This window comes from Moschus berezovskii, chromosome 2 (assembly GCF_049115385.1).
Source record: "Moschus berezovskii isolate FMDL1 chromosome 2, NW_MosBer_1.0, whole genome shotgun sequence".
Lineage (NCBI taxonomy): Eukaryota > Metazoa > Chordata > Mammalia > Artiodactyla > Moschidae > Moschus > Moschus berezovskii.
This window is the reverse complement of record NC_142461.1, coordinates 40,097,934-40,169,811: the sequence shown is the minus strand read 5'-3', so window position 1 is coordinate 40,169,811 and position 71,878 is coordinate 40,097,934. Positions and strand designations below refer to the sequence as shown.

The window sequence follows — 71,878 nt, the reverse complement described above, 5'->3', positions numbered from 1 at the left end:
AACTCTTACCTAGAAGGAAGACTTGGGAGAGTTTGAAGGCTATTGTGCAAAGAAGTGGAGAAGGCACTGGCAAGCCACTCCAGTACTCTTGCCTAGAAAATCCCATGGATGGAGGAGCCTGGTAGGCTGCAGTCCGTGGGGTCGCTAAGGGTCGGACACGACTGAGCAACTTTACTTTCACTTTTCACTTTCACACATTGGAGAAGGAAATGGCAACCCACTCCAGTGTTCTTGCCTGGAGAATCCCAGGGAAGGGGGAGCCTGGTGGGCTTCCGTCTATGGGGTCACACAGAGTCGGACACGACTGAAGTGACTTAGCAGCAGTAGCAGCAGCAGTGCAAAGAAGTGATGTGACATGAAACAAATCAATATTTAATGAATATTGGACCATTAATGGTGTTTCAAGCTAGCCTGGATTAGGACCTGAGCAAAGCAAGCCATGCGCAACTGAGTTAGAGAGAAAAGAAGGGTCAGCTCTAAGAATCACTAAGATAGGAAAATTAGATCTGTAAGCTGGCTATTTCATTTGAGGAAGAAGCCAAAAGAAGGAAGATCAGTCATTCAGTTAAACACGCTGAGTTGACCTTTAATTTGTCATATCTAAAAGTATCAGACAAATCTTGTTTGTGTTTTACTTGATCATGGCTTCAACAAAATGGTTCAAATCAGTAATAGAGACATGAGACTGTGAAACTAAACATCAACTCCCCACCTCTCCCCTCCAAAACTATCTCATTCTGTAGGAATGTCAATTTGACTTCTAGTAACCAATCAATTAAGAAGAGATGGCAATAATACACAGAAGAACTGTACAAAAAAGATCTTCACGACCAAGATAATCGTGATGGAGTGATCACTCACCTAGAGCCAGACATCTTGGAATGTGAAGTCAAGTGGGCCTTAGAAAGCATCACTATGAACAAAGCTAGTGGAGGTGATGGAATTCCAGTGGAGCTATTTCAAATCCTGAAAGATGATGCTGTGAAAGTGCTGAACTAAATATGCCAGCAAATTTGGAAAACTCAGCAGTGGCCACAGGACTGGAAAAAGTCAGTCTTCATCCCAATCCCAAAGAAAGGCAACGCCAAAGAATGCTCAAACTACCGCACAATTGCACTCATCTCACACGCTAGTAAAGTCATGCTCAAAATTCTCCAAGCCAGGTTTCAGTAATATGTGAACCGTGAACTTCCAGATGTTCAAGCTGGTTTTAGAAAACGCAGAGACACCAGAGATCAAATTGCCAACATCTGATGGATCATGGAGAAAGCAAGAGAGTTCCAGAAAAACATCTATTTCTGCTTTATTGACTATGTCAAAGCCTTTGACTGTGTGGATCACAATAAACTGTGGAACATTCTGAAAGAGATGGGAATACCAGGCCACCTGACCTGCCTCTTGAGAAACCTGTATGCAGGTCAGGAAGCAACAGTTGGAACTGGACATGGAACAACAGACTGGTTCCAAATAGGAAAAGGAGTATGTCAAGGTTGTATATTGTCACCCTGCTTATTTAACTTATATGCAGAGTACATCTTGAGGAACGCTGGACTGGAAGAAGTACAAGCTGGAATCAAGATTGCCAGGAGAAATATCAATAACCTCACATATGCAGATGACACCACCCTTATGGCAGAAAGTGAAGAGGAACTCAAAGGCCTCTTGATGAAAGTGAAAGAGGAGAGTGAAAAAGTTGGCTTAAAGCTCAACATTCAGAAAACTAAGATCATGGCAACTGGGCCCATCACTTCATGGGAAATAGATGGGGAAACAGTGTCAGACTTTATTTTTTGGGGCTCCAAAATCACTGCGGATGCTGAATGCAGCCATGAAATTAAAAGACACTTACTCCTTGGAAGGAAAGTTATGACCAACCTAGACAGTATATTAAAAAGCAGAGACATTACTTTGCCAACCAAGGTCCGTCTAGTCAAGGCTATGGTTTTTCCCGTGGTCATGTATGGATGTGAGAGTTGGACTGTGAAGAAAGTTAAGCGCAGAAGAATTGATGCTTTTGAACTGTGGTGTTGGAGAAGACTCTTGAGAGTCCCTTATACTGCAAGAAGATCCAACCAGTCCATTCTAAAGGAGATCAATCCTGGGTGTTCATTGGAAGGACTGATGCTAAAGCTGAAACTCCAATACTTTGGCCACCTCATGCAACGAGTTGACTCACTGGAAAAGACTCTGATGCTGGGAAAGGTTGGGGGTGGGAGGAGAAGGGGACGACCGAGAATGAGATGGCTGGATGGCATCACTGACTCTGTGGACATGAGTTTGAGTGAACTCCGGGAATTGGTGATGGACCGGGAGGCCTGGCGTGCTGTGATTCATGGGGTCGCGTAGAGTCGGACACGACTGAGCGACTGAACTGAACTGAACCATCTATATGGATCCCCACCCACTATACAATATTAATCATTTTTTTTAACTTTTTATTTTGTTGGGGTATAGCCAACTAACAATGTTGTCATAGTTTCAGGTGAAGAGCAGAGACTCAGCCATACATACAGAAGTATCCATTCTCCTTCAAACTCCCTTCCTATCCAGGCTGCCACATGACATTGAGCAGAGTTCCATGTTGTATACAGTAGGTCATTGTTGGTTATCTTATTCATTATGTTTTAAAAGTTTCTAGGAGGGAGTTCCCTGGTGGTCCAGTGGTAAGGATCCAGCACTTTAACTACCATGGCCTGGGTTCAATTCCTACTTCAGGAATTAAGATCCTACAAGCTATGCTACTGCTGCTGCTGCTAAGTCGCTTCAGTCATGTCCGACTCTGTGTGACCCCATAGACAGCAGCCCACCAGGCTCCCCCATCCCTGGGATTCTCCAAGCAAGAACACTGGAGTGGGTTGCCATTTCCTTCTCCAATGCATGAATGTGAAAAGTAAAAGTGAAATTGCTCAGTCGTGTCTGACTGCCAGCGACCCCATGGGCTGCAGCCTACCAGGCTCCCCCATCCATGGGATTTTCCAGGCAAGAGTACTGGAGTGGGGTGCCATTGCCTTTTCCTACAAGCTATGAGGTGCAGCCAAAAAAAAAAAGTTTACAGAAGTGTATCATGTAAAAATGCATATTGTACTGATAGTTACTGCATATAATATGATTAAGGTCATTGCAATTTCTCAGTTTTATGCTTTCATTATTATCCCTGTTGCTACATATAAATTTGGTTCATTTGTTTTAATTTTTATTATGTGAATTTTTATACAATTATACAGAAAAGCATACAAATTATAAATACACGTTGTATAACCAGAAGCTATTAATAGATCAAGGAACAGAACATTAACAGCACTCAAATTATCCTTTTGAGAATGAAATAATGCTAAGTGCAGCAACAAGGATGGACTTAGAGATTATCATACTAAGTGAAGTAAGTCAGGAAGAGAAAGATAAATATCATATGATATCACTTATATGTGGAATCTAAAATACTACACAAATGAACCTGCCTATAAAACAAAAACAGATTCACAGACATATAGAACATTGATTGCCACAGGAACAGTGGGGGTGGTGGAAGGATGGACTGGGAGTTTGGGATTAGCAGAAGCAAACTACTATGTGTAGAATGGATAAACAACAAAGTCCCACTGTATTGCACAGGGGACTATATGTAATATCCTGGGATAAGCTGTACTAGGTAAGAATATTAAAAAATGTCTGCACATGTATAAATGAATCACTTTGCTGTACTGAAGAAACTAGCATTGCAAATTAGCTATAGTGTAATTTTTAAAAATTGCACAAAATTCCCTTATACATTTCTATTCAATACATTCCTCCTCCAGAGCAATCACCCCATCAACATAGATTTATCTCTGAACTTTTTAGGAACATAATCAAAACAGTGCAGTTTTTCTATTTTGACTTCTTTTGCTCAACATTATATTTGTGGCATGCACCTATATTGGTATTCACATAGTTATAGTTCATATCTTTTCATTGCTTTATGAATAAACTGTATGTCATCGCTTTATCTATTGTTCGAATATACCACATTTCATTTATCTATTCTACTGTTAACGGGTATTGGAGTTGTTTCAAGATTTTGGCCATTATAAATAATGCTGCTATGAACATGGTTTCTGGTGAATACAGCATGCAATTCTGTTGGATATATAGGAGTAGAATTGCTGAGTCCAGCTCTGATAGATATTGCCAAACAGTTCCTAAAGTGGGTGTCCCAATTTACAATCACTACAATCCACAGTCATATATGAGAGTTCCAGTTGCTCCATATTCTCACCAATACATGGCATTGTCAGTCCTTCTCTTTTTAGTTGCTCTGGTGATAGGTAGGGGTGTCTAGTTATAACTTGTATTTGCTTGTTGACTGGTGACTATTTGCTTGTTTCCTGTGTTCACTGGCCATTTGGATTCCTCCTTTGAGAAGTTCTTGTTCAAATCTTCTGTCTGTTTTATATTTTGTTGTCTTTTAAAAAAATGACTTGTAGGATAAATGCATTGCTAACAGTTTCATTTATCTGTGGATTTCCTTTTCACTTTCCTAGGGATTTCTTTTAACGAATAGCAGTTCTTAATTTTAATATAGCCTTATTTATTAGGTTTTTCTTCTTTATGGTTAATTTTTTGTCTGTCCTATTTAAGAAATCTTTTCTTATCTCCAGGTCATAAAGGACCTTTACTTTTAAACTAGGGTTTAAAAAAAAACTGAGATATAATATTTCATCTAGTGATGGATATTTACACTGGATCCAGTTTCTTGCTGGGGTATATGTATTTGTAAGAGTGTAGGCTTCAGCCTCAGATTTTGGTTCCGCTCCTATAGTGTCATTTCACTGCTGTGTAATATTGGACGATTCCCTTAAACTTTCTGACTTCTTTTACCTCATCTGAAAAATGGAGATAACAGAGCCTATTGCTTGTAGCAGGCAAGTCATAATGCTTTTCGAAGACAGAAATAGCCCCCTTTCTTAATTTCTTTGATGTGTCCTGGAATCTTTAGATATTAGAATACAAATTCTTTGGGTTTGAGGCTTTAAATTTTCCTTATTGAAATAAAGTTAATATCACATGGTAAATTGTTTAAGCAATACAAAAATATATAAAATCAAGAGCAAAAACTTCCTCTTTGCTATTCACACACCTGGGTTTTTCTAGTGTTGTCATCTGTAAAATGGAAGTAATATTAAAAATATAGGGTTGCAAAAAGGATTTGGTAGGTTATTGTCTGTAAAGCACTTCGAAGAGATTTTGGTACATAGCCAGTGCTGAATACATATTAGTTATTTTTATTGTTTTCTTGGAGGTATTTCCCTATCAGTTCACATAATTCCATGATATTCTTGAAAGGCTGTATGTACTTTCTTAAATGGGTACCCCCTGATTTTCAGATTTTCCCATTAACCACATTTCCTTCTGTATGTAACTTGGTGAGTTTTTACAAGTATATATTTTGTAATTTTTTGAATTTGAATTGTAGAATCAAAATATGTGGTGTGTTTATATTTTGAAAGATATTGCTAAATTGTCCTCACAACAGTGTATGAATTTGTACTTCCATTAAGTATAAAAATGCTTATCCTATGCTATTAACAATATTCATTATTTATTGAATTTTGTAATCTAATGAACAAATTCAACATACCTCATTAAAAAATACATTTAAAAACTAACAGCTTCATTGAGATATAATTCATGTATCAGACAATTCATCCATTTAAAGTTCACAATTCACGGGTTTTAGCATATTCACAGATTTGTGCAGTCACCATCACAATTGTCATGACCTCAAAAGAGACGCTAATTGTTAGAAGTCACTCCCCATTTCTCCCCAATTTCCAATCCCCCAGCCCCTGGCAATTATTGATCTACATTTTCTTTCTTGAGATTTGCCTGTTCTGAGGATTTCATATAATTAGAATCACACAACATGGTCTTTGTGTCTGGCTTCTTTCACTGAGCATAATATTTTCAAGTTTCATTCATGTTGTAGCCATTATCAGTACTTCATTCTTCTTTGTGGCTGAATAATATTCCAACAAAATGGATGTACCACATTTTGCTTACCCACTCATCTGCTGATGAACATTTGGGTTATTTACTCTTTTGGGCTATTATAAATCATGCTACTTTTTTTCTTTCCTCTTTTTTCTTTTTTTTGCCATACCAGGCACCTTTTGGAATCTTAATTCCCTGACCAGGGTTTGAACCTGGGCCCTCCTCAATGAATGCTCTGTGTCCTAACCACTGGACTGCCAGGGAATTCCTTATGCCATTTTTAATTGGTAAATAATATTCATTGTATGGATATACTCATTGTTTTAATATGCAACTATTTAATTGTGAAATAGAGGAAAATTTTAATATATCTGACCGTTTTCCATTTGATTTGTTTTTACTCAACAAATTGTACAAAGTGCTGCATATCAATGACTATATCTTTTTGCCAATTATATTGCAATATTTTTTCCACTTTGTATATGCTCCAATTTATTTTTCTGTTCCTTTAAGACTTCAGGATTGTCTGTCTTACTTAGAAAGTCTTTTTATATGGCAAGATTATTCATCGAAGAAAATCTTTAAAGTTCTGAACTTTTAGTATTATAATTTTTGTTTTCTTAACATTTAGAATATTAAAATCTTCTGGAAAGGTGGGAGATATAAAGAGTGTGATAAAGGACCTATTTTGTTTCACTTTTTATTCCTAACCAGTTTACCTACCATTTATTAACTAATGCATCTTCGCTTCTTTTCATCTTCCCCAAATTTGATACATTTACCTTTTCATATTGGAGAAGGAAATGGCAATCTACTCCAGTATTCTTGCCTGGAGAATCTCATGGACGGGGAGCCTGGTGGCCTATGGTCCATGGGATCGCAGACTCAGACATGACTGGGCACACAGCACACCTTTTCATACCTAATTCACACGTGTATTTGGGTTTATTTCTGATCATTCTAGTCTTTTGAGTTACCTATTTCTTCTCTAGAATATTTTTATTATTATAATGTTAGCATATATTTTAATATTTGGTTGTATTAATTACCTCCTCACTATTTTTCAGAATTTTTCTTTTTATTTACATTCTTAATGAACTTCAGTACTAGTTCAGTTCAGTTCAGTTCAGTCGCTCAGTCGTGTCCGACTCTCCGCGACCCCATGATTCACAGCATGCCAGGCCTCCCTGTCCATCACCAACTCCCGGAGTTCACTCAAACTCATGTCCATCGAGACGGTGATGCCATCCAGCCATCTCATTCTCTGTCATCCCCTTCTCCTCCCACCCCCAACCTTTCCCAGCATCAGAGTCTTTTCCAGTGAGTCAACTCGTCCCATGAGGTGGCCAAAGTATTGCAGTTTCAGCTTTAGCATCAGTCCCTCCAATGAACACCCAGGATTGATCTCCTTTAGAATGGACTGGTTGGATCTCCTTGCAGTATAAGGGACTCTCAAGAGTCTTCTCCAACACCACAGTTCAAAAGCATCGATTCTTCGGCGATCAGCTTTCTTCACAGTCCAACTCTCACATCCATACATGACCACGGGAAAAACCATTGCCTTGACTAGATGGACCTTGGTTGGCAAAGTAATGTCTCTGCTTTTTAATATACTATCAAGGTTGGTCATAACTTTCCTTCCAAGGAGCAAGTGTCTTTTAATTTCATGGCTGCAATCACCATCTGCAGTGATTTTGGAGCCCAAGAAAATAAAGTCTGACACTGTTTCCACTGTTTTTCCATCTATTTCCCATGAAGTGATGGGACCAGATGCCATGATCTTTGTTTTCTGAATGTTGAGCTTCAAGCCAACCTTTTCATTCTCCTCTTTCACTTTCATCAAGAGGTTTTTGAGTTCCTCTTCACTTTCTGCCATAAGGGTAGTGTCATCTGCATATCTGAGGTTATTGATATTTCTCCCGGCAATCTTGATTCCAGCTTGTGCTTCTTCCAGCCCAGCGTTCCTCATGATGTACTCTGCATATAAGTTAAATAAGCAAGGTGACAATATACAACCTTGACGTACACCTTTTCCTATTTGGAACCAGTCTGTTGTTCCATGTCCAGTTCTAACTGTTGCTTCCTGACCTGCATACAGGTTTCTCAAGAGGCAGGTCAGGTGGTCTGGGATTCCCATCTCTTTCAGAATGTTCCACAGTTTATTGTGATCGACACAGTCAAAGGCTTTGGCATAGTCAATGAAGCAGAAATAGATGTTTTTCTGAAACTCTCTTGCTTTCTCCATGATCCAGCAGATGTTGGCAATTTGATCTCTGGTGCCTCTGCCTTTTCTAAAACCTGCTTGAACATCTGGGAGTTCACGGTTTACATACTGCTGAAGCCTGGCTTGGAGAATCTTGAGCATGACTTTACTAGCGTGTGAGATGAGTGCAATTGTGCGGCAGATTGAGCATTCTTTGGCATTGCCTTTCTCTGGGATTGGAATGAAGACTGACCTCTTCCAGTCCTGTGGCCACTGCTGAGTTTTCCAAATCTGCTGGCATATTGAGTGCAGCACTTTCACAGCATCATCTTTCAAGACTTGAAATAGCTCAACTGGAATTCCATCACCTCCACTAGCTTTGTTAGAAAGTGAGAAATAGATTTAAGGGACTAGATCTGATTGATAGAGTGCCTGATGAACTCTGGACGGAGGTTCGTGACATTGTGCAGGAGACAGGGACCAAGACCATCCCCATGGAAAAGAAATGCAGAAGAGCGAAATGGCTGTCTGAGGAGGCCTTACAAATAGCTGTGAAAAGAAGAGAGGCGAAAAGCAAAGGAGAAAAGGAAAGATATAAGCATCTGAATGCAGAGTTCCAAAGAACAGCAAAGAGAGATAAGAAAGACTTCCTCAGTGATCAATGCAAAGAAATAGAGGAAAACAACAGAATAGGAAAAACAAGAGACCTCTTCAAGAAAATTAGAGATTCCAAGGGAACATTTCATGCAAAGATGGGCTCGATAAAGGACAGAAATGGTATGGACCTAACAGAAGCAGAAGATATTAAGAAGAGGTGGCAGGAATACACAGAAGAACTGTACGAAAAAGATCTTCACGACCAAGATAGTCACGATAACGTGATCACTGACCTAGAGCCAGACATCTTGGAATGTGAAGTCAGTACTAGTAGAGTTTAAAAAAATCTTGATGTTTTGTCTTTGAATTTATAGATCAATTAAATTAATGCTTTGTAATTGCAAATAGTTTTCCCTCTTAATGCTGTAAGCAGAGGGTAAATCTGAAATGGAAAAGGAAGAGGAAGTTAAGGGAGAAGAGACTATTTTTCTTAGAAGTCATATCTAAAATATGATGTAAAGTGTATTTCTTCTCTGAATAGCACAAAACACTTTAAAAATAATACTTCAACCTCTAAAACATCCCAACATCACATAATTACTATTTCTGATTTATAGACTGAAAGTGCAAGGCAGAATCTTGGCCACGCTTTTTAACCTTTATATATTTATTCTTAAATGATTTTTATTATTTTGAATATTTATGAAGAACTGAAAATCTTTCCTGCCTTTTGGCTTTTGGCAGCTTCTATCTGAGTAAAATAAAATAATTGATGAGGTTAAAAGGAAAACTTTTTATCTATCTATCTATAGATACAGATGAAGGTAGAGATACAGTTGATAGTGATTTTACTCTGATACGAACCACTTTATGTAAATTTGACTTTTATCCCAAATTTGACTCTTAATGTTCCTGTCAAAATTATTTTCAGTTTATCCAAAGTGATAGGTAATAAACAGAAAAATAAATTATCTCTCATTCTTAGCTTCTCATACCTCTTAATTTTGAACAGTTTCTTCTGGAGAATCATAAAATTAAAGGTTATTTTCCTGCAATTTTTCTCCCCCTAAATATTTGGATAACATACTGGGGTGACTAAATGGATCGTTCATATCTACTATGAAGACAGCCAATCTGTAAAGAAAAGCTAAGAGAACAGGGAGTCCAAATGCACTTGGAGTACCTGGAAATTACACCTGGCAGCCAGCAACCTTTTGTGCTTCTTTGTTGTACTGTGTTTTCTGGCCGCGGGCTTTCAAGGGTACCTTTATTTCACTGATTACTAAATTAGTGTTGGATTTAATGAGCGAGATCTGTCCTTTTATTTGTGCCTTTTTTCCTTCTTCTTCTTACTTAAAAAAAAAAAAGGATCAGCATCACAAAAGCTTTGTACATTTCTAGTTTGCTTTTGATGATATGACCATTTGCTCCCATCTATCTCCATGGTAATGAGCTTCTTCTACCCCCACTTTCCGAAGCCTCAGATACTTAGGAAGCTTCAGTCCCAGAGTAGAGTTGCATGCTAAAATAATGCAGAGAAACAAATTGGTCTCTGTAAATAGGCTCCATCTTCAAAGCATTCGAATATTCTTCAAAATGTGATCCATTTTCTTTGCTTGAAAACAGGTGTGTTTTAGATAAAAATATTTGAAAGTAAAATTTGGCATCTCAGGAAATGCATCTTAGTAAGTACCTATTTTCCAAAACAAGGCTTAGATAGGATTTCAAAATTAGAAGAAGCCTCAGATTTCATCCAGCCCAAGATTTTTACTGTACATTTGAGGAAACTGAGGCTTAATAAAATTCATTGTCTTTTTCTAATTGTAATTTGGGACTAGGACTTACATCTTCCAGCAGGTATTCTTTCCTCTGTTACCAACAGTTCAACAATATTAATAATAACTATTAATGATATTAATAGCAATTGCTATTAATTAGTACTAATAAAAGTGATAATGCACAGAATGTGTACTGTAAAATGTAAATAATTACTATCAAGTTTATGCTAGGCAACTTTTCACTATAACTTGAAGTTCTTTAAAAGCTGATCTTTCAGTTTTCAAATTGTACCAGCTTAAAGAATATACTCATAGAAGTCAATATTCCTAAAAGATTATATATATGTTTATATATATATACACACATATATGCACACACATATATTTTAGTATATAAATAAAATAGCAACTGTGGTAATTTCTGAGTAGTGATTACTGATTTCTTTTTTATAATTTTCTGTATTAAAATGTATAGCTTTCTTTATAAGAAAAAATGACTTTTTAATTAAATGTTGCTCATTTGTTGCTTAAGATGTAACTCATTCATATTCAGCCCATGCCACTGTTCTTTACCCATCAAAAAGACCCAGAATAATTTATGGTTCACAATAGCTGCAGATATTCTGCTCTGCTCCACCTACTAAGATTCAGTGTGCGGCCTGAAAGGGCCACACTTCTTCAGAATTCTCAGAATATCAGGGGTTCTCACTTAGCCAGGAAAGAATTGACTGTAAACCCAAGATCTTTGTTAAGAATATCCTCTTCACAACTTTTTTTTTTTGACCCACTTTTTGCTTATTGTTTCGTTGAAGAGCTACTTTTAAGGTAAAGATAACATTAAATGCTACTTCTGTGACCTTTTCAACCTCTCGAAGTACTTTCACATACCTTAACCCATTTATGGTCTCATTAAAGTTATATGTTCAGTCTTGGGGACTCAACACAGTTCACAAACAAATCGCAATGATCAACTGTATCTTGGAAATCATGGGAAACTCTCCAGGAACAAAGAGGTGTCCAAGAATAACAATAGATGGGTCACAGTTTCTGACACGGTGACAATCTCTAGCAAACTCCCCTGTGTGGGGCAGATGCTGAGATAATGTCCCCTAAGAGATTCCAATTTAAGGATCAGGGCTTGGTTATTATTTAAAGCATCTGCTGCTGCTGCTGCTAAGTTGCTTCAGTCGTGTCCGACTCTGTGCGACCCCACAGACGGCAGTCTACCAGGCTCCCCCATCCCTGGGATTCTCCAGGCAAGAACACTGGAGTAGGTTGCCATTTCCTTCTCCAATGTGTGAAAGTGGAAAGTGAAAATTGAAAGTGAAGTCGCTCAGTCGTGTTCGACTAGTAGTGACCCCATGGACTGTAGCCTACCAGGCTCCTCTGTCCACGGGATTTTCCAGGCAAGAGTACTGGAGTGGCTTGCCATTGCCTTCTCCGAGATTTAAAGCATCTACCCCCAGTTAACTAACATCCTGCCAGACTGAGCCAGTTGCAAGCTATCATTTCATCTCTACTCTTAGCCATATATAAAACACCGCAAAAAACTAAGTTTAACTTCCATTAATTTTTCCCTGTTTGACTACAATCGAAGTCAACAAGATTCAAACAGCTATTATTAGATCAATAATAATATTGATTCAATCTTTTTTCTAGAAGGATAATGCTTGAGACCTTGAGAAATGATCAAATGGTCATTTATTCTATCTTCTTTTCACCAAGCTTAAACATCTTCCTGGCAACAACTCTAACTGAAGACCACAGAAGAATAGAAAAGAAACATGCAATTTATGATGGGATGTTAAAAATTAATGGGAAGTAACCAAATATCTTTTGAACAGTGTATCCAACTTAGATCTCTAGATTCTTGCCCTACTCCATGGTACTGTTATTCACCAGGTTAAATCCAAAATCAGAGTCATCCTTGGCTCCTGTCTTTCCCTCACTCCCAAATTCAGTCCCTCAGCAAATCTTGCTAGCTCGACTTGCAAAAAATTCCCTTATTCCTCTGCTTCTCCACTTCTTTTCCTCTTCACAGCTGTCCCTGGTCCAGGCTCCTGTCATCTCTCATAGGAACTCTGCGACTTCTATCCAGCCCCCCGTTTGTGACCCACACTATGATCTATTCTCCCCATGGCAGCCAGATTTAGCACATAAATCAGATTGTACATGTCCTGCCCTTGCCAAAAGGATCCCTTTTCACAGAACAAAATCCAAGCTCTTTTTTTTAACCTAGATTTCCTACTGGATCTAGGCACTGCCTACCTCAAGCCTCTTCTCCTGGCCCCTCCCTAGCTTTCTCCTCTGACTATGTGGGCCCCCATGCCACCCCTAGCTCTGTAGTTGCTCTCTCCAAGGGCCTTCACGTGATTTCCCCATTCATGTCATTCAAGACTGCCTAGTTGCTTTCTTCTGCCAAGAAGGGCTTCCCTCACCATCCTATCTAAATTGTACCTCACTCTTCACTCCATGACTTGCTGTACCCTTCAGCATACTACTTGACTTTACACCTTACATGTTTGTTTTCTGCCTCTGCCTCCAGGATGCAGTCATCACAGCTCTTTCTTGTTCTCTATTACTATCTGAGCTCTGAGAGCAGTTCCGCATACACAGAAGCTGCCTGATAAGTATCTGTAGAGCGAATGAAAGGTCTTATCATATTAATAGTCTTTCTACCATGAAAGAGACTATTATGGGGATGAAGACCAATGTTAGAGGTGATTAGGACACCTGGAGAATACGAAATCAGCATTCAGTATATACAATAGCAAGCAAATTGCATTTCCACCATGGATCACCATAGACATATGTAAGCACTTCACATGGATATTTGGGTGTAGATTTTTGGGGCTCAGAGAGATGCTAACCCAACAAATATACTGTATTAAACACTGAGGCTCACTACAGTCTTTTATGTAAGTGTTTATCGCCCCCTTCAGGTGGTTATGTTCTTAGGGTAGAGACTATGCTTGCTCATCTCCCTGTATTTTATTGCAAATTGTAGGTATATCACCTACAATAGTTGCTGAACTGAATTACACCGGGTCTTTTGATATCTGGGGTAAATTTTTAGAGAACTGCTTGTCTCCCAAGTCTGATTACTTTTTAGATTCTTGTGTGTGTGTGCGTGTGTGTGTGTGTGTGTGTGTGTGTGTGTGTAGGTACACATTCAAAACAAAAATACCAATTTTGAAAGGATTAGATTTTTTAATAAACGGTGCTGGGACTATTTGGAAAAAGATAAAATTAAACTCATACCTCATACCAGAGTCAAAAATCAATTCAAAGTGATCAGCGATCTAAATGTAAAATGATAAATCATACAACTACCAGAAGACAATAGCAATGAATTCTTCAACTTTGGTGTGGGAAAAGATTCAAAATCTAAAAGCAATGAAAAAATACATTTAGGTATATTTGACTACACGGAACATTAAAATTTTTGTTTCTAGGTGGCTAAAACCAGCCAAACCAGTCAATTCTAAAAGAAAGCAACCCTGAATATTCACTGGAAGGACTGATGCTGGAGCAGAAGTTCCAAAAGCTTGGCCACCTGATGCGAAGAGCTGACTCACTGCAAAAGACCCTGATGCTGGGAAAGATTGAGGGAGGAGAAGGGGACAACAGAGGATGAGATGGTTGGATGGCATCACTGACTCAAAGGACATGAGTTTGAGCAAATTCCAGAAGAAACTGAAGGACAGGGAAGCCTGGCATGCTGCAGTCCATGAGGTTGCAATGAGTCAGGTATGACTTAGTGTCTGAACAACAACAACAACGGCTAAAACAAACAGCTAACAAATTGGGAGAAAATATTTGTAAGACATATTGCAGATAATGGACTAATATTCTTTTAAAATGTATTTATTTTTTAATCAAAGGATAATTGCTTTACAGAATTTTGTTGTTTTCTGCCAAACCTCAACATGAATCAGTCATAGGTGTACATATGTCCCCTCTCTCTTGAAGCTCCCTCCCATCTCCCTCCCCATCCCACCCCTCTAGGTTGATACAGAGCCCCTGTTTGAGTTCCCTGAGATGTAAAGAACTCTAAAAATGAGGGACATAGACCCAAAACCTGATAAGAAAATGGAAAAATACATCGATACAATTCTGGTAAGAAAAGGGGAGAGTTTTAATTTATTAGTGTTATAAGAAATAGACCATCTGTATTCAGTTTCCACAAGCAAACAGAAGACCCAAATAGAATAATCGAAAAGAGTCAGGGTGAAAGGAACAAAAACCAAACGATGCAGTACCCAAGAGCTAGCAAGAGCCAGGAAGCTGTTACTACCCTGGGATGGCTGAATGGAGAAGGCTGTGTAGGGAGCCCCAGAACCAAACCACAATGACTCAATGGGGAGGGAGCTGGAGAACAAATACTGTGCCTTCATTCACTAGTCCCTACTCTAGTCATCTATCTCCCGCTGGTGTCACCTCATGGCTGGACTCAACCGGGAGCCTCCTGGGACACAGAGCAGGTGAAGAAAGGTGAAGATGTTATCTGGAGAGATGAACGGGGAATATTCAGAACACCAATTAGTTCATTATTACAGGCACAGTGTGTACCGCATACAGAAGGGTCTCAAATGATCACAGTAAGAATCTGAGGCCACTCCCCCCACCTTTTTTTTTAAAAGATTTATTTTTTAGGTGGATCATCTTTTTAAAAAGACTTTATTGAATTTGTTACAATATTGTTTTTGTTTTATGTTTTGGGTTTTGGCTGCTGCCAAGCGTGTGGGATCTTAGCTCTCCAAGCAGGGATCAAACCCGTACCTCCTGCATTGGAAGGTGAAGTCCTAACCAGTGGACAGCCAGGGAAGTCCCTAAAGCCATTTTCTTTTAAGAATATGGCCTGGGCAAGAGTGAAGTTATACCTGACTTTCTGTTATCATGAAGTTTTTAACTATATTATTTTCACCGTAGGAATAAAATATGTGGCAGATGGGAAGTAACTAGAGATTTTTGATGCTACTTGCATTGAAGTATGGGACCTATGTTGCTTTCCCTTGATTTTGGGTGAGTTCTGACTGCTTTGATCAGTGGAGTATTGTGAAAATGACAGTTTCCAGACTTGCCCTTAAGAGACTAGCAACTTCCATTCATGTCTCTCAGGACAGTGACTGGAGGCCTGAGCTGCCACGTAAGACTGACTCTCCAGAGGCTGCCATCAAATAAGGAAGCCTAAGCTAACCACACAAAGAAACTCCCTGGAGAGGGAGAAGGGGATCAAGAGAGGAAAAAGAGATACCAGCCAGCTTCCAATTGTTCTAGCCTTCAAGATATTCAACTCATCACAGGTGAGGCCCCAGGCATTCTGGAGTAGAAATGGGCTGTCTTTGCTGTGCTGTGTCCAAATATAGTAATGGTAAGTTATTTATTCAACCACTAGGTTTATTGTGCAGCAATAGATAACTTGAACAGAATTTTGTCCTTGGAAACGGGATGCTACCCTAACAAATACCTAAACCATATGACACTGGCTTTGGGACAGAGTGGCAGGAAGAAGCCAAAAAGGCTCCATGAAGACAGTTGGTGAGGGGGTGAAGGATGAGGATGCTGGAAAACAGAGGACCCCTTTTATATAGTGGCAGAAAGTCTAGCAACACTGTGATCTGTGGAAAGTGAAAATTAGAAAGTCTGCTTAATTAACTCATGGGGTCAGCTGGGGAGATGTCCAAGCGGAATGTAGAAAGTGCCAAGCTCCTTTTCCTAGGTCCCATGATAACGTGTAAGATGGGAGGGACTTCCCTGATAATCCAGGGGCTAAGACTCTGCGCTCCCAATGCAGGGGACCCAGGTTCAGTCCTCGTTCTGGAAACCAGATCCCATACACAGCAACTAAGAGTTCTCATGGTGCATGTAAAGATTCCACTTGGTGCAGCTAGGAAAAAAAAAAAAGATACCGCATGCGGCAACGAAGATTGAAGATCCTTGGTGCTGCAACTAAGGCAAGTATGTACACACAAGATGGGAGAGATGACCCAATTTTAATGTTTCTAATGAAGAAATCACGCACGTTTTTGCAAGAATTGGGAGGAAACACAAAGAAATAAAGACGTACTGGGTTCTCAAATAAAACCGTTGGTCATCCCCAGTCACTCCCATTAAGAGATTCTTAAACAATAAATGGCTTCAGGGCTAAGCTCAAATCCAGAGTGTGGCTATAAGATACTCTATCAGAGAAATTTAGGGCAGGCCTGGGAGTACTTCTAAGAATCTTAAGACTACGTCTCATAGACCATCTCAGTAAACACCAGAGCTCTCAGGAATCTCAGGGTGTTGTCCCACACCAGCCTCAAAGGAGGTCCTGGATTTCTACTTTAAATGGACACATTCTACCTCACAGGATGGCAGGGGCTATGGAACAAAATCACATTCATTTCATTTAAAATATACGTTGAGTGTCTGCTCTATGCCAGGCACCGTACTAGGCTTGGCAAATTCCTGATAGAGGCCAGTTGTCAAGATTCTGGAACAAGAAATTGGGATTCTCAGAAATTCTTAGAAATTCTCAAAATCATAAGTTACTCTATTATTTTTTTCTGTAATACCTTTCTTTACATTAAAAAAATTATTATTTATTTTGGCTAAGCTGGATCTTCATTTCTCCAGTTGTGCGGGCTCCTCTCTAGTGGTGTGTGGGCTTCTCATTGCAGGGGCTTCTCTCGTTGTGGAGTACGGGCTCTAGGGCGCATGGGCTCTGTAGTTACGGTGCAGGGGCTTAGTTGATCCACAGTGTGTGGGATCCTCCCAGGTAGTACCTGTGTCCCCTCCACTGGTAGGCAGATTCTTAACCACTGGACCACCAGAGAAGTCCTTCTTTATATGTTTTTAAATAGCAATTGACCATAACAGTAAATGGTGAGCTATTTTTCTGTGGCAAGGTTATGCTAAAAGGTTTCCAAGGTTTTCTGCAGAAAACAAAGAAGTAATAGTAAATGAATGGTTTATTATTATGGGAATATATACTGATGCAAGATTATACTACCTTTTGTAAAAAAAAAATAAATAAATAAACAGAAAGCTCAATTAAAATAAAGTCAGGAGACCAGAAGGGAGAGCTGTCATGCCCTAGATGATAGCTGAGCCCAACAAGGGGAAGAAAGACTGCTCTTTCTTTCCTTTGCAAGAGCTCAGGCAATGAGAGACTCACAACTCGGCCAATGAAAACCCACCAGACTTCAAACTCTCAATTCCTCCAATGGACCCTTTGTTTACCACCTTCTCCTGCCCCGCCCCACCTCCAACTTCCTTTTCCCTCTTTAAAAGTTCTCCTCTCCACTTTTGCTGCATGCACTGTAGTTGCAGACCCTGAATTGATCTTTTACAGATTTCAAATAAACTCATTTTTGCTGGAGAAATAACTGTAGTCTATTTGTTTTAGGTTGACAATTTCAGTGACATTTAAAGACGATCTCTACCTGGTATCGATATTTGATAATAGAAATCGTTAAAAGACAAACAAGTGACAAGTACAGTGGTTTTAGAATTCAAAAAATAATACCATAAACATTTAAATTTTAAAAATTATCATTCTTTTTAAAATTGAAGTATAGTTGATTTACAGTGTTGTGTTAGTTTGTGGTGTACAGAAAATGATTCAATTATACATATATATATCCTTTTTCATATTCTTTTCCATTATAGTTGTAATAAGATATTGAATATAATTTTCCCTGTGCTATACAGTAGGACCACATTGTTTATCTGTTTTATTTACAGTAGTGTGCATCTGCTAATTCCAAACTCCTAATTTATCGCTTCCCCATCCCCTTTTCTCTTTAACTGTAAGTTTGTTTTCGATGTCTGTGTGTCTGTTTCTGTTAAAAGTTACCATTCTTAAAATGAACTTTTAACAGCACCCAAAGCATGAATTGCTTTGGTTGTCTTAATTTTTGTCTTGCTTCATGGCAAATATTTCAGATATTGAATATTCTTTCATTCTGATATCTATTTTTTTTAATTAATCATTTTATTTGCCTGTGTGGAGTCCTAGTTGCAGCACGAGGAATCTAGTTCCCTGATGAGGGATCAAACCTTGGCCCCCTGCATTGGGAGTGCAGTCGTAGCCACTGGACCATCAGGGAAGGCCTTGTTCTTTAATTTTGTGTTGATAGTTGAATTGTTGAGAGTATGTCTAGCAGTGTCTTCAAGCTGATTGTTAAGATACAAGTAGTTTATTATAAACTCATTCCCTTTCTAAAATTAATTTTTATTGGAGTATAGTTGCTTTACAATGTTGTGGTATTTTCTACTGTATTCCTTTTTAAAATGATTAAAATATTGTATTTCTCTGATTTTTATTTCATTCTTAAAGTTTATATTATTTTTGCTAATTCAGATTTTAGATCGGTTTCAGATTTCGCGATGGATAGTCCACAAAAACATTTACTCTTCTTCACATTTCTTCTGATAAGGCATATTTTCCTTCATAAGAATCTTTCTAGTAATGATTTTGCTAACTAAGTGGTTTTGTTCTTGTTTGCCAAAGCGAAGAAGCTGTCTACCTCATATAAACTACTAACATTGTTTAAATGTTTAATGAGGGATATTAGATCTCTTTTCCAACATTAATCAATTTGATTCTAATTTTTTTTTAAAGCAGAATTCTATTTTTGCTTAGAAGAATTGCATCATGGTTACTTACTTTTTCAACTGCTAATCAATCCAGTTTCAAGCAATTTAATATTCCTCTCACAATTTTGTAATATTCCTCTTTGGAAACAAGTATCCCAACTTCAGTGGGCATAAAATCATTTTTCTCATTTGGGGTCTTTAAAAATCTCTCAATTATTATTTTTTTCTGTGTGCTTCAAGGTGCTTTGCCATCAAAAAAACCTATAAGTTTTTTTCCCCCATTCTTGTTGCAAAAGAGAATTTTTCACTGGAGAAGATGTGAACAGTATTATAATTTTTCTGATTCTAAAAACTGTCAGGAGGACATCATTTTGCAGATTATACTGATTAGCCCCAGCCACATTGCCTGGATCTGAGCTCATTGCTTTCATTTTTCTCATGTTCAGAATCTGCACTGTGTATGCTTCCTCTGCTAGTTGTTTTTGAAGCTTTCACCTTTCAAGGCTGTGAGTAAAAGACTTCTGCTCCAGCAGAGTGAAGTCGCACAACTGCTGGAAACTTTCCAGATTTTTTTCATGACAGCCACGCCTTCATTTGTTGTTGATATGGGTGGATTCCTTCAAACCAGTAACAGCTCCATGCAGATCATTCATCTTTATTTCTTCTAGGAAGAATTATAATATTTTCCTCTGTTTTCCCAAATGATTTTCTCAGAATTCAGAAGAACATCAAAATTCCAAGAATTTCTGGAAAGGAATAGAAGTACTACAGCAGATGCTGGGGTTACTGCCGTGAACAAGACAGAACAGGTCCCTGCTCTCATGTAAACACAAATGAATGAGCTATTCCAGGTAGCAAAAGGGCACTGAAGACAATAGGGTGGTGTGTCTGGGGACGGGTGTGGTGTGTTTGTTAGTATTGAGGTGTGGTGCCAGGTAGCAGTAAGGCTGCAAAGAGCAGTGGTGTAAAGCAGTTTGTTTCTCTCTCATATAAAAGACACCTAGAGGCTGGTACTTCCTACCCCACTCCCATCCCATAGTATCATTAGTTTTCCAGGTTCCTCTCTGCCCTTCTTCCCATCATCACTGCCGCCTCAGAGTCCAAGATGCTTCCAGAAGCTGCAGTTATTATATTGGCATTCTAGACAGCAGGAGAGAGGAAAATAAGAAGGACTTCTCTGCTTCTTTTTTTTTTTTAAAGATTTTTTAATATAGACTTTTTAAAAAAGTCTTTACTGAACTTGCTACAAGTTGTTTCTGTTTTATTATTTAGCTTCTTGACTATGAGACATGTGAGATCTCAGCTTCCTGACCAGGGATTGAACCCATACCCCATCATTAGAAGGTGAAGTCTTAACCATTGGACTGCCAGGGAAGTCCCTCTTCTTCCTCTTAAGGAGGCTTCACACAATGTTTCCACCTGCATCCATTAACCAGATGCATGGCCACATTCAGCTGCTAGCACAGCTAGGAAATATGGACTGGCATACTGTGCATCAAAGTGCCCGGCTAACGGTTGAGCTTCTATGGGAAGGGACAGCCAGGAGTGCATGGTTTAGGAAGTCTTTTTAGGAAGTGACAATTCACTGGAACTTGAAGAACAAAAAGCTTTTTGTGTGATGATGGGAACAGAACATCTCAGGCAAAGGAAACAGCAAATGCAAAAGAGAAGTGATGGAAAATGTGAAATGCTTGTTGACTTCATGGAATCAAGTCAAGTGAGACCGGGAAGAAGTAAGGAAAGGGGTCCTGGAGATGGGCAATGCCTGGACCACACAGGCCTTCACCTGTCACCAGCAGAGATTTGCTCTCATTTTCAAACAATTTAAAAAAAAAAGCTTTTTTTCCAATTGCACTACAAATTAGTTTTAAGGGAGGGAGCTGCTAAGCTAAGTCACTTCAGTCGTGTCTGACTCTGTTTGACCCCATAGACGGCAGCCCACCAGGCTCCCCTGTCCCTGGGATTCTCCAGGCAAGAACACTGGAGTAGGTTGCCATTTCCTTCTCCAAGAGCCATGCCTTAAATGCTTATTGGAATGCTTAGGTGCTAAAGAGATCTACTCATTAATACGCTAGTACTGACTTGGTTTTAACCTTGATTTCACCCTTGATCATTTAACTGGATATGGTGAATTATTGCTTATTCTGCCTTTGTTTCTCTGAAGCCAACACATAAAATCCTACCAGCTCATTAGCTGCCTCAATGAGAAACAGGTAAAATACAGTGAAGTGCTTTCTGTGGGGGCCTGGGATGTTGCAGATGTGAAGGGCTTCGGGGTGCTAATGAATAAGCAATAGTAATAGCATATCTGTGACTTGGGGGTGGCTCTTTTAACCATTCCTTTTTGATTTTTTACCTTTATTCTTTTAAGGCAATTAGGCGCTTGGTAGGAATCTGTATTATATTGTTAGGCAGGACTACACGGCCACATGGACATATGTAAATTGACACTAGATTATTAGTTTCTGTTAGATAGTTTGTGCTCCCTAACGCTGTCACGGAGAGTTGAACAAAAGCTAACTTTTAGCCTCGGTTCTACACCGGCTTAGGAGTTGCCGCAAATGCCTGTCTGTGGTCGCCCTCTAGTGGTCTAATTAAGCCTAACATTTAAACGCCGCATAACAACCAATCTTTTCTATTAATTTAACAAGGGCCACTCACCCTTCTTGTCTCAGAGAGGAGGACTTCCCCATGGTTCCTCCTCCCTCCTTTCTGTCTCTTATAAATTGATTTTTGTGATTATTTGATTGACATCTATCTCCTCCCCCGTCTAACTAGACTGTACTCTGTGTGAGAGCAAGGACCTCTCTTCGCCTTTAGTTCCTGACCCCGTTCTTGAATAAACATGTATTAAATGAATGAATAGCTGAGCAGTAAAGCCTGAATGTCAAGAACTTTTCTTACTTCTTCACTCCAGCCGACTTCACTAATTAGGAGAAAATAAGTTCAAGACCTCTGTGCTTGTTATTTGCTTTTTAAAGATTTTTTTGATTTTTATTGGACCATTTTATTGAATTTTTTACAATACCGCTTCTATTTTATGCTTTGGTTTTTTGGCAGTAAGGTGTGTGGAATCTTAGCTCCCTGACCTGGCATTGAACCCACACCCATTGCATTGCAATGTGAAATCTTAACTACTGGAGCACCAGGGAAGTCGCTTGATACTTTCTTAAAGCAATTGATGCTATTTAAAAATTTTAAAATTAAAGTATAACATATATACCAAATTGGAAGTACACAGTTCTGTGATTTTTCACAAACTGATCACATCCTATAGCCAGTACCCACATCAAGAAGCAGAACATTAGCAGAAACCCAGATACCCACCGGTACCCCTTCCCATCAGTATTTAAGCCCAGCTTTTAACATCATCCAATCAGTTTGCCTGTTTTCTCAGTTTATAAAAAATGGAATTGTACAGTATGGACCTTTTGTATCTGGCCTCTTTTGCAATTCGTGAGTTTCATCCACATTACTTTTTGAAAACCTGTCTCAAAGATCAAAAATGACATGTGCAGAAAAGTTACAAATGCAATTCTTTTGCATTTGTGAGTTTCATCCACATTACTTTTTGAAAACCTATGTCAAAGATCAAAAATGACATGTGCAGAAAAGTTACAAAAGACTGCTTAAATGACCCTAAGTGGCACAGCCATATCTCCTAAGCTGAGCACAGTCCCCCAAACACTTGGGCAGCCAAAAAACAAGCTACAAAAATGAGACTCAGGTTTTTAAAGCAATGACTTGGAACCCTCTGTTCTTCCTCTCAGTTCATTGCATTCCAGACTTCACGGCAATTTTTCTCCCAGTCCAAATGCTTGGGCTAATGTCCACATCCTTCTCCAAGTCCCATGAATTTTGCATTTTTCCTAACTTTCTTCCTGTTTTTTTACCTATATGCTTCTTCTTTGTGTGAATGTGTGTGTGTGTGTGTCCCATTTCCTGCTTGAGGGTGGATGGATGGTTGAGGTGGGAACCGGGAAACCGAGTTTAGACCTAAGGGAAGGAAATGAAAAGGGATCCAAGATGGAAAAAATGGCAACCAGAAATGACATACAGATGAAACAATTATTGTCTCAAGAAATACATCCATAATCCGAAGGAAAAATAGATTAATTACAAAGAAATTTAAAAATCCACTAAATAAGCCATAATTATTATATTAAAGGAGAAAATAAGATTTCCTTTCTCTCAAAGGAAGGCAGCCTAAGCCTTCAAAAAGCTTCCATCCACATTTATGAAATATTCAAATATGAATAGCTGCCCACTTGGGGGAGAGTCTAGGAACGTGTTTGAAGTTGAGTGGCTCTGTAAGCAGAAGTTTTATTATAGAATAACTCCATGTCTACCTTACAATAAAGTAGAACACTTGATAGTTTAAATATTGGCTTCCTGAACATGATCATATTTGCTTCTCATAAAAATCTGGTGAGGTAGATAGGGCAGGAATTCTATAGGTATTTGAGAGAAAAGGAAACAGGTTCACAGAACATAAAGACATGCGACTGGCAAGAAGCACATTGGATGAGGAGGTAATGGACAGCATGGTGACTACAGTTAATAATATTGTGTTGTGTGTTTGAATGGAGTAGGAAATGGCAACCCAGTCCAGCATCCTTGCCTGGAAAATTCCCTGGACAGAGAAGCCTGTCAGCTACAGTCCACAGGGTCGCAAAGAGTTGGACAGGACTGAGCGACTGAGCATGCACACACACGTGTATTTGAAAGGGGCTAAGAGAGCAGATCTTAAAATTCTCACCAGAATAAAAAGCCTCTGTAACTATGTGTGGCGATGGATATTAGCTGGACTTGTGGTGATCATTTCACATTACGCTGTGCACCTGAAACACAATGTTCTATATCAAGTATTATATCTTGATAAAAACTAAAATAAAACACATATGAGGCCCAAAAAGAAGACTGCTGGAGACTTGAAGTCAAAGCTTTTGATCCCAAATCTTAATCTCTTCTTGCTGCACAATCATGCTGTTAATTACAAGAGGGAGCTTTACAAGGAAATTTATAGCAGTTCAAAGTCTGGTTTGCAAAAATGAGATAACAGACTAAAGGACTATATAGATGCTATGGTTGTGAGGAGACTTGGCCATTCAAAGAAATGTGATTATTTGCAGTTCACTCTAAGTCTTGCCCTTAGGAAATCAGCAAGTTCATTGGCCCTACTTTTTACACAGTTCATGGTAGAACAATCTTAACTTCACCCAGTAATTCCATGCCAGGGTCCACTTGGTTTTATCAACAGGAATTTCTTACGTAACTCTAAATCCTCCCAATAGCAAGTTTTTTGAAAAGCACTCTAAATTCCAAGGAAGAAGAAATCGCATTTTGCTTCATAAAGTCAAAACTGACAGTGCTGCCCTGGGAACGCAGAGGTGCTAGCGCTAGACTCTACTCTCAGCTTGTCTTCCTGGTGATGACTGATCTAGTAGCTAGTTTTCAGGCATTAGCAGAACTGCTTGCTACATGTTGGGCTGCAAATCAAGTCACCGGTTTTTTTGGATTTTGTAGTGGAGGGCACTGGCACCTTGGAGGCAGGCACCTGGACTTTTCCCTGCTTTCAATCCATTCCACTTTCCAGTATCCCTTTGCCTTAGGGGAATGTCTCTTCCTCATTCTCAAGCCAGGTGGCTTCCCTCTAGCTCATTCTATCCCTAACTCCAGGAATAAACCCAGGCTTCATCTTAACCCCTTAGAATAGTCTATTCTACTGGCCACAGCAATCAACTCAGGAAGAGGGAAATTAACTCAAAGCAGGCCAGGGAGACTCAATGCCAAGACTTTCTAAGAACTCCCCACTGGGATTCTGAGCCACAGGCTGCTGCACACCTGTAGCTATGAAGGTCCACCATATATGGAAAGAGCCTGGTGAGAGCAAAGCCCACACAGAGGAAAACAGGGCCGAAGAAGACAGAAGTCTACAAAGAACAGCTCCTGATAATCTTACCTGAACCCCTGCACCCAGCCATGCCCAAGGCTTATAGATCATCCTTTCGGTTAAAGCTTGTATGGGTTAGTTTGCAGACATTTGCAGTTGGAAGAGTTCTGCCCAATGCAATGTAAGTGATCTCAGTTCAGAGTTATTTGCATTCTGACCCTCTGCAGCCTAATCTTTCCTTTCCTATTTCGCTGGAAGACAGACATGAAACCCAAGAACAGGTCAGACAAAACAGCTGCTGCTAATCTTCTACTAAATGCTCTCTGAGCAAACTTGGGTCCCCAACATTTGGGGGATTAAGTGTAAATCACTGAACCCTTATCTTTAGCAAGAAAGATATTTGTTCATATAGGCTTCTTTAAATAGTCAACTTTGCCTCTAATTTTAAGTTTAGGTTTAGGTGTTTTAAATGTCTACAAAACTCTAGTGTTGAAAATGTAAGCTGGAAAACGTCTGTCAAGTTAAAAACTTACTTACAAGACTTTAAGAGAAGGGAGAGCCTCATATTCTTGGGGGAAAGGCTCAAAGAATTTCAGGGCCATAAATTCTGGTTTGTTTTCAAAGGGAAGATGAATGATGCCAGTTACTTCTGTTCTTACTTTTCTTACTACTATGGGTATCAAAACTAGAGAAATAGGTGTTTTTTTTTTTTTTTTGAACATTGTAGTAGTTATTTGTGGTGCTTTGAAACTCAACTTATGAAATGAGAATAATCCATTAACTACAGAAAAATACAACATACAATAATAATGCATTAGATATAAGAACAAAGGATGCTTACATATTGTGCACTTACTATATACCCAATCCTGCACTAAAGTCTTAACATGCATTATTTAATTTATCCCTCACAACAATCCCATCAATCATCTTGTATAATGAGGCTTAGAGAGGCTAAATAACTTACTCCTGGCCTCCTGGGAAAATATGAAACCAAATCCAGGGCTGTCTGATTGCAGGATTTAATTACCAAACTATGCTGTCTGGATTTCTAATCCCTTCTTTGTTCCTCATTGTGCATAAATTTAACTGAGAGGACATTTTGCTTGCCTGATTGTCATGATTTTTTAAAGTTTAAATCAGTATTACGAATCAGGCTGGTGCGTGGATAGTTAACATCAGAATGTATTGATGCAGTTTTAGATTTTCATGAAAAGTGGGAAGATCTGGCCACCTGGCCCTTTCTTTCCCTAGGAGAGAGGCAGGGGTTATGTCTGGCTGCCCTCTGTTGATTGGACAGGTCCACTTGGAGCTGGACCAGTTCTCTGTAAATGCTGTTGTAGCTCCCTGGCTTCCTGCTTCTATCCCTCCTCCCTGTCGCTTGTCCTTTGTCTTTAGAGAAACACAGATCCAATTTCATGACGCCTGCTGAATGCCTTCCAGGGTCTCCTATTACCTGAAAGCACTTCCTATGCTGCTCCACCCCATCTTTCTAGTATATTCTCTGGCCTTTATGTCCACCCACTCCTTATGTTCTGTCCTCTGGCCATGTTGGGTTCCTCACTGTCCACCTAATGCACCATATACCTGACGCCATATACCCCTCTGTGTGTTCACGCCTTTCTCTTGCTGCTTTGGTGCATCCATGTCTGTCTGTTTTTTCTCAGTGGTTCAGTTCTTCAGTTCAGTTCAGTTCAGTTGCTCAGTCGTGTCCGACTCTTTGCGACCCTATGGACTGCAGCACGCCAGGCTTCCCTGTCCATCACCAACTCCCGGAGTTTACTCAAGCTCATGTCCATTGAGTCGGTGATGCCATCCAACCAGCTCATCCTCTGTTGTCCCCTTCTCCTCCCGCCTTCAATCTTTCCCAGCATCAGGGTCTTTTCCAATGACTCAGTTCTTTGCATCGGGTGGCCAAAGTATTGGAGTTTCAGCTTCAGCATCAGTCCTTCCAATGATTTCCTTTAGGATGAACTGGTTGGATCTCCCTGCAGTTCAAAAGCATCAATTCTTTGGCCCTTGGCATTCTTTATAGTCCAACTCTCACATCCATACGTGACTACTGGAAATACCATAGCTTTGACTAGATGGACTTTTGTTGGCAAAGTAATGTCTCTGCTTTTTAATATGCTGTCTAGGTTGGTCATAGCTTTTCTTCCAAGGAAGAAGCATATTTTAATTTCACGGCTGCAGTCACCATCTGCAGTGATTTTGGAGCCCAAGAAAGTAAAGTCTCTCACTCTTTCCATTGTTTCCCATCTATTTGCCATGAATTACTGCACAATTGCACTTAACTCACACGCTAGCAGATTAATGCTCAAAATTCTCCAAGTCAGTCTTCAACAGTACCTGAACCATGATCTTCTAGATGTTCAAGCTGCATTTAGAAAAGGCAGAGGAACCACCAGAGATCAAATAGCCAACATCTGTTGGATCATCGAAAAAGCAAGAGAGCTCCAGAAAAACATCTACTTCTGCTTTATTGACTATCCCAAAGCCTTTGATTGTGTGGATCACAACAAACTCTGGAAAATTCTTAAAGAGATGGGAATGCCAGACCACCTGACCTGCCTCTTGAGAAATCTGTATGCAAGTCAAGAAGCAGCAGTTAGAACTGGACATGGAACAATAGACTGGTTCCAAATAGGGAAAGGAGTATGTCAAGGCTGTACATTGTCACCCTGCTTATCTAACTTATATGCAGAGTACATCATGAGAAATGTCGGGCTGGAATCCAGCTTTTGAAGCACAAGCTGGAATCAAGATTGCTGGGAGAAATATCAATAACCTCAGATATGCAGATGACACACCATTATGGCAGAGAGCGAAGAAGAACTAAAGAGCCTCTTGATGAAATTGAAAGAGGAGAGTGAAAAAGTTGGCTTAAAACTCAACATTCAGAAAACTAAGATCACGGCATCCAGTCCCTTGTTTGACTTGTACAAATCATCTGAGAAGAGCCTGCCAGTGACTGATGGTATCATGCCCTAGATCTGTGGTGGCTTATCAAACCCATTCCTCCCCAGATAAAGGCAGGATTGTCATGGAGGCCAAACCACTATTGTGATGGAAAGTGGGGGTTTGGTTGCTCACCATTAAAAAGTCAATAAAGAAGCAGGTTTGGTAGAAAGGAAAGCTTGCTTTACTTCTGATGCTGGGAACTGGAGTGGAGAGTTAGATTCCTGTCCAAAGGCCCACTCCACCACCACTGACAATCACTGGGCAAGGGCTTTTACAGATGGAGGGAAGGGACTACATGTAGAAACAGCACAGTTTCTGACAGTTCACTTCTGACAGTTGTCTTGAATTTGGTCCTGTGGTATTCTGACCAGCATTATCTTGATTATTTTAAGTACAATTAATTTTCGGTTCCAGAGTCAATTTTTTCCCATTTCCTGGAGGCTGATTATCAGAACTGTGGCAGTTTATGTCATGGCTACAATCTGGTCATCAGATAACTTCTTCCACCTGGTGAGGGTTTTAGTATCTCTAAGACAGCTCACAGAATATGGTTCAGAATATTATCTATAGCCTTTGAGGAGGAACTGAAAATCCTTGACTGTGTTTAATGACTTTATTATTATTTAGTCTTGTTGGACTGATTTCCTTTGTTTCTGTATTTTCTCATTTCGCTGATTAAATTTTTTCTTTTTTTTATTGCTGCACCCACAGCATGTGGGATCTTAGTTCCCTGACCAGGGATTGAACCTGTGCCTCCTGCGTTGGAAGGATGAAGTCTTAACCACTGGACTATTACGGAAGTCCCTAAACTTATTCTTTGGCAAAAGTTTTTCTACAGGCAAAAGGCAGGCGGAGGACACTGGGGGCAAGAACCATAGTGTCCTGCTCTGTTTCACTCTGGAGCCCACAGATTTGTTGCAAGAATGTCCATTGGCAGCAGGGACCCCACAGTCACACCCTCCTTTGTGGTCTCGCTGTCAAGCTTGTCTGAAATGACAGAAGTTGAGCATCCAGCCTGGTTTCATGAGAGTCATAGGCCTGAAAAGTCCCCAAACGGCTCTTAACTTTTTAGGTACAAAGATCCCTCTTTCCTCTGTTGCCAGTCCCCTAGGTGGGGTGCTTTTCCTGTCTCTCTCTCTGCCTTTTCTTCTCATTTTGGGTGAGATTACATCCTTCAAGTAAATTATTGTTAGAAATGTTATGTCCAGGAAATAGTGTACAGTTGCCCCTAGACTAACACAGGTTTGGACTGTTTGAGTCCACTTCTAGGTGGATTGTTTTTTCAGTAAACATACAGTTGGCCATCTACATCCACAGGTTCCATCCAGGGCCTCCAGCATCAACCCATGGTTGGTTGAATCCTCAGATGACAAACTGGAGGACGCTGTCAGCCAACTGTACCAGTCATTTAAAAAAAAGAAATTGTTTGTTTGGCTGCATCTGGTCTTATTTGCAGCATTCTTTATTTCCAGAATGCAGAATCTTTACTTGCAGCATGTGGGAACTATTTCCCTGACTAGGGATTGAACCTGGACCCCCTGTGTTGGGAGCTCAGAGTCTTAGCCACGGGACTGCCAGGGAAGTCTCTCTACCAGCCACTTATAGAAAAGACTTGAGTATCTGGCATCTTGGTATCCCTGGGGGCTCCTGCAACCCATTCCCTGCAGATTTTGAGGGTTGACTGTACATATTTCTGGCCCCCTCCTATCCCCTCCCCACAGCCTTCCTTTGGCAAAGCATGTCCTTATCCTGCATGGAGGCAGTGTGCAGGATAACACACTGCTTGTTGGTAGTTAGGTAAACTTTGAGGATTCTGGGGTAGAGAAATCTGGCTTCACATCCTGGCTCTGCTCCATCTATGTGTATGTGGCCCTAGATAAATCGTTTAACTGCTCTGAACTTGTATCCTTTTTAAGTGCAGATACTGCCAATACCTCTCTCATATGGTGGTTGTGAAAAAGAGAGGACAAGCAAATGGATGTGAAGTGATTGGTACCATGCTTGCTACCCTGGACACACTATAAATGTTGTCACTTATTACTGGCTACATGGCAGAAAGAAACATTGGCAAAACAGCAGGACAGCCTTCTGACACTCTTGTTCTTTCAGAAGCTGCTTGATCCCTGTTCACTAATGTGGGAGTTATATTACACAAGTCAGCTTCCCATGTCTGGATACGTACTCCAGATGCTTAAGGAATTTCAGTATTTTCTGTGTCATAACGTATCAATGGAAAATTATCTGAACAGTGCCGATTATATCTTATCTCTAAAATTTTAATAATGTGTATTATACCTCATGGGGAAATTTTTTGTTTGCTTCTGAGTTAATGGAGATATTAAAACTGAGAGCTCCAAGGGGAATGCGGGCAGGAAAAAGTCGGCTTCCCACTATGTGGTCATGTTAAAAAGCTCCCTGTAGGGTTGCAGTTTCAGTGAATCTTCACTAGCCAAAATCAAGCTGAGATGTAGCAGTTGAAATGGTTCCAGCTTTTGTCATTAGGATCACCATCAGGGTGGCTCCTGTGTCTCTCTCTATTATATTTTTGTTTTTTAGTATTTTCTTATTTTCTAGTATCGCAAAATGTTCCATACTCATATTTATTTTCTATGTTCCTGCCTTGGAATTAATCACTTCTCCTAAGAGCCCTGGTTCCTTTTAACGGAGAAGCATTCTTAGGCGTAAAGAAAAACACAATTGTTTTCCCTTATACCACACACAATACCCTGAAAGCTTTGTATTCTGGTCCCCCAAATGTATGGAGCTTCCTCCCTGCTCCCCAGCCTCCCCATCAAGCAGTTCTGCAACACCAGCTGAGAGTTGCACAATCTAACACAATGTTGACACTCTCTAACTAGAGGCAGACGGCATCAGATCCTATGGGCTGAGGGCTCAGTCTTACGAGACTGCCTCCATCTTAAAAAATTATTCTAGATTATTTTTTCACATGAGACCCTTTTAAATACCTGAAAATACTTACTAGTTCTTCTCCAGTTTCAATAGTCTCAGTTTCTTCACTCTTAGGAAATGGTTTTTAGACTCTTCATAATTCTGGTAATCTCTTAAAAAAGTGGGACATCTTAGTAAAGATACCTCTATGATGTACTGCCTAGAGATAATTTGTTTGACTAGTTTGGAGAACATCAGATACATTATTTCCTGTATTCTAGGTACTATAGCTCCCTTATGTCCACTTATAATTACATTATTTTTAGACAAGCTTAGAGTTTCTTGCTTTCTCCATGATCCAGCGGATGTTGGCAATTTGATCTCTGGTGCCTCTGCCTTTTCTAAAACCTGCTTGAACATCTGGGAGTTCACGGTTTACATACTGCTGAAGCCTGGCTTGGAGAATTTTGAGCATGACTTTACTAATGTGTGAAATGAGTGCAATTGTGCGGTAGTTTGAGCATTCTTTGGCATTGCCTTTCTTTGGGATTGGAATGAAGACTGACCTCTTCCAGTCCTGTGGCCACTGCTGAGTTTTCCAAATCTGCTGGCATATTGAGTGCAGCACTTTCACAGCATCATCTTTCAAGATTTGAAATAGCTCAACTGGAATTCCATCACCTCCACTAGCTTTGTTAGTAGTGATGCTTTCTAAGGCCCACTTGACTTCACATTCCAAGATGTCTGCCTCTAGGTCAGTGATCGCGGAGAGTCGGACACGACTGAGCGACTGAACTGAACTGAACTGAACTGAACTAGAGTTTCTTGATAATTTTTAAAATTCCACAAGTACAAAACACTCTACTCAGGACAATAAAAAGATAAACAAAATGTAACAACAATAGCTAACATCTAATGAGTTACTATATTTCAGGCATTTTATAGCATTTTGCTATTATTAGCCCTACTGGGCAGCTGTAAAAACTGCAGCTGAGCAGTTAAGTGCTTCCTTGATGTCTCACAACTAGTCGATGGTAATGTTAGTATCCAAGTTTGATTCCGAAAGCTAGCACTTGAGAATGCAGAAGCAATACTTCCATCAGAAAACCAGCTGGAGGTTATGTGCTAAGTCTCTTCAGTCGCGTCTGACTCTTTGTGACCCCATGGAGTATAGCCCACCAGGCTCCTCTGTCCATGGGATTCTCCAGGCAAGAATACTGGAGTGGGTTTCCATGCCCTCCTCCAGGGAATCTTCCTAACCCAGGTATCAAACCCAGGTCTCAGTATTGCAGGCAGATTCTTTTACCTTCTACTTCTTAAATCCACACCGTGAAAATTGTGTACCATGAAGTATTGAATGGATGTTATAATGGATGGTGAAGAGGGAAAAGAAACATTTTTAATAGAGCCTGATTAAATAAATATTAAGAGGAAAAGTTTTCAAGAACAAAAGAGGCAGAAGAAGTGAGCTGTAGGACATGGAAATCATGGTGAAGAATCTGGTAAAACTTAGTTTAGAATGGACTAGTCTGATTTCAAGGAAAGAAAAGATGATAAGGGAAAATAGAATTTATCTTACTTTCCAAGCCAGGACCCTGGGAGGTGATGCAGTTGGCTACAGACATTTCCACGCGGGAGTGCAGTGGAACCACTAGAATTTGGGCTGATTTGCAGTGTCCCCCCTCTTCCCTGGTGGCTCAGCTGGTAAAGAATCCACCTGCAATCTGGGAGACCCGGATTCAATCTCCAGATTGGGAAGATCCCCTGGAGAAGGGAAAGGCTACCCACTCCAGTATTCTGGCCTGGAGAATTCCATGGACTGTATGGTCCACTGGGTCGCAAAGAGTCTGACTCGACTGAGCGAGTTTCACTCACCCTTCCGTGTGAAATGTTTGGTGGAGCTTTTCTGGAACTTTAAACAAAGCCCAAGGAGGATGAGAACAGGAACTATATTCTTGAGCAGTTCCCAATTCCCAGCTTTGAGACCAGCACAAGCTGGGAGGGGGAGGTTTCAGGCAGGAAGAAAAACACACTGCTCAAAACAGCCTCCAGACATAAAGCTTGGTTGTTGTTCCAAAGAGTCAAGATAGTGGCTTTAAATTGCAAGGACTGGCAGAGGAGTTGGACAAGGAGCTCTTCATTATCTCTGAATACACCTAGACTGATCTGAGACATTGTGAGACCAGTGCAATAAGAATAACCACATATGGGGGCTTCTTTGGTGGTCCAGTGGCTAAGACTGCCAAGCTCCCAGTGTAGGGCACTCAGGTGTTTTCCCTGGGCTGCAAAGAGTTGGACACGACTTAGTGACTAAACGACAGGGAACTAAGATCTCACATGCCACAACTAAGACTCAGTGCAGCCAAATAAATAAACAAATATTTTCAAAAAAAATAACTGTCTATGTCTGTCGACACTGAGAGAGGAAGAGAGAAACAGAGAGGCAGCCTGTGAGATCTGGCATGCTGCTGCTAAGTCACCTCAGTCGTGTCCGACTGTGTGACCCCATAGACGGCAGCCCACCAAGCTCCCCCGTCCCTGGGATTCTTCAGGCAAGAACACTGGAGTGGGTTGCCATTTCCTTCTCCAATGCGTGAAAGTGAAAAGTGAAAGTGAAGTCTCTCAGTCGAGTCTGACCCTCAGCGACCCCACGGACTGCAGCCCACCAGGTTCCTCCATCCATGGGATTTTCTAGGCAAGAGTACTGGAGTGGCTTGCCATTGCCTTCTCTGTGAGATTTGGCATAGCTGCCCCTTTTTTCTAAAAGAGATTAATCAATACTCTGGTGAAAGAACTGTTCACATACAATGGTACAAGAGAAAAAATGTAAAGGAGTTGGTTGAGAAATCATAAGCGACTAAGTGTTAAGCTTGAAGACGAAGTGAAGAAAGTATTTGAACAATGCTATAGGATCTATTTTGGGCTTCCCTGGTGGCTCAGCAGTAAAGAATTCACCTGCCAATGCAGAAGACTCAGGAGACACAGGTTCAATCTCTGAGCCAGGGAGATCCCCTGGAGTAGGAAACAGCAACCTACTCCAGTATTCTTGCCTGGAAAACCCCATGGGCAGAGGAACCTGATGGGCTACAGTCTATGGTGCAAAGAGTTGGACATATGTTACTCATGAACTCAAAGTTTCATAAATTAGAAGTGGATCTGTTGGATGTTGAGAGATGGAGGAGTAGACATAGGCTCTGTGAAAGACACAAAAGTGCGGATTTCTTGCTGAGAAGGGCCACAGCTGCTCAGGGGAACACAGATCATCCATCATCATCCTGTTTTTTCGTAGGAAACCACCTTCTCTTAGTATATGCTTATGTGATGTCACAAAGCTCTCAGACACTGCTATTTGAGTACAATTTACACTTACTTAATAAGATCTTTAGCTAAGTTATAAGTTTACCTTGCCCTCATGGCTTAACTCAGTGTATTTAAAAGGTGCAAAACAATCTCATACCATTTGTGAGGTCAGGGAAAGGCTTTTGAACTATATGTGCCTTCCTTCCAGTGAGCACTGGGTGGCGCTGTCACCTAGAGAAAATAAATCTAGGCAGCTGTGCACCAGGCCTCTGTAGCTCTACTTACTACAGCGTTGAAGTCCTTAATCTGTTAATAAATCTAAATGTGGGTGCATTGGCACCCTGGTATTTTTAAGTCTTCATTGCAATTTTCCAAATTTCCTCAATGAACTTGTAGGTAGTGCTTTCTAGTATAATGGGCAAAAAGTTAAAAATGATATAAAACAATTGGATTCCATTTCTCTAAAAATGTTGGCATTTTCCTACTGACTTTAATGTTTCTGGATGTATCTGGTCTGAAGAGCTGGCTAAAAAGTCATTATGTTTAAAATGAGCAAACAAAAAACCCTTTTTATTGTTTAAAAATTTATTATTTTTTAAGTGAAAGATAAAATTTAATTGTGTAAGTCACTAAACTGTTGGTGCTGTTTGTTACAGAAGTTAGCTTTCCCTGACCCATACTTTCATTCTTTGTTGCATGCCCTTAAAGCTGGGGTTCACCTCCTCCATCTACACACACTCCCTTGGGCATTCTGTTCAGATTTATGACTTTCAGTACTGTCTACCCACTGATGACTTGCAAATGTGGATCTCCAGCCCAGCTTCTCTCCTGAACTCCAGGCTAATATAATCTGTAACCTAGTTAATGACTCCACTTGAATCTTCACTAACACCTCAAACGTGTCTTGCCCAAAATGGGACGCCTGATTTTCCTCCAAATACCTGCTCCCCTGCAGTTCTTCCTGTTTGGGTTGCAGGCAACTCCATTCTTCCAGTTGCTCAAACCAAACTTCTCGCTCACCTCCTTGTTGAATCTGGCAAGAGTTTTTGTTGTTTCTGTCTTTAGAATCTCACCACTTCTTACCTCCGTAAATGCTATACCACGTCCTGAGCCAGAGTCCTCTCATCACTGGCGTCTCTGCTTCCTCTCCCATTCCTCTTCCTTTTTAAAGTTTCTTCAAATAACTTTAGCAATTAATCCTAACGGAAACAATCCCAATCCTAAAATAATGTATTCAATATTCCAGTTTTGTTTTCGGGGGGGGAAATGTTTTTTAAAGAAAGCTGGAAAAGCTGAGGTAGAAATAAGTTACTTAATAAATCAAGAAGTTATTGGAATAGTTTGATGAAAGGTAATGAGAGAAGGAGTGGCAGTGAGAATGGAAAGGTTTTAATAGCTTGTGTTGATTCTTACACAACCACCTTTTCCAGTTCAGAGGTCTGAGTGGCTGGGTAGCTGAGACCTCTTGGGGGAGAATGGGGTCACATGGCTTGTGGAAGAAGCCGTAGTGTTAGTGGTTTTTTAAAAAAATTGATTTTAATTTATTTATTTTTAACTGGAGCATGGGCTTCACTGGTAGCTTAAAGAGTAAAGAATCTGCCTGCAGTGCAGGAGACCTGGGTTCAGTCCCTGGGTTGGGAAGATCCCCTGGAGAAGGGAATGGCAACCCACTCCAGTATTCTGGCCTGGAGAATTCCAGGGACAGGGGAGCCTGTCAGGCTACAGTCCTAGGGTCCCAAAGAGTAGGACACGACTGAGTCACTTTCACTTTCGCTTTACGATATTGTGTTGGTTTCTGCCATTTATCAACGTAAATCAGCTATAGGTCTACGTATGTCCCAACCTTCCCAACTTCCACCCTATCCTACCCCTCTCTGTTGTCAGAGACCACTGGATTTGAGCTCCCTGCATGATACAGAAAATTTCCATTGGCTGTCTAATTTTACTTTGCCAACAAAGGTCCGTCTAGTCAAGGCTATGGTTTTTCCTGTGGTCATGTATGGATGTGAGAGTTGGACTGTGAAGAAAGCTGATCGCCGAAGAATTGATGCTTTTGAACTGTGGTGCTGGAGAAGACTCTTGAGAGTCCCTTGGACTGCAAGGAGACCCAACCAGTCCATTCTAAAGGAGATCAACCCTGGGTGTTCATTGGAAGGACTGATGCTGAAGCTGAAACTCCAATACTTTGGCCACCTCATGCGATGAGTTGACTCACTGGAAAAGAGTCTGATGCTAGGAAGAATTGGGGGTGGGAGGAGAAGGGGACGACAGAGAATGAGATGGCTGGATGGCATCACCGACTCGATGGACATGAGTTTGAGTGAATTCCGGGAGTTGGTGATGGACAGGGAGGCCTGGCGTGCTGTGATTCACGGGGTTGCAAAGAGTCGGACACGACTGAGCGACTGAACTGAACTGAACTGATGTCTATGTTTCAGTGCTGCTTTTTCAATTCGTCCCACCCTTTCCTTCGCCTCCTGTGTCCACAAGTCTGTTCTCTATGTCTGCATCTCTACTGCTGCCCTTCAGATAGATCAATCAGTACCATCTTTCTAGATTCCATATGTCTGTGTTAATATATGATATTTATCTTCCTTTTTCTGACTTACTTCACTCTGTATATTCACTTTAGGTTCATCCACCTCATTAGAACTGAGTCAAATGCATTCCTTTTTATGGGTTAGTGTTTAGTAGTAACATTTCTCCTTTATTGTTTTTTAAAAAAATATTTATTTATTTGACTGCTTCGGGTCTTAGTTGTGGCATGCAGGATCTTCATTGCTTCCATCTTTTGTTGTGGCATTCAGGCTTAGTTGCCCCATGGTATGTGGGATCTTAGTTCCCTGACCAGGCATCAAACCCATGGTCCCTGCTTTGGAAGGCGGAGTCTTAACTACTGGACCACAAGGGAGTCCTGCCTTTACTGATTTTAGCTTATGTGGATTTGAAACAGTTTTGCTTTTTCTATTGCTCTCCTTTTATTTTTAAAAATCATTTTCGATTTGGAGTTCAGGTTCTAGATGCTGATCCTGAGCCTTCTAATGATATCACTCCCGTCTCCACCAAGGTCTGATGATTGATGCTGTTTCCCTCCCAGATCTGGCTTTTACCATCCAACTACCTTCTTTTTCTCTTACTTCTTTGGGTCTCTCATGCTTCAATCAACTCGAATGCCCCCCTTGTTCCTCTTGTATATGTCATTCTTTCTTTCTGTGGAACATGATTACTTCATGGCATTCCCACAACATTTACATCCATTAGGGTTTCCCAGGTAGCACAGTGGTAAAGAATCTGCCTGCCAGTGCAGGAGACACAGGTTTGATCCTTGGCTTGGGAAGATCCTCTAGAGAGGGAAATACCCACTCCAGTATTCTTGCCTCAAAAATCTCATGGAGAGAGTAGCTGGGTGGGCTACAGTCCATAGTGTTGCAAAGAGCTGGACATGACTGAGTGACTGAGCACTATCAAATCTATAGAACTTAGTGATGGTGGTGATGATGATGATGATGACTGCAGACACGTGGTGAGCACTTACTATGTGTCAGACACTATACTAAAGTGTCTACAGGCATCATATCATTTTAATCTCACAACATACAAGGGAGACACTTTTACTGTCCCTGTTGTACCAACAAAGCATACTCTGTCGAGATCCCCTCAGCCTTCTTTCCAGCTTGTGTGTTTACCTTCCAGCTTCTGCAGGCTTTGAACTAATGCTGGCCCTGATGCCTTCTGAAGATTGCCCTTCACCATCCCATAGAGTCCAAAGGTTCTGAGAGTTTTATGGCTCCCTTGCCCCATGACCAAAGACAAAGGGAATACTAGCCCCCAGATCCCTAGCCTCCAGGTGGGAGAAACTCAGAAGTATGATCCAAGTTCTGGGACACTTCAATGGACACAGTTGAGTTGGCCTTTTCTTCCCCATCTTGCTTCCCTACCTCCCTCACCTTTCATCCTGGGAAATAACTGCTATATAGTAAGCACTTATAATGTAAGTGATCCTTAGTTATTACTGAGTATCTGGACCTCGTACATTAGTGTTTTCAAAGTATCAATAATAGGTTGAGGATCACCTGCAATAGAATTACTTGGGACAACTGATAAAAGGCAGATTCCTAGACCCACCCCACAGGTGGTGAAATTTAAGGACTGCAGTGCTTGTGCATGCCATTTGTTGTGAGAGATTTAGGACTAATAACTGCATTAAACTACATTTAATTTCTATGAAGTGAAAAATATTATTACTTCCATTCTTACAAATTAGAAAAGTGAGACACAAAAAATGCTAAAAGTGCTAACTTACCCCATTGCCCACTTCTCCTCCTGCCCTCCTCAATCTTTCCCAGCATCAGGGTCATTTCCAATGAGTCAGCTCTGCACATCACGTGACCAAAGTTTTGGAGCTTCAGTTGCAGCATCAGTCCTTCCAATGAATATTTAGTACTGATTTCCTTTAGGATCAACTGGTTTGAACTTCTTGCTGTCTAAAGGAGTCTTCTCCAGCACCACAATTTGAAAGCATCAATTCTTCAGTTATCAGCCTTCTTTATGGTCTAACTCTCCCATCCATACATTACTACTGGAAAATCCATAGCTTTGACTATATGGATCTTTGTTGGCAAAGTAATATCTCTGCTTTTTACTGTGCTGTCTAGGTTGGTCATAGCTTTTCTTCCAAGGAGCAAGTGTCTTTTAACTTCATGACTGCAGTCACTGTCCACTGTGTAGCCCAAGAAAATAAAATCTGCCACTGTCTCCACTTTTCTCCCATCTATTTGCCATGAAGCAATGGGACTGGATGCCATGATCTTAGTTTTTTGAATGCTGAATTTTCAGCGAACTTTTTCACTCTCTTCTTTTACCCTCATCAAGAGGCTCTTTAGTTCCTCTTTGCTGTCATAAGGGTGGTGTCATCTGCATATCTGAGGTTATTGATATTTCTCCCAGCAATCTTGATTCCAGCTTGTGCTTCATCTAGGCTGGCATTTTGCATGATATAGCTTTTGAACTGTGGTGCTGGAGAAGACTCTTGAGAGTCCCTTAGACTGCATGGAGATCCAACCAGTCCATCCTAAAGGAGATCAGTCCTGGGTGTTCATTGGAAGCACTGATGTTGAAGCTTAAACTCCAGTACTTTGGCCACCTGATGCAAAGAGCTAACTCATTTGAAAAGACCCTGATGCTGGGAAAGATTGAGGGCAGGAGTAGAAGGGGACGACTGAGGATGAGATGGTTGGATGGCATCACCAACTCAATGGACATGGGTTTGGGTGGACTCCAGGAGTTGGTGATGGACAGGGAGGCCTGGCATGCTGCAGTTCATGGGGTTGCACAGAGTTGGACACGACTGAGCGACTGAACTGAACAGAACTCTGCATAGAAGTTAAATAAGCAGGGTGACAATATACAGCCCTGACTTACTCCTTTCCCAATTTTGAATCAGTCTGTTGTTCCATGTCTTGTTCTAACTGTTGCTTCTAGACCCGCATACAGGTTTCTCAGGAGGCAGGTACGGTCTTCTGGTATTCCCATCTCTTTAAGAATTTTCCATAGTTTGTTGTGATCTACACAGTCAAAGGATTTAGCGTAGTCAATGAAGCAGAAGTAGATGTTTTTCTGGGATTCTCTTGCTTTTTCTATGATCCTATGGATGTTGGTAATTTGATCTCTGGTTCCTCTGCCTTTTCTAAATCCTGTTTGTATATCTGGAATTTCTCAGTTCATGTGCTGCTGAAGTCTAGCTTGAAGGATTTTGAGCATTACCTTGTTAGCATGTGAAATGAATGCAGTTGTATGGTAGTTTGAACATTCTTGGCATTGCCTTTCTTTGGGATTGGAATGAAAATTGATCTTTTCCAGTCCTGCATACTGGGTGCAGCACTTAAATAGTACCATCTTTTAGGATTTGAAATGGCTCAACTGTAATTCCATCACCTCCACTAGCTTTGTTCATAGGAATGCTTCCTAAGGCCCACTTGACTTCACACGCCAGGATGGAAGTAAGTGGTTTGACCCAGATGTTCTTTCCAGACCCTGTCCTCTAACTGCTAGCCACACTTCCTATAGACACATGTAAGAAAAGCCACATTATTCCTAGCTTTTATTTTGCTGAGTCCACCCAAGGAGTCTGAAAGGAAGAGAAGGCTACATAACTGCAGGAAACACACAGGAAATATTTTATTAGCTTCCAGATAGAGAAAAAGGTAGAGTAAAAATATTTCAATAGAAATCCACGGCCCTCCTCAAGGAGCCCACTCTGGCATTTGTAGCCCCCCAGTCGTGGTAGCGCCTGTAATCCCCCGGCCGCAGCAGGTACTGCCGCCCCCGGTAGTTGGGCAACTCATAGAGGACCCACCAGCCCTCCAGCACGTTGAAGGAGTGGATCTCACTGAAGTGGAAGCGGTCGTGGAGTGAGGAGCAGTCCTCCGTGATCTCCACCATCTGGCCTCGGTAGTCCTCTCGCTCATAGATCCTCAGCCGGTGGGAGCTGGTCTGTGGGTTCAGCAATCAGCAGATGGGAAAAGTCAGAAAACCTAGTCTTTAACCACCAACCACTCACACCCCTGGGGGAATGGGCATTTAAAAATTTTTTCTATATCAAAGATGACAAAAAGACAGCCAACACCAGGGTCAACTGTGTACAGCTGGGTAGACGGCACACTGCAAAACTGAAGAGCGTGGCATTCACATAGCTCAAGATATGCTGGACTTTCCTGGTGGTCCTGTGGTTAAGACTCCACCCTTCCAATGAAGTGGGTGTGGGTTTGGTCCCTGGTTGGGGAACTAATATCCCACACGCTGTGGGGTGTGGCCAAAATAAAAAGGATATGCATGGTGCTCCCTAGAGTTTTCTAGGACCACAACCTACATGAACCATATTTAGCACCTACTTAGTACCATTTTTAAGTAGTAATTTTATATATAATTTTTGTTCTCTCCTTTATAAAGACCATTGACTTACCATGGTCTGGAGCTCTCCCTGGAGGATATAAAAATAATTAGATTTTTAAATTAAAAGGCAGATATGGCCGTGGCAAAAGGCATTATTTTGGATCTCAGTAGCTTTAGAAGAGGCTGGGGAGAGAGGAAGCAGAATTGCTTTCCTCAGAGTAAGACATAGATTGGTAGCAGTTCAGACCAGACGTCTCCTAATCCCTTCCTTTCTGCTTTGAGTCCTGCTATTCTGAAGTCCTAAAAAGCAAGAGTCATCGTAACGGTCAGTCCTCAGCTCTAACATATGATCCAGGAAAACACTTTAAGGTTATTAATAAAAACAGAAGCTCAAAATCATGAGGGGGGCCTGATAGATAGATTATAAGAAGTTTAGGAAAATGGAAGGGAGGCTGTTAGTCCTGGGTGAATACTGTCTGTCTCTTCTGAGCACTTGGCTTTTATCTGCTTGTTTCTTCCCGGCAGGGACATATTCAGTCTTCTTTCTCCCACCATCAAACCCTCCTTAGCAAAGGTTCTCATAAACAATTCATCCTGAGGCATAAAAAAAACTGCTAATAAGGCATCTTCCATGGTTTGCAAAGTGTTCACATGTCCGTTACCTAATTTTGATCTTCACAACAGCCTGACACAGGTGGAGCAACCATTCTGTCATCTTTAATGAGAAACTAATGACTAGAGCTTTCAGGCTGTAATCAGAAGAGGCAGGACCGGAAGGCGGAAGCTGAGATTTCCAGGCTTCTAATGCCAGTCTGCGGAGAAGGCAATGGCAAGCCACTCCAGTACTCTTGCCTAGAAAATCCCATGGATGGAGGAGCCTGGTAGGCTGCAGTCCGTGGGGTCGCTAAGGGTCGGATACGACTGAGCGACTTCACTTTCACTTTTCACTTTCACACATTGGAGAAGGAAATGGCAACCCACTCCAGTGTTCTTGCCTGGAGAATCTCAGGGACAGGGGAGCCTGATGGGCTTCCGTCTATGGGGTCACACAGAGTCGGACACGACTGAAGTGACTTAGCAGCAGCAGCAATGCCAGTCTGGGTCCTATCAAGGCATTAAATCCTCTGAGGGGCTTTCAAAGTTACCCAAAGTGGTACATTTTCCACAGGACTCTGTCATAGTCAAATTACAGCATCCCTAACTGTGGAAATTCCAGGCTGCTTGGGCTTTATTTGGATAGCAGTGGCTTTTCAGGGGCTCCTGGAGTCACACTGCTGGTCAGTTGTTTTGCTGAATCAAAAAGCAGGACTTGAGAGACCCTGGTTGTTCAAAGTAGTCAATATCTAGAGGGGGAAGGGTGGCTTGCCAGGTACCAGGCAATCTCATCACAGCTCTATGAATTAGCCGCCCTAGTCGCCCCATTTTACAGGTGAGGAAAGAGACAAATGGCCCAGGGACTAGCCAAAGACCACCGGAGTGTGAGGAGTTCATGCCTGTGGCATAGACACTCTGAACAGATACCATGCCACTTCTCCCTAGTAGAGGTGGGTTTAATATTAGCAAAGGAAAAATACAATCTCAATTAAGAGACATTAAAAAGGAAAAGAGAACCCAGTTAGAACCAGCAAAGGAAGGCCACCGTCCTACAACCTGACCACGGCTGACCCGAGGCCACGGCAGGCCCAGGGGGACCGGACTCACGTGGGGGATGAGGCGGCAGGAGCGGATGGAGTCGCTGAGGCCCATCCACTGCTGGTAGTCGGGGTAGTCGCCGCGCCGCAGGAAGTACTGGGGGCCCTGGAAGTTGGGCTGCTCGTAGAGCATCCAGCAGCCGCTGTCCACGCGGATGGAGTTGCAGCGGCTGAAGTAGGGCTGCAGGTTGGAGTGGTCGCTGCTGCACTCATAGTGGCGGCCCTGGAAGCCCCGGTCCTCGTAGAAGGTGATCTGCAAGGAAAGGAAGGAGAGGCTCAGAGGCCTGGCCTGCAGCCGGGCTGCGGGCCCCTCCCGCCGGCGCGGGGCTCACCTTCCCCATGGCTGCTGGGCGCGGGGATGGAGTTCAGTGCGGAGGGGCCGGCGCGCGGTCTATATAGCAGGAGGGCTGCTGCGTTGGCAGGAACAACACAAAAGGGGCCCCCGGGTGAGGAGGATTTCCTTTCTGTCTCTTTTCTATATAATGACGGCGGGGGTGGGGTGGGGGACTTACTGTATGTTTTCTCTTAGACTCTCCAGAGCTTTCGAACTGATGACCCGCGTAAAACTGTCACTTGGTGCCTCTGGGGCCTTTAAATGACGCCTATTCAGGAGATGGGAAGCGAGCAAAAGCGCTTAACCGGGTTAACACTTGTAATGAAATATTTTATTTATCTTTTAAATATTCTAAGTGATCTCTTTTTGAGGAACAACACGGGGAAGTGACCGGGTCAGAGGTCAGGATGGGCCCCAGCGGGAGGCGTCTAGATGAGAGAGCTTTTCCTTGGTGTGAGGATGTGGCACACGGAGGCACCTGCCTTCTGCACAGGACGGTTGAAGGAGGATGGGATTTTCCCCTAAGAAAACCTTCACCCATCCTCTTAGCTGAGGAGTGGGTGCAGCAGACATTACACTGGAGGGAGGAAAGGTAGTGGGGGTGGACCGCAGGAAGCCCTGTTCATGCACCTGGCTCAGCTCTGCTCCCTGGAGACTGAGTGGATCAGGGTCACCTCTAGACGCAGCCAGTGTCTCCCAGGAAGCTCCCAACTCTGGAGTTCATGAGGCAACTCATGGTGGTTATTAGTCACACACTAACTTTTTATTTAACCAGTAATTTTGCAAATTAGGAGTTAAACCTAATTAGTTCTGTTGTTGTTGTTCAGTCCCCAAGTCATGTCTGACTCTTTGCCACCCCATTAACTGCAGCATGCCAGGCTTCCCTGTCCCTCCTCATCTCCTGGAGTTTGCCCAAGTTGATGTCCATTAAATCAGTGATGCCATCCAACCATCTTATCCTCTGTCGTCCCCTTCTCCTCCTGCCTTCAATCTTTCCCAGCATCAGGATTCTTCCAATGAGTGGGCTCTTCACATCAGGTGGCCAAAGTATTCGAGCTTCAGCTTCAACATCAGTCCTTCTGATGAGTATCCAGAATTGATTTTCTTTAGGATTGACTGATTTGATCTCCTTGCTGGCCAAAGGACTCTCAAGAGTCTTCTCCAGCACCACAGTTCAGAAGCATCAGTTTTTCAGTGCTCTGACTTCTTTATGGTCCAACACAAGACTACTGGAAAGACCATAGCCTTGACTAATTAGTTGTAGCTGTGTGCAAATTCGAGGTTATATGCAAATACAACAGATTTATAATCATACAATCTTGCAAAGACTCTCCCTTCTCTACCTCCCCTGGCTCCTGGGCAAGCCTGGTTGCTCTCTGGTTAATGCTCTGGTTCCACAGGCTGGAGTCTTCTTTCCTTCCCTTAAACCCCTCCCACCCCACCTCCGCCAGCTTCTTCTGGTGCTCCACTCTATAGAACAGATTTTCTCAACCTCATGCTGTTGTGACAGTTTGGGTCAAAAAAATCTCAATTGTGCAGGTCTGTCCGCTGTATTTGAGGATGTTGAACAGCATTCCTGGTCTCAATCCTCTAGATGCTATTAGCATTACCCTCATGGTTATGGCCACCAAAAATGTCTCCAGATATTGTTATATGTTCCCTGGGGGAGCAAAATCAACCCTGGATGCAAACCACTGCTTTAGAAGGATCTTGTCCTCAACTATATGCACTGAGATACATCCTGTTTCATTCCTCAGTTTGAATTCTTGTTACCTAAGCCTAAGGCCAAAAAATTGTTTGCCTTGAAAAATTTTATTTGAAACACATAAGGTTATTAAGACTTTTTCACGTTGTTTGTTTCAAAAATTCTAATTTAATAGAAATGTGAAAACTATAGAGAAGAAGAAAGGAGGAAAACATTAAAATCATAGGGCCATATTTTAAAAATTACTGTTAGGACTTCCCTGGAGGTCCAGTGGTCAAGACTCAGTGCTTCCAATGCAGGGTTCAATCTCTGGTTGGAGAACTAAGATCCTACATGCCTCCTGTTGTAACCAAAATCAGAAAATAAAATCACCATGGACAAGTATTTTAAAATCTCTTTTCAGTTTGACAAGATGAAAAAGTTCTAGAGATCTTTGCACAACATCCAAATAGTTAGCAATAGTTGCTCCCTGGGTTGTAAAGATCCTCTGGAGAAGGAAAGGCTACCCACTCCAGTATTCTGGCCTGAAGAATTCCATGGACTGTATAGTCCATGGGGTCACAAAGAGTTGGGTTTCCCTGATGGCTCAGTTGGTAAATAATCCACTTCCAATGCAGGAGACCCTGGTTTGATTCCTGTGTTGGGAAGATCCACTGGAGAAGGGATAGGCTGCCAACTCCAGTATTCTTGGACTTTTCTCGTGGTTCAGTTGGTAAAGAATCTGCCTGCAATGCAGGAGACCTGGGTTCAATCCCTGGATTGGGAAGATGCCCTGGAGAAGGGAAATGCTACCCATTCCAGTATTCTGGCCTGGAGAATTCTACAGACTGTATAGTCCACGGGATCACAAAGAATTGGACACTACTGAGTGACTTTCACTTTCACTGTACTATGTGTTTAAAAAATGGTTAAAATGGTAAATTTCATGTGTGTTTTTTTTTTTTTACCAAAATAAAAAAGACCTCATTCCTCTTCCACAAAAAAAAAGCCCTCTTAATTTTCATTTCTTTGATCTAATACTTTCACCTATAAGAACTTGTCCAAAGGAAATAGCTAAAGGTACATGAAAATGTTATGCACAGTGGCATTTTATCAGAACACTCTTTATAATGTGAAATATTAGATTCAAATGAAATGTCCAAAGTAGTGCATTAATTAGGTAAATTATAGAGCTTGTCTCTGATGAGATGCTACACAGCTCCCAAAAATCATATTCATGAAAAATTTATTTAAGGATATGGAAAATACTCAACACATGTTAAAATTTTAACATGAGCATATTGTACACTGAAAACTACAAAACATTGCTGAAGAAAAGAAGATATAAATAAATGGAAGAACATCTTATGTTCATGGATTGGAAGACTTAATATCACTCAGATATGACTATTTACCAAAGTGGTCTACAGATACAATGTAATCCCTGTAAAATTCTAATGATATTTTTGTGGCAGTAGAAAAATCCATCCTAAAATTTGGATAGAATCTCAAGGGATCCCAAATACCCAAAACTTTGTGTGTGTGTGTGTGTGTGTGTGTGTTTGAAGCACTTTTAAATTTTTATTTATTTAATTTTGGCCTTACCACGTAGTTTGCAGAATCTTAGTTCCCTGGTGGCTCAGACAGTAAAGAATCTGCCTGCAGTTCTTGAGACCTGGCTTCAATCCCTGGGTTGGGAAGATCCCCTGAAGGAGGGCATGGCAACACACTCCAATATTCTTACCTGGAGAATCCCCATGGACAGAGGAGCCTTGCAGGCTGCAGACCATGGGGTCACAAAGAGTCAGACATGACTAAGCACACACAGTTCCCAGACCAAGGATTGAACCTGGAGCACTGCAAGTTAAAGTGCCAAATTCTAACCACCAGACACCAGGGAACTCCCCAGAAACAATCTTGAAAAAAAAAAGACAAAGTTGACATTCTCACACTTTCTTATTTCAGAATTATTACAAAATTACACTAATTTAAATAGTGCGGTACTGGCATAAAGATAGACATATAGACAAATGGAAGAGTAGAGAACACAGACACAAACCCTTACCTATATGGTCAAGTGAATTTTGACAGGGTTCCCAAGACCATTCAATGAAGAAAAGACAGTCTTTTCAACAATGGTACTGGGAAAACTAGATATCCACACGCAAAAGAATGTAGTTGGACCCTTACCTTACAATATGTATTATACAAAAAGTAACTCAAAGTGAATTAAAGACCTAAATATAAGAACTAAAACTGAAGAAGGAAAGGAGCAAGTTGCCCTGACTGGACTGACTCCATTTTTAAAAGAAAAGGATCTTACAATTTGGTGAACTTTGGACTGCATACCAGGGAGGCCATAGAGATAAAATACTAGCAGCCAAGGAGGCTTCCCAGACGGATAAAAACCAAAACAGGCAGACCCCGTACCTAAATCTCCCAGAGCCAGAAGGAAAGCAATATCCACTATGTAATCTTAATAATGTTTATTGATGTATACTAAACTGTATGTCAAGATAGCTTTAGAATGTAAATCTATGGCTGTAACCTGATTGTTTCTCTTATTAACTTTGTCCCAGGTGGACTTTAGAGAATATGGGGGTGTGGGCTTGGGCACATATACTTTGGGTATAAAAGGTTGTCACAAAAGTCGGTTGGGTTCCCTGGCTAAAGAGGAAATTCTGCCTTGGACCCGCCGGTGTAATAAACTGCACTCCACTGTCCACGCTGTTTTGCTTCACAAAACTACAAAACTCTTAGATGAAAACATAGAGGACAATCTTCATGAGATTAGACATGACAATGATTTCTTGGATATAACACTAAAGCATAGGCAATAGATATATTGGAGTCCGTCAAAATAAAAACTTTTGTACATCAGAGAAGACTATCAACAGAGTGAAGAGGCCACCCAAGGAATGTGAGAAACTATTTGTGAATAATGTATGATAAAGGATTGACATTCAAAATGTATAGAGAACTGATACAACTCAGCAAAAACAATAGCAATGCCCCCCTAAAAAAACCCAATTTAAAAAAAGCCTTGCCCTTTTTCTTCAATGAGATGGCCAAGTAGCAGACTCAGAGATGCAGATCTTTGTGAAGACCCTGATGGGCAAGACCATTACCCTTGAGGTCGAACCCAGTGATACCACTGAGAATGTCTAAGCCAAAATCCAAGACAAGGAGGGCATCCCGCCTGATCAACAGCATCTGATTTTCGCGGGCACACAGCTGGATAATGGCTGCACTCCGTCAGACTACAATATCCAGAAAGAGTCCAACCTGCACAGGGTGCTTCGTCTGCGAGGCGGCATCACTGAGCCTTCCCTCTGCCAGCTCGCTCAGAAATAGAACTGCAACAAGATGATCTGCCACAAGTGTTATGCTCACCTGCACCCCCATGCTGTCAACTGCTGCAAGAAGAAGTGAGGCCAAATCAACAATCTGCACCCCAAGAAGAAGGTTAAATAAAGCCCCTCCACCGGCTTCTCCTTTGACCGCAGGGTGGCCTCCTGCCCCAGCCCCAAGGCCCTGGGGCCTCAGTAAAGTTTCCTTTTCATTGTCTGGAGCAGTTAAAAAAAAAAGTCTTGATTAGAAACATCTCCAAATAAGATAATACAATGGGCAATAAGCACATGAAAAGATGCTCAACACTGCTAATCATTCCGTTCCGTTCCGTCGCTCAGTCGTGTCCGACTCTATGCGACCCCGTGGACAGTAGCCTACCAGGCTTCTCCGTCCATGGGATTCTCCGTCCATGGGATTCTCCAGGGAAGAATACTGGAGTGGGTTACCGTTTCCTTCTCCAGGGGATCTTCCCGACCCAGGGATCGAACCTGGGTCTCCCGCATTGGAGGCAGAAGCTTTAACCTCTGAGCCACCAGGGAAGCCCCGCTAATCATTAGGGATATGCAATTAAACCTACAATGAGATGCTTCATACACATTAGAATGACTATTATAAAAAACAGAACAGAAAAAAAGTGTTAGTGAGGATGTCAGAGAAACTGGAAAACTTGTGCATTGTTGATGGAACTGTAAAATGGTAGAGCCACTGTGGAAGATTGTATGGCAGTTCCTCAAAAATTAAACACTAATTACCACACGATTCAACATTTCCATTTCTAGCCATCCTCAAAAGAATTGAAAGCAGTGACTTAAACAGCTATTTGTATCCCTATGATCATTGCAGCATTCTTTAGTATAGCAAAAAGGAAGAAATAGCACAAGTGCCCTTTTAGGAATGGATGTATGGATACACACAAAATGTGGTATATGTATAGAATGGAATATTATTCAGCATTAAAAAGGAATAAAGTTTTGATAAATTTCACAGCTTGGACAAACCTTGAAGACACTATCCTAATTGAAATAAGTGAGACACAGGACAAACATTGTATGATTCAATGCATTTGAGTTACCTGGAATAGAGTTATAAAGAAAGAAAGTAGAATGGTGGTTACCAGGGGCTGGGGGAAGGTGGGAATGGGGAGTTATTGTGTAATGAGTACAGCAGGTTGGGATGATGATAAAGTTCTGAAGATGATGTTGATGGTTGCATAATAATGTGAATGTGCTTTATGCCACTGAATCGTACACTTAAAAATGGCTATAATGCTAAATTTTATGTATATTTTACTATGATTTAAAAAGTCTTCATTAGCAACAAGAAAAAAAGGGAATCAATATTAATTTTTCAAAATTAATTTATTGATTTTGATAATTCTACTGTGGGTTAGAACTCCATGCTCTCACTGCCAAGGGCTCTCTCCTTGACTGGGGAACTAAGATCACACAACCTGCATGATGTGGCAAAAAAATTTTTTTTTTACTGTAGTTATAAGAAAACATTAAAATGGGATGAATCCTAGTGACTTAAATGGAATTTAAAAGCATTTAAAACAGTTTAACTTACAGTCCTCTTACTTTATAATAAGAGAATAATTAATAAATTAATGTCAAGTTTTTTCTTTTTTTTATTAGTACCTTTCCCTCCTTGGGTTTTCTTCTTCTTTCCCCATTTACTCATTTCATTCTATCTTACACCACCAAAGCTTACATTTAAGAACTGGTAATATTCCAAGATCTTTTTTAATGCTGGGAATTAGTGCCCTGGACACAATTGTGCTGTAGGCAAAACTTGTTAGGTTCTTTCCTTCACTCAACCTTTCTTGTATGTTTCCCATTGGCAGCTAGCAAATATGGTACCAGAGATAGCACCTTCAGGATGATACAGATGCTAAATATTGTGGAAAATGGACAAAACTTTGCACCCTGATGATAGTGTTGAGCTGCTGAATCAACCATCCCTAAATCCTGGGCTACCCTAGGACTTCCTATCATGTGAGTAGATTTCCATATTGCTTACCCATTTGGTATGGTGTTTTGGCTACTTTCAGTCAAATGTATATAACTGATTCAGATCCATTTTTGGCCAAGGGATTAGGGCACATTCTAATTTGGGGAAACTCCGGGAGACGGTGAAGGATAGGGTAGCCTGGAGTGCTGTAGTCCATGGGCACAAAGAGCTGGACACAACTGAGTGACTGAACAACAGCAACAACTAATCAAGCTTTGGAGGATGAGTAGTTCACCAGGAAGAAGGCGGGGAAGAGCAATCTGGGTGAGGAAAAGCTGTGAGCAAACTCAAAGAGATGTGAAAATGCTTCATGAGCTTGGAAAAGATGGAGTAAAGGATGACTGCTGCTGCTGCTGCTAAGTCACTTCAGTCGTGTCCGACTCTTTGCGACCCCATAGACGGCAGCCCACCAGGCTCCCCCGTCCCTGGGATTCTCCAGGCAAGAACACTAGAGTGGGTTGCCATTTCCTTCTCCAATGCAGGAAAGTGAAAAGTCAAAGTGAAGTCGCTCAGTTGTGTCCAACTCTTAGCGACCCCATGGACTGCAGCCTACCAGGCTCTTCCATCCATGGGATTTTCCAGGCAAGAGTACTGGAGTGGGGTGCCATAAAGGATGACTAGGCTCTGGTAATTGGAGAGGAAGTAGATAGGCTGTAGCCAGATTCTTGAAAAGGTAGAATTTTTCTCTGTGGGCAGTGGAACAAATCAGAAGTTTTTAATCAGGGAAATGACTTGATCAGATCAGTCTTTGAGTACTCACATAATCACCGCTCCTCCTTTCTACTATTCTAGCAATGAAATGCAAGTAAGACAATAAGCAGCAGGAGAATGTAAATGATAACAATGTTATACTTCCCTATAACCTTATACAGGCAATATATTAATACATATATATACATACATATGGAGAGTATACATATACAGCTATAAATGTATGTAACTGTGTGGATATCATATTTGCATATATGTAGACAGAATACTGGGCTTCTCCAATGGCTCAAGTGGTAAAGAATTTGCCTCCAATGCAGGAGGCACAGGAGATGCTATTCAATCCCTGGGTTAGGAAGATCCCCTGGAGGAGGAAATGGCCCACTCCAATATTCTTGCCTGTAAAATCCCACAGACAAAGGAGCCTGGCGGGCTACAGTTCATGAGGTCACAAAAAGTCAGACGTGACTGAGCACACACATGCATGCAGGGAATGCAGCTGTGGATTATCCTATATATTTCAATTCCTGGTTAGTTGCTTGCAATGACCTCATGGTAAGAATCTGTACGCTAGTGCTGTCATTATTTTGATAAGAATCTTCCTGACTCCTTAATGGAAAATCTGATTTTCTGAACTGTGAGTTCTGAATACTGATGTACTTCTATTATTAACTGTTTGAAATTAAAACTGGGCCTTAGCTTACCTTACATAAAATGAGTGACTAGGTTAGATAATCTCCAAGTCTAAAATATGTTAAATATCATATGAGTTCATTGCTCTATAATGACTTGCCTTCTACCCTCCCACTCCTGCCCTCGCTTTCTCCCTCTCTTCTTTTTGGGGTAGGGGAAGCGTCGAGATTTTCCACTAGGAATTTCCTTGAGTCTTTCAATAAAGTTCTAAGCAGTTACCTTGGAAAACTACATATGCTCTGTGTCAACCAGGAATGTGTATTGAACTACAAATAATAGAATACCCATGACAGTGGCATATAAAAAAATGTGGGTTTATTTTACTTCCATTACAAGAAGTTTCAAAGTAAAGGATTGCTGGCCTTGTGTGATGGCTAATTTTATGTCAACTTAACTGGGATAAAGGATGCCCGGATAGCTGGCAAAACATTATTTTTGGGTGTGTCTGTGAGGATATTTCTGGAAGAGATTAGGATTTGAATTGGTAGTCTGAGTAGAGAAGATCACCTCTACCTAAGTCTTATCCAGTCTGTTGAGGGCCTGCATAGATCAAAAAGGTGGTGGAGAAAGTAACTGTCTCTACTTGCAGGAGCTGAAACATCAGTCTTCTGTTCTCAGACATCAGCATCCCTCGTTCTCAGGCCTTTGGACTCAAGACTGAATTATTCCACCAGCTTTCCTGATTCTGCAGCTTACAGACCATGGGACTTCTCAGCCTCCATAATCACATGAGCCAATTCCTAGAATAAATCTCTTCATCTGAGCTTCCCTGGTGGCTCAGATGGTAAAGAATCGCTGCCTACAATGCAGGAGACTCGGGTTTGAGTCCTGGGTTGGGAAGATCCCCTAGAGAAGGGAATGGCTACCCGCTCTGGTATTCTTGCCTGGAGAATCCCTTGGCCAGCGGAGCCTGGTGCGCTACAGTCCATGGACTTGCAAAGAGTCGAACACGACTGAGAGACTAACACTTCTACTTTCTTTCATATCTATAGAGATCCTGTTGGTTCTGTTACTCTGGAGAACCCTGACTAATAAAACAGCTAGCATTGGTTCAGGGGCTTGACCACATGCAGGCCAGCATTTCTGAAACTGTGGCTTCTCCCTCATGCTTGTTACCTCTTGAATGTAAAATGCCTGAAATAAGAGAGAACCTTAGGCAGCTATTCCCTTTCATCAGGAAGACAAAAATTTTTCCAGAACCATCTCCTCTCTCTTCTCATCAGCATTTGTCCACTTATGTTTCAATGTTCAGAAAGTGTCATGAGATCAGCTCAGAATCAATATCAAATACTTAAAAAAGCAAACTAATGAAAGGAGAAAAATACAGTCTGCCAGAGATGTGTGAACTTAACTTTTGCATACAACTTAGGGAATTTATGGAGAAGGCAATGGCACCCCACTCCAGTACTCTTGCCTGGAAAATCTCATGGACAGAGGAGCCTGGTAGGCTGCAGTCCATGGGGTCGCTAAGAGTTGGATATGACTGAACGACTTCACTTTCATGCATTGGAGAAGGAAATGGCAACCCACTCTAGTGTTCTTGCCTGGAGAATCCCAGGGATGGGGGAGCCTGGTGGGCTGCTGTCTATGGAGTCACACAGAGTCGGACATGACTGAAGCGCCTTAGAAGCAGCGGCAGTAGGGAATTTAAAAATCTTTTGAAGCCCATTGTGGTAACTAGCTTCAGAATCCTTGATTTGAAAAGTGGGTCACACCATCTCTGAACCTCAATTTTCAGATCCTTACACCTCAAAGAAAAACTGGAGAGATTTCTAGCAAACTAGTCTGAAGCAGCAACATGTTTAAAGGCCAGAGACTCAAATAAGATATGTATTATGAAAGTGTTTCACAAGCTGTAAAGTTCTGCTTCATATGAAAGCATAGTTCTAGTGAGAGAATTTTGTTATCTGAAGATCATACATCTTGATTTCCACTTGTATCTTGTGTGTGTGTGTGTGTGTGTGTGTAAATAAAATAATAAAAGTAAGACAAAAGGGAAAGCACAAGCAAACCAGTGCCAGGAAAACAGAAAATATTTTATTAGTTTCCAGATTGAGAAATGATGCATTTATTTCAATAGATATCTATGACTCTTCTCAAAGAGCCCACTTTGGCATTCATGGCTCCCCAGTCATGGTAGCGCCTGTATTCCCCTGGCCTCAGCAGATACTGCCGCCCCCGGTAGTTGGGCAACTCATAGAGGATCCAGGAGCCCTCCAGCACATTGAGAGAGTGAATCTCATTGAAGTGGAAGCGGTCTTGAAGAGAGGAGCAGTCCTCAGTGATCTCTATCATCTGGCCTCTGTAATCTTCCCTCTCATAAAGTCTGAGCCTGTGAGAGCCAGCCTGGGCCATCCAGAGGTGGAAAGGAGAAAAGCAAACCATGAAATGATTCCAACATATTCAAGCCATTCAGTTTGCTGAGGCTCAAGCCATTTTCAAATATAAGTTAAAAATGAATTACTTCTGAATCTTTATATATGCCTCACTTTCAAAGGTGAAAATTCAGTACCTTTTCAAGATTGCAAAGTGTGACTAAAAATTAAGAAGGAACTCTTGTACTTCAATATATTCATATACTTCCCAGGACAAACTGTTAACCACGCTCAGGACACTGTACCATAGAGAAACCAAAGCTTTAACAGCTTATTACTATTTTTGCCATTTTGAAGATTTTTTTTTAGTTTTTCAAGCATGTGTGTTTGAACAGGAAAATCAGTTTATGAAATGAATGACCCTACATTGAGTTTAAAATAAATCTTGGAAAAATCACCAAGGACTTAGATGCTTCTGAAGTGTCTCAGTTAAATGCTTGATTTTCATTTAATAATTTATGAATAGGAAAAATGAGAAAGAACCCTTAGTGTTTTAACACACATGTGAACTCTCTGTAGCCCACATGTAAAATCTCTGTGTCACTCTCCTTTGACAAAAAGCACTTTTATTTGTACAGGTAGGGAAAACTAAAACATACAACTGGGGAGCAAAAAGGTGAAAGGGTGTTACAAAAACTAACCCTTGTAAAAGTATCCTTTTCCACTCCTATCTGCTCAGAAAGTAGCACCTAATTATTTTTCTTTGAAATATTAGTGATATTAGTGGTTTTTCTACAACTCCATTGTAAATAATTCCAGGTCAGGACCTCTATCTTACACATGCTCAGGGCTGCAAATGCATTCTTCAGTTAAGTTCAGTTCAGTCGCTCAGTCCTGTCCGACTCTTTGCGACCCCATGAATCACAGCACGCCAGGCCTCCCTGTCCATCACCAAATGCATTCTTACTCAATACATATTTGTTGATTAACTGGTACCAGGGCAACAATTTGCTTTTGTTCTGGGCAAATTTAATATACAATAGCTTACTTTCCCTCTCAAACTCTCAGTTATTCTGAATGATCACCACTCCAAATGTTGAACCTTTGCCTGAAACTATCCCTTCTGAGTTACAGGGCCCGGATCTGCTACGGAAGTGGACTCACGTGGGGGATGAGGCGGCAGGAGCGGATGGAGTCGCTGAGGCCCATCCACTGCTGGTAGTCGGGGTAGTCGCCGCGCCGCAGAAAGTACTGGGGGCCCAGGTAGTTGGGCTGCTCGTAGATCATCCAGCAGCCGCTGTCCACACGCACCGAATTGCAGCGGCCCAGGTAAGGCTGCAGGTTGGAGTGGTCGCTGCTGCACTCATAGTGGCGGCCCTGGAAGCCCCGGTCCTCGTAGAAGGTGATCTGCAAGGAAAGGAAGGAGAGGCTCAGAGGCCTGGCCTGCAGCCGGGCTGCGGGCCCCTCCCGCCGGCGCGGGGCTCACCTTCCCCATGGCTGCTGGGCGCGGGGATGGAGTTCAGTGCGGAGAGGCCGGCGCGCGGTCTATATAGCAGGAGGGCTGCTGCGTTGGCAGGAACAACACAAAAGGGGCCCCCGGGGTGAGGAGGGGATGTTTGTGTTCTCTTTTTACTCTTCGCTGTCAGAGTCCATGGGGCTCATTGTGGGGTTCGGTCCCATTCTCTCTGGAGTTTCTATCACTGGCTGATGCTAGATGAGACAGTTTGGAAAAAAAAAAAAAGCAATCTGGGACATTGTCTATTTAATAATAGAAGTAGAACTTCAGCTATTTCATATATATTCCAATCGTTTATTTCTAAACGAAATAAAAACAAGAAAATGTAAGTGGCCCAACAAAAAGGGCAGAGTCTTGATATGGCAAATAGAAATTAAACTCTAAGAAGTATGTGCCATAATATTGAATGCTAGTTGTTAATCAGAAAGAAATGACCTTTACTGAATATTGAAAATTTCAAATTAGTCCTTTAAGAGAGCTTCTTCATTAAAAAGTGTAAGAAGTTATAATGTTTTACCAAGAGGGTCCCCAAAATGTCAAACTTTCTGTATGGTAAAAAACCAAAAACACATAGGGATCTTTAGCGTTTGGTCTAATTTTGTTGCTGTTGTGCATGGAAATAGACTGAAGATTAGGTGTTTCATCTTGGCTACTTATAATTCAAAAGAGAGAATAGCTTTAAATAATCTCGGGAGGGGGGTTCAGGAAGGGGAACTTATGTATACCCGGGGCGGATTCATGTCAATGTATGGCAAAACCAACCAATATAATATTGTAAAATAATTAGCCTCCCAAAAAAAATGCTTAATCTCAGAAAGAAGAAATAAAAGGAAAGCTTCTATGATACAAATGAAGTTATTTATAAAACAAAACAGACTCATGGACTTAGAGAGCAAACTTATGGTTACCAGGGAGGGAAAGAAAAGTGGAGAGAAGGGATAGTTAGGGAGTTTCGGATGGACGTATGCACACTGCTGTATTTAAAATGGATAACCAACAAGGACATAATGCACAGGGATCTCTGCTCCATGTTATGTGGCAACCTGGATGGGAGAGGTGTTTGGGGGAGAATGGATACATGTGTATGTGTGGCTGAGTCCCTTTGCTGTCCATCTGAAACTGTCACAATGTTGTTAATGGGCTATACTCCAATATAAAATAAAAAGTTAAAATAAAAGGGAAAAGTCTAAAAGTTCAAGGAAATTTTAAAAAAGGTAATGCATTTAAAACACAAACCCAGATTACCCCTTAGGTTATTGTAAAAGAAAATCCAGTTCCTAAGAAACCTGTTTCTGGTGGGCTCTGGATACACCTTTGTTCAATGGGGAGCAGGATTACACAAAGCTTTTGACTTAGAGGAAATTAATTGCATGAACACAAAGAGGAACTATAGCTGGAATGGTGTGGGTAGAATGAGGAATAAATATCTAGAAACTGGGACTCTAACAAGTCTTTAGAAAGCATTTATCAGTCTGGAAGAGGATAATCTGATGAACTTCCAAGAGCACTGGAATGGAAGATGACCTGTGCCTTTAGCCTCTTCCATGTTCAAAAAATTAGTCACAGTTCTATGTTGACTTACTGAAATATTTGTCTTTATTTTGGGTCTTAAATCTTTGTAAGTTGATATTCATGGATTAAACACCATTTATGCACAATATGATGTTTCAGTTCTTGTTATCCAGTATGAAAGTCATGTGTTTGCAGAATTACTTATGTTAGCCTAGTGCAGTATACACAGCCAGAATCTAAAGAATAAAAATCATCATGATAATTAAAAATTTTTTAAATAAAAATGAAAAATAAAAATCCATTTTAAAAAGTCATCATTTTGCTCAGAGTTGTTTCTGTGGGGAGAGTGTAGATAGGTAAAAACAGTAAAATAGAGAAACAACCAGAATGCAGAGTCCCAGAGGTTACCTAGAGAAGCAGTATGGGGATGTCAGTGGGGACTACTGACTCAGCTGATATGCAGCTACAGCTGAAATTTAGGATACAACTGAAGGCCCAAGGGGCTTCCCTGGTGGCTCAAACAGTAAAGAATCTGCCTACAATGCTGGAGACCTGGGTTCAATCCCTGGGTTGGAAAGATTCCCTAGAGAAGGGAATGGAAATCCACTCCAGTTTTCTTGCCTGGAGAATTCCATGGATGGAGGAGCCTGGGGGTCCAGGAGTCACAAAGAGTCAGACATAACTGAGCAACTAACACTTCCACTTTCAACTGAAGGACCAAAACAAGGACATTTTGGGTTTGGCTTTTTTCATTAACTGGGAAGAGGAAAGGCTTTATTTCAGCCTGGGGGGAAGAAATAGGGAAACTCCCTCACTTCTCATACAATTGAAATATAAATGTCTTGTGCCAAAATGTGGCTTAATTTCAATGCTCTACAGAAAATTCTGGAGCTTCCATGGTGGCTCAGATGGTAAAGAATCTGCCTGCAATGCAGCAGATCCGGGTTCAGTCCCTGGGTCGGAAAGATCACTTGGAGAAGGGAACGACTACCCCCTCCAGTATTCTTGCCTGGAAAATCCATGGACAGAGGAGCCTGGAGGGGCTACAGTCCATGGGGTCGCAAAGAGATGGACATGACTGAGCAACTCTCACTTTCACTGAATATTGGAGGAGTGACAAATGTACATAAAACTGTAGTGTGCTAAGTGAACATAGGTTAAAACCTATGTTGCACCTGTGGCCAGAAGCAGAGCTCTGCACCAGTTGCCTGGGAATTGTCTTTGGAGGGAGAGCAAGAAAGAAGAAACATCCTGTTTCCTGAGCTCTGGTCCAGGAAGTAACCCTTAGTCACTCTATAAGTATTCACATGGTTTCAAACAAAAGTGAAGGAAAAAGGGACTAGTTCGGATTCGGATTTTGTTGCACGCAGGGTTAATGATTTGTATAGCTAGTGTAAGTAGCTTGGTGAGTAAGGCACATTGAAAGCTGAGATGGATTGAAAGCTAAGCCTCTTGCTCCAAACAGATAGCCAAAATGTGGTTGTGAAGGGAAAGTTTTTGACAGAAATTGAAAGTGCTACTCCCGTGAACAGGCTTCCCAGGTGGCTCGGTGCAGGAGACATGGATTCTATCCCTGGGTGGGGATGATCCCCTGAAGGAGGAAATGGCCCCAGTATTATTCTTGCCTGGAAAATTCCATGCACGGAGGAGCCTGGCAGGCTACAGTCCACAGGGTCGCAAAGAGTTGGACATGACTGAGCAACTGAGCATGTATGCACACACGCATTCCAGTGAACACACTAATGAAGAAAGTGAAACAGCCTTATTGCCCATATGTATAAAGTTTGAGTTGTAGAAGGAAATGGCAACCCACTCCAGTACTCTTGCCTGGAAAATCCAATGGACGGAGGAGCCTGTTGGGCTACAGTCCATGGGGTCACAAAAAGTCGGACACAACTGAGCGACTTCACTTCACTTCATAAAGTTTGAGTAGTCTGGATAGACAATCAAACCAGCCACTACATTTCCTTAAGCCAAAACCTAAACAAGAGTAAAAGAGAATTTAACTCTTTTCAATTCTATGAAGATTGAGAGAGGTGAAGAAAATGCAGAAATAAAGTTTGAACTTAGCAGAGGTTGTTCTTGTGGTTTAAGGAAAGAAGCCATCTCTATAAAGCCATCTCTTCACTTCAAAATGAAGCAGCAAGTGCTGATGTAGAAATTTCAGCAAGTCATCCAGGAGATCTAGCTCAGATAATTAATGAAGGTGTCTACACTAAATAACCGATTTTCAATTTAAATGAAACAGCTTTATGTTGGAAGAAGTTGCCATCTAGCACTTTCACAGCTAAAGAGGAGACGTCAGTATCTGGCTTAAAAGTTTCAAAGGACAGACTGTCTTTTTAGGAGCTAATTCAGCTAGTGATCTTAAATGAAGCCAGTTCTCATTGACTGTTTCAGAAATCTGAGTCGTTCAGAATTATGCATAATCTAGTCGGCCTGTGATCTATAAAGGGAACAACAACACAGCCTGAATGATAGAATATCTGTTTATGATATGGTTTACTGTATATTTTAAGCTCACTGTTGAGACTTACTGCTCCAAAAAAAGATTCTTTACAAAATAGTACTGTCAGTGACAAGGCACCTGGTCACCCAGTAGCCCTGATAGAGATATACAGTGAGATTAATGTTATTTTTATTCCTGTTTACACAACATCCCTTCTGTAGCCCATGGATCAAGGAGTGATTTTTACTTTCAAATCAGATTATTTAGGAAATACATCTCACAAGCCTTTCAGTTCAGTTCAGTTCAGTCGCTCAGTCGTGTCCGACTCTTTGCGACCCCATGAATCACAGCACGCCAGGCCTCCCTGTCCATCACCAACTCCCGGAGTTCACTCAAACTCATGTCCATCAAGTCGGTGATGCCATCCAGCCATCTCATTCTGTGTCATCCCCGTCTCCTCCTGCCCCCAATCCCTCCCAGCATCAGAGTCTTTTGCAGTGAGTCAACTCGTCGCATGAGGTGGCCAAAGTATTGGAGTTTCAGCTTTAGCATCAGTCCTTCCAATGAACACCCAGGATTGATCTCCTTTAGAATGGACTGGTTTGCTCTCCTTGCAGTCCAAGGGACTCTCAAGAGTCTTCTCCAACACCACAGTTCAAAAGCATCAATTCTTCGGCGATCAGCTTTCTTCACAGTCCAACTCTCACATCCATACATGACCACGGGAAACACCATAGCCTTGACTAGACGGACCTTGGTTGGCAAAGTAATGTCTCTGCTTTTTAATATACTATCTAGGTTGGTCATAACTTTCCTTCCAAGGAGTAAGCGTCTTTTAATTTCATGGCTGCAACCAGCATCCGCAGTGATTTTGGAGCCCCAAAAAATGAAGTCTGACACTGTTTCCACTGTTTCCCCATCTATTTCCCATGAGGTGATGGGACCAGATGCCATGATCTTTGTTTTCTGAATGTTTAGCTACCATAAATAGTGATTCTGATGATGAATTTGGGCAAAGTCAATTAAAAACCTTCTGGAAAGTTTTGTCATTCTAGATGCTATGAAGAGCATTCACAATTCATGGGGAATAATCCAAATATCAGTGATAACAGGAGTTTGGAAGTAGTTGATTCCAATCCTCTTGGATGACTTTGAGGGGTTCAAGACTTCAGTGGAGGAAGTAAATGCAGATGTGGTGGAAATAGCAAGAGAACTAGAATTAGGAAGTGGATCATGAGGATGTAAATGAATTGCTGCCATCGCATGATAAAACTTTAATGGATGAAGAGTTGCTTCCTATGGATGAGCAAAGAAAGTGATTTCTTGAGATGAAATCTACTCCTGGGGAAAATTTTGTGAAGGCTCTTGAAATGACAACAATGAATTTAGACTATTACATGAATTAATATCATAAATTCAATAAAGCAGTGGTAGGATTTGAAAGAAGTTCTCCTGTGGGTAAAATGCTATTAAAGAACATTACATGCTACAGATATTGCTTGTAAAAGAAGGAATCAATCTATGTAGCAAATTTTGTTATTGTCTTATTTTACAAAATTGCCACTATGACCTTCAGCAACCACCAGCCTGTTCAGTTAGCAGTCATCAGCATGAGGCAGGATCATCCATCAGCAAAAAGAATATGATTTGCTGAAGGCTCAGATGATGGTTAGCCTTTATTAGCAATAAAGTATTTTAAATTAAGATATGTATATTGGTTTTATTAATTTTTATTGGAGTATAGTAAATGTATTGATTTACAATGTTGTGTTAGTTTCAGGCATACATCAAAAGGAATCAACCATACATCTACATATATCCACTCTTTTTTGCATTGTTTTTATACATAATGCCATTGCACTTATTAATGGACTATAGTATAGTATAAATATAGCTTTTATTTGCACTGGGAAACCAAAAAATTCCTGTGACTCATTTTATTGTGATATTTGCCTTATTGTCTTGGTCTGAAACTGAACCTGCAATGTCTTTGAGGTATGCCTATATTTTTATCTCCCTGGCCCTTGAAGGCACTGAATTGTAACCTCAAACAAGAGTTTTCAAACCCTGCCCAGTTTCTACCAGTTTTTTTTGCCAAATTAAAAACAAAAACACCTATAAATAGAAGCAATATTCCTATGCATATTTTCTTGATCTGAACCACACTTTATTAGAAACTTGTGTATTTGAGGGGGTTAAAATATTCTTTTTAGAATGTGTTTTTTTAAAATATAAAATGATTCAATAATAAATGGTGCTTAGTTTTGATTTACTGTTGTTTAGTTTTTAATTAAAAATATTCTTGCTCAGCAAAATAAAAGTTGGCAATCCTGTGTTAATTCCTGTTTAGAGAAAATTGGTCTGAGAAATCTAAAATATTGAGAACCACTTATTTTCAAGAACGTGAAAAATATGGCAAGCAATTGCTGGTGAGAGAGTCTGTTATAATACTTTCAAATCGTATTCTAGAGTTATTTCAGAACTTATCCCTCTAAGGGAGGAGGGATTAATTAGAGGTATGGGATTAAGAAATACAAGCCAGTAGGACTTTCCTGGTAGCCCAGTGGTTAGAAGTCCAGGCTTTCACTGCAGGGGGCACAGGTTTGATCCCTGGTCAGGAACTAAGATCCTCTATGCTGGGCAGCTTGGCTCTAAAGAAAAGAAAAGAAAGAATACAAACTACTATGTATAAAATAGAGAAGAAACAAAGATATATTATACAGCATAGGGAATTATAGCCATTATCTTGTAATAATTTTTTATGAAATATGCTTCATGTTGGATTGTAAGCACCCTGTGATTTTGTGTGAAAAAAAAAGAAAGAAAAGTCATTTGTAAAATTTTTGGATTATTATTAGAATTGCTATATGTGCATCTCAAGCATGTTTATTTTTAGTGCAAGAAATGGGCAGTTCTGGATTGTTAAAATTTCTCCTTAGGACAGGAGGATTTCAGTGGAGGTTTGTACCTTGAGACTAGTGGGTTAGTGACTTCTCTGGTGGTCCAGTGGTTAAGATTTTGCCTTCCAATGCAAGGAGTGCCTGTTCGATCCCTGGTCAGGGAACTAAGAGCCCGCATGCCTCATTGCCAGAAAGCCCAAACATAAAACAGAAGCCATAGTGTATCAACTCAATAAACACTTTTAAAAATGGTCCAACTAAAAAAAAAATCTTTATGAAAAGAGACTAGTGGGCTAGAAAAAGGGGCAGAAAGGTTAAGAGTGGATGGGGGTGGAATTAGCCAAAGGGCCAAAGGCTGTAATTAGCTACTCCTGCCATGCAATCTTTTGTCTGTTGTGTCAAAACTAATTTTTTTTCCTAGTCACTGAAAACTTTTTTCACTGGACTTGTTGTTCCATAAAAGAGAAAAAAATGTCGCAGATAGGTAAGGTACGTAAAGTGAAAGTGGCTCAGTCGTGTCCAACTCTTTGGGATCCCATGGACTATACAGCCCATGGAATTCTCCAGGCGAGAATACTGGAGTGGGTAGCCTTTCCCTTCTCCAGGGGATCTTCTCAAGCCAAGGATCGAATCCAGGTCTCCCACATTGTGGGCAGATTCTTTACCAGCTGAGCCACAAGAGAAGCCCAAGAGTACTGGAGCAGGTAACCTATCCGTTCTCCAGAGGATCTTCCCAACCCAGTAATGGAACCGGGGTCTGCTGCATTACAGGCAGATTCTTTACCAACTGAGCTATCAGGGAAGCCCAAGGTATGTAAGGAAGTTCTAAATGTATGTATCATACCAGGGAAATATTTCTCCTCCCCAAATGTTAAGGAGTAAAAACAGGTATCACAGAAAAATGTAGAGATAAACATTGCTCCATTTCTTCCCCTATAAATGTATCATGGGATGCCTTAAAACTGGGCAGTAACAGTACTTGTTAAACAAGTGATTACATGTGTATGTGTATTATTTAGTACTTGGGAAGCACTGGACCAAATAAAGTGATCATGTATTAATTGTTTATTCTTAGTGTTTAGCATTTTTGTGTCAAGTTCGGTCGCAGGAGGGACAGTGCCTTCTGTTTGCTTTCTTTTTTCATTTCCAGTGCTGCACACAGCAGGCCTATGGTAGGTGCTCAGTAAATAGTGACACTCCTAACTCAAAGAAGCTAGGCTCCCTGGTGGTTAATAATTGAGCAGTCCTTTGAAAGAAAAGATAACTTGTGCTCTGAGTGACAGTGTCACGCCTGGGTCTCTGTCCTCCAGAAACTATAGATGTATAGATAAAGGTGGGGCTTCCCAGGTGGTACTAGTGGTAAAGCACCCATTTGCCAATGCAGGAGACATAAAGAGATGCAGGTTTGATCCCTGGGTCGGGAACGTTCCCTGGAGAAGGAAATGGCAACCCACTCCAGTATTCTTGCCTGGAGAACCCCTTGGACAGAGGAGCCTGGTGGGCCAGCATCCCTGGGGTCGCAAAGTGTAGGACACGACTGAAGCAACTTAGCATGCAGCATGCATGCATAGATAAAGATATATATCCGATGATATTCATTGTAGCCTTGTTTGTAAAAGCAAAATTGGAAAAGCCCAGTTACCAATGAATAAATAAATAATCCAGCAGATCTCCAACAACGGATCACAATGCAGCCATTAACAAAACAAGGTGCTTACCTAGATAGATACCTATATCACATTACACTTTAAAAGCCAGCTGCAGACTAATATGTACAGCATAATTTCATTCTTGTAGAGAAAAAAAAGCGTGTGCTTCATGAGACAGCTGTATAAATGAGGGAACATTTTGAGAAGCATACCCACTAAGTGTGAAAAAGGGCTAGGAATGAAAAATGGGACTCAGAAGGACTCCTCCACTTTCTTTATAGGATGCATAAAGTAGTAAGGTTATGAGAGACTTTCACTTTGGAGGCAAAATTTCAAATTAAAAATATTAACAATTTTCTCTGATGAGAGAATTTTCAATTAAAAACTATGCAGGGCTTTGCTGCATATTTACTATGGGTAAAAATATGCAGAGCAAGCAGATGTTACTTCAAAACACTCTAGAAATTATGACTTTCTTTAATGTGCCTTTAAATTTGAGCCTTTTTTTTTTTTGCAAAGAACTTCTTTTTGTTTGTAGCACACTATATTATGCAAATCTATTTAGAATGTTAATGTCTTATTTCATTAATTTACTTGCATTAGCTGGGCACTGTGTACATCTGTGCAGTTTCTGAAATTCACACAGTGTTTGGTCCAGTAGCTGAACAGGCCAAGAGGTGCACCCTAATCAGGAGTTGTTTTGGAATAAGAAAGAGGGTCTTCAACTGAGTCCAAAAGTATGCCAATGACTGATGGCAGCCCTGGCATTAGTTATATAATACTCTGCTTGAAAGTGAAACAAAGCTACGATTCCTTATGTAGTCTAATCAGGCTTTCTGCAAATGTGCTGCCCTTCACCACTCATCTGTGACTCTCTGTGGCTCACGACTCCTTCTTGGGTCAGAAGGAAACTGCTGGAATGCTGTTCCTTAGGCCCTCAGTTGAATGCTGCTTTCCCCCAGTCACCCCCTCCCATTTCTCTCATTTGAATATTTATTGATTTCTTTAGCTGCACAGAGTCTTAGCTGAGGCACTCAGGTTTTTCCTTGCCATCATGTGAGCTCTGTCCTTGAGGTACAGGGGCTCTGTAGTTGCCCTATGAGGGCTTAGTTGGTCCGCTGCATGTGGGATCTTCATTCCCAGACCAGGGATGAACTCATTTCCTTGCATTGTGAGGCAGATTCTTAAGCACAGGACCACCAGGGAAATCCCCCATTTCTCTCCTTCAATCTGCCTTTATTTCTCAGACAGGCTCCCTCCTTTCTCCACTTCCACTCCTGACCCTTGTTCAAAACTCATTCTACCTTGATTCTTTTCTGGAAGAGACCTCCCTGCCATCCCCCGCCCCACCTTATCCACTTCTCAACCTTTAACAGGGAGCATTTACAGGTGGATTAACTGGCACACAATGAAAGAAAAACAGAAGCCAGCGATTGCCAACAATACAGACTAAATACTTTATTAGATTCCAAAATGAGAAAATGGTAGTGTGAACCTGTTTTAGTATAAATCCACCACCCTCCGCAGAGAGCCCGCCTTGGCATCCACGGCCCCCCAGTCGTGGTAGTGCCTGTACTCTTGGGGCCGCAGCAGGTACTGCCGCCCCCGGTAGTTGGGCATCTCATAGAGGACCCAGCAGCCCTCCAGCACGTGCAGCGAGCGGACCTCGCTCAGGCGGAAACGGTCCTGGATGCAGGGGCAGTCCTCGCTCAGCTCCACCATGAGGCCTTTCTGGTCTTCTCTCTCATACAGCCGCAGCCTATGGGAGCTTGTCTGCTCAGTCCACACAGAAAAGGAGCAGAAAAAGCAACCAAACAGGAGATGAACTTGGCAGGTTGGTACATGAGATGGGCAATGTCAGAACTGAGAGTCTGAAATTGCTGTGATCTGTATTCTACTAGCAAATATTAACAAATATTTGTGTGTTCATTTTCCATTTTTTTTAATGTGGGAGGTGGAATTTTTAAGAGGTTCAGGGTCTAGTTTAGACTCCATCAATAAATCAAATATCTTGATTCCTAATACTTAATTCCCTAATTTTTTGATTCCTACGTGATAACTCAAACTTATATTTGGGAGGAAAATGTTAAATATTTTTTAATATTTTAATATGAGTATTATTTCCCAAATGTATATGGGAGTGTGTGAAAGTTGCTCTGTCATTTTTGTCCAACTCTTTGGGACCCCATGGACTATACAGTCCATAGAATTCTCCAGGCCAGAATACTGAAGTAGTTAGCCCATTCCCTTCTCCGGGGGATCTTCCCAACCCAGGGATCAAACCCAGGTCTCCCATATTGCAGGCAGATTCTTTACCAGCTGAGCCACCAGGAAAGAAAGCCTAAGAACACTGGAGTGGGTAGCCTATCCTTTCTCCAGTGGATCTTCCTGACCCAGGAATCGAACCAGAGTCTCCTGCATTGCAGGTGGATTCTTTACCAGCTGGGCTACCAGGGAAGCCCAAATGTATATACATATTCACATAAATTTACCACTAAAGTAAGATTTTTAAAAACCACATCTTTGGTGGAAATTTTGTTTAAATAGTCTGAAACCAGAATTCAATTGACTTTCCAAATTAAGAAAAATTACTTTTCCCAGAATTGGACAATATCTTTGAACAGCTTAATTAACAATAGACTTGGCCATATTTATTAGTCGGCACTGGAAACTATCAAATTTGTTCATTATCAATTCTTTTCTGTTCTGTTCCGTCGCTCAGTCGTGTCCGACTCTTTGCGACCCCGTGGACTGTAGCCTACTAGGCTTCTCCGTCCATGGGATTCTCCAGGCAAGAATACTGGAGTGGGTTACCATTTCCTTCGCCAGGGGATCTTCCCAACCCAGGGATCGAACCGGGTCTCCGGCATTGGAGGCAGACGCTTTAACCTCTGAGCCACCAGGGAAACTGATTTGTTAGAAATATTGCCTTCTTATACCCAACTGGCTCCCCACTTGTGTTAAATCCTGCTGTGATATTAACATTTGTTACAAACAAGCTCTGATTGACCTAATGGCAGTAAAAATTAAAAACAAAACTGACCCTTTCCCTAAGTGAATTCGTTCTTATATTCTCTGCTGGTTTATGTGTGTGTGTGTGTATGTGCCTAGATCTAACTGGGCTTTGTCAGGTGTGTGTGTGTGTGTGTGTGTGTGTGTGTGGTGTGTGTGTGTGTGTGTGTGTGTGTGTGTGTGTGTGTGCCTAGATCTAACTGGGCTTTGTCAGCTTCCGAAAGGCCACTTAACTCTTAAGTGTATTTAAAGGAAAACCTCCATGCCTTAACACCCATCGGTTATAGACTGCAGGACACTCAGGCGGCAGGATTGAAATCAAGCGGAACTCACATAGGGGATGAGACAGCAGGAGCGGATGGAGTCGTTGAGGCCCATCCACTGCTGGTAGTCGGGGTAGTCGCCGCGCCGCAGGAAGTACTGGTGGCCCTGGTAGTTGGGGCGCTCATACAGCATCCAGCAGCCGCTGTCCACCCGGATGGAATTGCAGCGGCTGAAGTAGGGCTGCAGGTTGGGGCAATCGCTGCTGCACTCGTAGCAGCGGCCCTGGAAGCCCCGGTCCTCGTAGAAAGTGATCTGTAAAGGAAGAATAATTCAAAATTAAATCATTAGCTCCCAGTGATAAATCCTGTATAAAGGCATTTCCCCCCTCCATTCTATTTCCCTTCTGTTCCATTTACCTTCCCCATGGCTGATTGACAACGGATGATGCGAGTTCAGTGCGATGAGGCCCCAGCCGCGCGCCGAGTCTATATAGCAGGGCGGCTGCTGCGTTGGCAAGAACAACACAAAAGGGGCCACCGGGGGGTGAGTAAGGGGATTTTTTGGATCCCTTTTACATGCTGCATTCAGTGGAAATGCTTGTCGAGCCTGCCCTCATTCTCTGGTATATTCTAACGCTGTCCTGTGCGGGTTCTGGGTGAGTCCCTAGAGTTGCTTTTATTTGGATTCTTGGTTTTTATAAATTTATCAGCACATCAGGCTGAACTTTTGACCTGAGACTCACATCTGTATACATATGATTCAGTTATGTCCCGTATATTTTCTTGGAAAAATCTATGCCCTTATGGACGGGCCCCCAGAATTCCAGAGAGGCTGTGGGTGAAGCAAAATGCCACAAGCACTAACTTTCCTGGACAACAGAGACCACTCTATCTAAGACTTCTTTCTTCACAGCACTTGTCAAGCCAGTGCAGGACACAAATCTGTATTCTGATTTTTGCTAATTTTGACTGGGCTGGGCTGACCTGTTAAGACATAGCTATTAAACTTCCTCTTTGGTGAGTACACTTCATATAACTGGAGTCTAGCCCCTGGCAGCCAAGTTGTGATACAGACCAAAAGAAAGGTTTTTATGGCCATTGGTTTCAAGACTGAGAAGTATATTGCTTTATAGATTGCTTCCCCTTTGCCGGGAGAAGGTGGTAAAACTTTGTGGACTGGGAATGTCCACTTAGTACCCACGTGAAGTTGGCCAAGCCTTATGACTTCTCAAAGCAGGAGTTATTTCATAATACTTACCTCATGGGATATACTATGTGGGATGAGAAAGGAAGGAAGGGTAGCTTCTAATATTTGAGAGCTGGCCTGGCCCTCAGAGCTAGGCCATATTTCCCTGCTAGACAAAAAGAATCTCAGAAAATACAAATTTCAGGAAAGGTTACCCTGAGACCATGATGAAATGAGAAAAAATAAGCCCTCTTCATAATTTTGTCTCAGCATAGGCAGAAACAAAGCCAGCGTGCCACCCACAAAATACCAGACACCCCCTCTCTCAGCCCAAACAATTAACTGCTACTTCTTTATCAATTGCAGCTTCATCTTTGTTCTTTGCTTCCTTCCCCACGAGTAGATTTATTAAGATATTCAATCATAAAATTACCCTTGCTGTCCCACCCAATCAAGTAAACTCTTGTTTTTTAGACACTTTCCCAGTTCACCTAACCAAAGTACAAATCCTTTCATAGTTCTTTCTAAGCCTCCCAAGACGGTCCATGCTTCCCCATGGTGTATGCTCTCTCTGCTGCTGTTGCCAGTAACAAACCCTCTTGTTTCATGCAGGTGTTTCTGGTGGTCTTTGGCTGAAGGACATTGACATGCATAAATGGGATTATGTGTTTAATGGGTTGGGCATGTACGTAGCACAAATGAGCACTGAATAACTGTTTGGTATTAGTCATAGTGAGATATTATTAGGGATGACTTCAACCCATTTATCTCTCTCAAAGACGTTCAATCCTTTCAAAGATGCCTAAAAAAATGTCTCCACCACAAAGAAAGTATAGATTTGGAAGGAACTTTAGAAACCTAAGGCTATGTAACTCTGCTCAGTGTTATGTGGCAGCCTGGATGGGAGGCGGGCTTGGGGGAGAGTGGATGGTGGTGGTGGTGGTTTTAGTCGCTAAGTCGTGTCTGACTATTGGGGCCCCAGAGACTGTATAGCATGCCAGACCCTGCTGTCCATGGGATTCTCCAGGCAAGAATACTGGAATGGGTTGCCATTTCCTTCTCCAGGAGAATGGATACATTTTTTTAAACATATATGGCTGAGTCCATTCGCTGTTCTCCTGAAACTATCACAATATTGTTAATTGGCTATAACCCCATTCAAAACGAAAAGTGCAAAAAAAAAAAAAAATCACCTAATGCTTTTCAAGCTCCAGTATGCATATTAATCATCTGTGCTTATTAAAAATGCTAAGGCTCTACCTTTGTCCAAGATTCTGCATCATTAGATCTAGAAAAAACTCTAGGAGTCTATATTTCTAACCGACGGCACCAGATTGTTCTTGGACCAAACTTTGAAAAACACTGTTCTGATCTGTTTCTTCTTTTTTTCTTTTTCTTCCTCCCTTCCTTTCTTTCTTTCCTTCTTTCTTTCTGTGTGTGTACAGTTGATTTATAATGTTATGTTAGTTTTAAGAATAGTGATTCAGTTATATATATATCCGTTCTTTCTCAGATGCTTTCCTTATGAGTTATTGAGTGTAGTTCCCTGTGCTATATATTAGGCCCTTGCTTACTGTTTTATATATGCTAATCTGTATATGTTATCCCAAACTCCTAATTTATCTCCCCCTTCCCTATCCGTCTTTACTTTTATATTCTCACTAACTGGCAGAAAGAACTGGCGCATAAAGTTTGCTCAATAAATGTCGGTGGGATATGAATGTTATTCCCTCATCTGAAATTCATCATTGTAGTAGTCCACAGGACCTATTTTAAATGCTCAGCACAACAGGCCTACACACTCACATCAAAGTTCAGCATCTGCAACTTTCAACTTTCAAAAGCACCCTGCATTTGACCTGTTTAATGGGACTTTATAACAGGCAAGATGAGTAAGCAAAAGAGGGAAAACAGAGAAGTTGTGTTGTCGCCTAAGTCCTCTGCTCCTTCGTAATTCTAATGGTTATGTCTCCTGAGATGCCGCATCAGTGTTGCAACAGCAGTGGCCAACTCCAGGGTTTTGCTAGTGTCTGAAGTCCAGTCAACAATTGGCCTTACCACGCACCTGCTTTCTTCCTAGTAATTAACATAGCATTTGTATCGTATACATGCTTGGTTAAATGAGAAGATGTCATTTGGTTGGTGGCCATGAAGACCAAGCGCTCTCAAAGGAGACTGGGCAAGAGCCCACAGATGATCATCGTAGCACCAGCCTCAGAAAACTTACATAAACAGTGTCTCGACTTCTAGCAGGCCGAACTGTTCTCAGAACTTCCTGAGATGCTCTTCCCAGGTTATAATTTGACACAAATAAAAATTTTCCAGTTCCTTTTTAGGTTGACTGGTTAGTTTTTCATTGATAAAAACAATGTTGTTTTGTTTAAGCAACAGGTGGTTGTGATAGTCAGTTTCGCTTTAACAAACCCCTAAAGAAGAAAATTTGAATTCCAAAAGTACAGAGAGAAGGAAATAAGACACTTGCTAACATCAGGACATACCCCTTGACAGCAGGGCAGGAAAACTGGAGAGGGAACCTGTAGAGAGGAGAAAGTTTTGAGGGTGTGGCTTGGTAGACTGGGTCTTGACACTTTTCTGGAATAGCTGCTACTTCAGTTTCTTTGTTTGTTGGAGCTTTTATAAGGTGAGTCAGGCTAATCTTGCCTGGAGAATCCCATGGACGGAGGAGCCTGGTGGGCTACAGTCCACGGGGTCGCAAAGAGTCGGACATGACTGAGCGACTTTACTTCTTCACTTCAGGCCAGAGACCCTGGGGATTCAAAGGGAGAAAAGAGGACAAGATGGAAGGAAAAGATTTAAAATCTGAACTTGTTACAGACTAGGACATATAGGAAATACTTGTGTGTGTCGAGATGCAAGCTGATACCAGGGTTTTCTCAGATTGGTAGTTCATCTTCATGGGGAGAAGGTTAGTGAGTTCCTATAGGGTTATCCCTTCTTTGTCTCACCTCAGACTCTCATCTGTTCAAGATCCCAGTGTTTAGAGAGGACAGAGAGAAGGGGAAGGATAGATTAGAAGTTAGTTTGAGCATAATGTCTTCCCCCAGCTTCTCCCCATCATTGACTTTTTCTTTACTTTGGGATTAGAGGGTGGATAGTGTTCCCTTTGCCTGCACCTCAGGAAGGGAAGCAACTTGCAGACTTGATCAACGAGAACCAAGGTCTCTAACTTATTTTTTTTTTGAACAGAGAAAGGTTTATTGCAGGGCCATGCAGGGAGACAGGTGGCTCATGCCCCCCCAAACCCCAAAGTCCCCAAAGGGTTTCAGTGAAGCACTTTTATTTTATTTTTTTTAGAAGAGTAAATATATTTCAATTAGTGTATAACATCTCTCCTTAAAAAGAAAGACATTGAATTGTAAAAAACGAGCACATCAAAATACTTCATGCCAATGAGGCTTACTTTTTACATTTGGAATATTCCCCTAATGTAAGTCACACTGTTTAAAAAAAAAAAATCAAATACTAGTGTGTATATATAATATATACATAAATATACTCAAACACATATTGCATAAA

At 41.3% G+C, this 71,878-nt stretch overlaps 3 protein-coding genes and 1 pseudogene across 5 annotated transcripts; 1 reads left to right on the top strand and 3 right to left on the bottom strand.

The window, feature by feature from the left end:
• Positions 1-40,396: 40,396 nt before the first annotated feature.
• Positions 40,397-43,202, bottom strand: LOC129538167 (gamma-crystallin F-like). The gene is made up of 3 exons (XM_055398201.2): positions 43,092-43,202; positions 42,770-43,012; positions 40,397-40,669 (listed from the first exon to the last, which is right to left on the bottom strand). Exons 1-3 carry the CDS (start codon positions 43,098-43,100, stop codon positions 40,397-40,399), a joined length of 525 nt encoding a protein of 174 aa, XP_055254176.2. The 5' UTR covers positions 43,101-43,202.
• Positions 43,203-47,831: 4,629 nt separating this feature from the next.
• LOC148778519 (ubiquitin-ribosomal protein eL40 fusion protein pseudogene) lies at positions 47,832-48,251 on the top strand (annotated as a pseudogene).
• Positions 48,252-53,612: 5,361 nt separating this feature from the next.
• On the bottom strand, positions 53,613-55,457 carry LOC129538166 (gamma-crystallin D). 2 transcript variants are annotated; one of them, XM_088842079.1, is made up of 4 exons: positions 55,341-55,349; positions 55,019-55,261; positions 54,695-54,697; positions 53,613-53,885 (listed from the first exon to the last, which is right to left on the bottom strand). In XM_088842079.1, the coding sequence occupies exons 1-4, from the start codon at positions 55,347-55,349 to the stop codon at positions 53,613-53,615; spliced, it is 528 nt and encodes a 175-aa protein (XP_088698205.1). The 2 variants fall into 2 exon arrangements, with proteins under 2 accessions (XP_088698205.1, XP_055254175.1); XM_055398200.2 differs by lacking the exon at positions 54,695-54,697 and having other exon boundaries at positions 55,341-55,457.
• Positions 55,458-65,380: 9,923 nt separating this feature from the next.
• LOC129538160 (gamma-crystallin C) lies at positions 65,381-67,581 on the bottom strand. Of its 2 annotated transcripts, none has more exons than XM_088842071.1 (3): positions 67,573-67,581; positions 67,226-67,468; positions 65,381-65,656 (listed from the first exon to the last, which is right to left on the bottom strand). In XM_088842071.1, the coding sequence occupies exons 1-3, from the start codon at positions 67,579-67,581 to the stop codon at positions 65,381-65,383; spliced, it is 528 nt and encodes a 175-aa protein (XP_088698197.1). The 2 variants fall into 2 exon arrangements, with proteins under 2 accessions (XP_088698197.1, XP_055254163.1); XM_055398188.2 differs by having other exon boundaries at positions 65,381-65,653.
• Between the last annotated feature and the right edge of the window lie 4,297 nt (positions 67,582-71,878).

Coding starts and splice junctions, on each gene's coding strand:
- LOC129538167 (XM_055398201.2), bottom strand. Junction 40,670..42,769: donor CCTGCCGCCTCATCCCCCAC/GTGAGTCCGGTC, acceptor CTGAACCCACAG/ACCAGCTCCCACCGGCTGAG.
- LOC129538160 (XM_088842071.1), bottom strand. Junction 65,657..67,225: donor CCTGCTGTCTCATCCCCTAT/GTGAGTTCCGCT, acceptor GTGTGGACTGAG/CAGACAAGCTCCCATAGGCT.